At 37.7% G+C, this 52,950-nt stretch overlaps 6 protein-coding genes across 7 annotated transcripts; 3 read left to right on the top strand and 3 right to left on the bottom strand.

Annotated features, from left to right (window-relative positions):
- Positions 1-5,834: 5,834 nt before the first annotated feature.
- On the bottom strand, positions 5,835-6,663 carry LOC122059800 (uncharacterized protein At4g26485-like). Its single transcript, XM_042622836.1, has 3 exons — positions 6,426-6,663; positions 6,153-6,351; positions 5,835-6,060 (listed from the first exon to the last, which is right to left on the bottom strand). The coding sequence occupies exons 1-3, from the start codon at positions 6,661-6,663 to the stop codon at positions 5,835-5,837; spliced, it is 663 nt and encodes a 220-aa protein (XP_042478770.1).
- Positions 6,664-16,381: 9,718 nt separating this feature from the next.
- On the bottom strand, positions 16,382-16,717 carry LOC122059799. Its single transcript, XM_042622835.1, has one exon. The coding sequence runs from the start codon at positions 16,715-16,717 to the stop codon at positions 16,382-16,384; it is 336 nt and encodes a 111-aa protein (XP_042478769.1).
- A 3,361-nt stretch (positions 16,718-20,078) lies between these two features.
- LOC122059796 (pollen-specific leucine-rich repeat extensin-like protein 3) lies at positions 20,079-20,579 on the top strand. The gene has a single exon (XM_042622831.1). It carries the CDS (start codon positions 20,079-20,081, stop codon positions 20,577-20,579), a length of 501 nt encoding a protein of 166 aa, XP_042478765.1.
- A 5,416-nt stretch (positions 20,580-25,995) lies between these two features.
- On the top strand, positions 25,996-26,645 carry LOC122059795 (pentatricopeptide repeat-containing protein At2g13600-like). Its single transcript, XM_042622830.1, has 2 exons — positions 25,996-26,332; positions 26,404-26,645. The coding sequence occupies exons 1-2, from the start codon at positions 25,996-25,998 to the stop codon at positions 26,643-26,645; spliced, it is 579 nt and encodes a 192-aa protein (XP_042478764.1).
- A 249-nt stretch (positions 26,646-26,894) lies between these two features.
- On the bottom strand, positions 26,895-37,274 carry LOC122059970 (receptor-like protein EIX2). 2 transcript variants are annotated; one of them, XR_006134187.1, is made up of 3 exons: positions 35,950-37,273; positions 33,835-35,822; positions 26,895-27,296 (listed from the first exon to the last, which is right to left on the bottom strand). XR_006134187.1 is itself a non-coding variant. In XM_042623079.1 (2 exons), the coding sequence occupies exons 1-2, from the start codon at positions 36,089-36,091 to the stop codon at positions 33,943-33,945; spliced, it is 2,022 nt and encodes a 673-aa protein (XP_042479013.1). In that variant the 5' UTR covers positions 36,092-37,274; the 3' UTR covers positions 33,245-33,942. The 2 variants fall into 2 exon arrangements, 1 of the variants encoding a protein (XP_042479013.1); XM_042623079.1 differs by lacking the exon at positions 26,895-27,296 and having other exon boundaries at positions 33,245-35,822; positions 35,950-37,274.
- A 1,479-nt stretch (positions 37,275-38,753) lies between these two features.
- LOC122059794 lies at positions 38,754-41,340 on the top strand. The gene is made up of 4 exons (XM_042622827.1): positions 38,754-40,451; positions 40,551-40,858; positions 40,967-41,192; positions 41,290-41,340. Exons 1-4 carry the CDS (start codon positions 38,754-38,756, stop codon positions 41,338-41,340), a joined length of 2,283 nt encoding a protein of 760 aa, XP_042478761.1.
- Positions 41,341-52,950: the final 11,610 nt, after the last annotated feature.

Below are 52,950 nucleotides of genomic sequence, written 5' to 3'. Positions count from 1 at the left end.
TTCAAGTAAGTAGACTCCTTCAGTAGTCTTCTCTCCCCCCTCTCATTCCCTCTTCTAACTACCCTTTCTTTCTTAATTTAGGATTTTAATTTCAGTCGTTACATTATTGCTATCCCTTTCCCCCAAGGTTCATGGCTAGTGTATATGTTGGCTTTGCCCCTCCTAGCCATAGAACCATCAATTTATTGTTTTTATTTTAATTGTCACCCTTTCCCTAAAGCCAAGTAGAGTAACCCTTGAAAGAGTGACTCTCTGGTCAAGTAGGGAAGCTCAAATTATGATGCATCCCTCGGGCTAAGTAGAGAAACCTACTTGTGAGTCTCTCTCTAGCTTTCTCCCCTTTCTTTTACTTTATTTTTATTTCAGCATTTTTTTCTTTATTTATTTTTTTTTAATTGCATGGGTTGTTTATTTTCAGTTATTTATTTATTTAATTTTAATTGCGTGGCTTGCGTCTTTAAATTCTTAGATGACGAATGGTTAGGACGTTATTTTAGATACATATGTTTAGGACGGTAATTAGAATTAGATCACAACCATTAATCGGTTCACTTTCGCATTATTAAAAGAAATAAAAAAATAAAGTGGCTGCTCTCCCTGTGTTCGACCCGTAGCTACACTGATCCGTATGCTTGCGGTTACATTTTAAATCTCAAACATGGGTCGTCGAAAACGTGGACCATACACTGAATCATCAACAGCTCGAGAAAGAAACTTAAGAGACGTGGAGATTTAAAGAGATAAGTGCAACAATTGCAGAGCGTTTGCAACGCTTCGAATCTCTAGAACATGATGATTTGCATTATGATTCGGAGCATTATTCTATTAATGAAGAAGATGTTAACCCCTTTGGTCGCGCTCGAAATGAAGACTCCAATGGAGGAGGTTTCCCTCGACATCATTATCAAGAACCTTGTCAAGTCCAACATGATAATTTTATAAAGGTTGATATTCATCAATTTGAGGGAAAAATACAATCGGAAGTGTTCTTGGATTGGTTAAATACAATGGAAAGAGTCTTTAATTACAAAGACATACCTAATGATCGAAAGGTGAAGCTAGTTGCTATAAAATTAAAAAGTATGCTTCCTTTTGGTGGGAGCACTTGAAGCAACAAAGAGATCGTGAAGGGAGGAATCGAATTGCAACATGGGAAAAAATGAAGAAATAATTAAAAAGGAAGTTCTTACCTGAGAACTACAGCTAAGATGCATTCCTTAAGTTTCACAATTTTAGACAAAAAGAGTTGTCCATGGAGGAATATATAATAGAGTTTGATCATCTCATAATGTGTTATGACATCTTCGAACGGAGGAGCAAACCATTGCTCGTTATCTTGGTGGACTTTGAACAGAAATTAGCAATAGTGTCCAATTGCAACCTTATTGAACTTATAATGATTTTTTTCAACTTCCAATCAAGATGGAACAATAACTCAAAGAAGCACATGGTAGCGGCTCCCGATCTTGGAACAAAGAAGGTTAACCCAACCATGGAAGTGCTTCTACTTCCAAAGCCAAGGTTGGCCCTTCAAAGCCACCCCCCAAGAATGTTGAAGCATCAAGTTTCAGACATCCTACCTCTTTCAATTCATGAAAATGCTTCAAGTGTAAAGGGTTTGGACACATCGCTTTCGATTGTCCAAACCGCAAGATTGTTTCTTTAGTTGAAGAAGATTTTAAAGAAGAACAAGTGAACTCATCTAGTTCCAATGAAGGATTGGATAAGGAAGAGAAAGTTGTCTATGGAGATCAAGGAGAGTCTTTAATCCTTCTTCGAATTTTAAATACAGCCCCTATTGAAGAAGAGACATGACTACGCAACAATATATTTCGCACTAGATGCACCTCTTATGGAAAAGTGTATGATGTCATCATTGATGGAGGAAGTTGTTAAAATGTAGTAGCTACAACAATGGTAGAGAACTTGCAACTCAAGATGGAGAAGCATCCTCAACCTTACAACCTTTCATGGCTTCACAAAGAAAATGAGGTAAAGGTAGATAAGAGATGCCTTGTTTAATTTTCCATTGAAAAAAAATATATAATGATGAAGTATGGTGTGATGTTGTTCCCATGGATGCTTGCCATTTGCTTCTTGGGTGGCCTTGGCAATTTGATAGAAAACCTAAGCATGTTGGGTTCAAAGAATACTTATACTTCTAAGAAAGATGGAATTAAAGTCACTTTGGGTTCATCCAAAAATGGAGAGAAATCTTAAACCTTCAAAAGGGGAGGAAAATAATTTGCTCTCAAAATCTGACGTTGATAAGGCCATATAAGAATCAAAGGCAGCTTAAGCTCTTGTGGTGTTAGAAGAAAATGAAGCAAACAATTGCATCCCTTCTCAAGTGCAACCTCTTCTTCAAGAGTTTAAGGATGTTGCTCTAGAAGAACTTCCACCCGGTCTTCCACCCATAAGGGATATTCAACATGGCATAGATTTTGTTTCAGGAGTTGTCATTCCAAATAAGGCAGCCTATAAAATAATTCCAAAGGAGCATGAAGAGCTACGACAAGTAGATGACCTTATGGCTAGAGGAATAATTAGGAAAAGCAAAAGTCCATGTGTTGTCCCTGCCCTTCTTGTGCCAAAGGATGATGGATGTCGACGTATGTGCATTAATAGTAGAGCGGTGAATAAAATCACCATCAAATACCGATTCCCTATTCCCCGACTTGATGATCTTCTTGACCAGCTCCATGATGCCAATATCTTTTCAAATATTGATTTTTGAAGTGGAAATCATCAAATTTGAATGAGACTTAGAGATGAGTGGAAAACAGCCTTCAAGACAAGAGATGGCCTTTATGAATGGATGGTTATGCCTTTTCCCCGACTTGATGATCTTCTTGACCAGCTCCATGATGCCAATATCTTTTCAAAGATTGATTTTTGAAGTGGAAATCATCAAATTTGAATGAGATTTAGAGATGAGTGGAAAACAGCCTTCAAGACAAGAGATGGCCTTTATGAATGGATGGTTATGCCTTTGGCCTTTCTAATGCTCCTAGTACCTTTATACTCCTTATAAATCACATCTTTAAATCATTTATTGGCCGCTTTGTTATTGTTTATTTTGATGATATTCTTATTTATAGCTCTATCCAAGAAAAGCACTTAGATCATCTCCATCAAATATTCAAGGTTCTAAGGGAGTAAAAGTGTCAACTTGAGGAAGTGTCACTTCTTTACCAATAGCCTTCTATTTCTAGGCTATGTGGTTTCCGGTGAAGTTATCAAGATGGATCCTAGCAAGGTGGAGGCAATCACAAGTTGGCCTATCCCAACATCTATTTATGACATTCAAAGCTTTCATGGTTTGGCCTCATTTTATCGGCATTTCATCAAGAATTTCAGCACTATCATCTCTTCTATCACCGAATGCTTGAAAGGAGGCAATTTCAAGTGAACCAAAGAAGCACAACAAAGCTTTGAACTCCTTAAAAAGAAGGTAATTGACGCTCCTATTTTTGCACTCCCAAATTTTGATAAAGTTTTTGAAGTTGATTGTGATGCTTCAAACATGGGAATTGGTACTGTTCTTAGCCAATAAGGAAAGCCTATTGCATTCTTTAGTGAAAAATTAAATAATTCCCGCAAGAACTACTCCACATATGATAAAGAGTTTTATGCTATTGTTAGAGCTTTGGATCATTGGCAGCATTATTTATTATTCAAGGACTTTGTTCTCTTTTCAAATCATGAAGCCTTGAAGTATATTAATACTCAACACAAGCTCAACAACCGGCATGCCATGTGGGTAGAATTTCTTCAAGCCTATACTTTTCTTATTAAATATAAATCTGGAGTTCTTAATCAAGTGACGGATGCATTAAGTAAAAGACATTCCTTGTTTACCACAATGCAAGTGAAGGTCTTAAGCTTTGACATGATCAAAGAACTATGTGATGATGATCCCGACTTTGGGAATGTTTGGAGAGCATGTTCTAGGGTACCCACTTGACATTTTTTGTTGCAAGATGGATTTCTATGCAAAATAATTGCTTATGCATTCCAAAATGTTCTCTAAGGGAAGCCATTGTCAATGAAGCCCATGGTGGAGGTCTAGGTGGACACTTTGGAAGAGATAAAACTCTCTTTCTTGTAAAAAAAAAAAAAAAATCTATTGGCCTCAAATGGAGAGAGATGTTAGAAGACATGTGGAGCATGCCCAAAATACTGGCTTATACACTCTATTATTGGTGCCAATGGCTCCTTGGGAAGATGTGAGCCTAGATTTTGTGGTTGGTTTACCTAGAACCCAAAGGAATAAAGATTCTACCATGGTGGTCATTGATTGGTTCTCTAAAATGACACATTTTGTACCATGTAACAAGACTCTTGATGCTACTCATGTAGCAAATCTTTACTTTCAAGAGATTGTGAGGCTTCATGGTATCCCTAAGACAATCAAGTTTGATCGGGATTCCAAATTTATTAGTCATTTTTTACACACGCTTTGGAGGAAGCTTGGCACAATGCTTCAATTCAGTTCCTTTTATTATCCTTAAACCGATGGACAAACTGAAGTTGTTAATAGAAGCGTGGGAAATATTTTGAGGTTTAATTAGAAGCAACTTGCACCAATGGGATCTTATTTTGGCTTCAGCTGAATTTTCTTACAATCGTTCTTCAAGCCAAACAACTGGAAATAGTCCCTTTGAGGTTGTTTATGGTAGAAATCCTATAAGTCCATTGGACTTAGCTCCACTTCGCATCACTCAACATCTCAATAGAGAAGTTGAGGACCAAGCTAACTACATCAAAAGTTGCATGAGCAAGTTCGTGAGAAAATCATAAAACACAATAAGAAGTATCAAGAAAGAGCAAATAAGCATCGGAAGTCTGCTGCCTTTAAAGAAGGAGATCTGGTATGGATCCATCTTCGAAAAGAAAGATTTCCTCGAGGATGTTATGGTAAGCTTAATCCTAGGGCTAATGGTCCATTCAAGGTGTTACAAAAGATTGGAGAAAATGCCTATAAAATTGAACTCCCTAGTGATTATGCTATCTCGACAACATTCAATGTTGCGGACTTTTCTCCTTGTCATAAACAAGAAAATCTAGAAAACTCAGAGACGAAGTTATACACAGCAAAAGCGTATGATGCAGGAACATTTTCAAATGGGCCAACAACCCATTCCAATAAGCCCACAAGCCCAAGCCAAAGGATAGGAACTGGAAATAAAAGTTGCAGTCAAGGATTTTGGGGTAACTTCACGGAGACACCTGAACCAACTCAGAAATAAATATAAGTCATGCCATATATAGATGGAAAGATCGAGAAGTCTATTTTCCAACAAAAAAAAAATGGTGTATAATTTGTTATTTTCTAGAAGAAGTTATGGCCGTTTTGGTAATGTGTGTCTGGACTAACTGCAGACTCTTAGAAGTCTGAAATTCATCTTTTTAGTCCAACTTTCATTCACATTCAGTTCTAGAATTTCTTGAGAACTTCAACCATTATACTTTTAGGCTCTTCAAGATGTGGAAAATTCCTCTCAAAGTTTCCAAGGTCCTTTCCTATTGGATAATTGTTTGTCTTCCCCATGTTTGTTTTTTCCAATTAGTCTTAGTTTCATTCTTGGAAATTGCCTATACTTGGAAGGTTGTTCCATGCTCATCTATATAAAGCCTACATTAGTGAATGAAAGGCAATACTTGGAGTTTATTCATAATTTAGCCTTTGGCCTTTGAGAAAAAGTAGTTCTTCTTGAGTTCTCTTATCCCTTAGGTGGATTTCCTTTAGGTGGCGAGTTTTTTTTTTTTTTTTTGAATTGATCACTTGTATTACCTCCTAATCCTCTATAATTTTTTGGCGTCAGAAACAATCAAAGTCCTTGTCTCCCCATACCATACTTGTTTCTGTAACCTGGGTAATCCTTCAAGCTGAATTCAGACTCTTCTATCAAATGAAGACCCCATTTTAAATCCAACTTCTCAATCTCCCATTCCTGAAAGAACCCATTTGTCTTGTGAACCATATGAACTACTCCAACGTAAGATAGCATTGCCAGTGCATTTGCGAAAACTTTTGATAACAGAGTTTGGTTCCTCCTAAGAGCAAAATAGAAAAGTAACAATCAGGAAGATTTTCTTGAAATAATTAGTAGAATTAGGTAGCAATCAGTAAGTATTCTGAAACTCACTTGATCTGTTCTGATCGAGATAAGGTTTTGTCAAAGCCTGTGAGAGGGAAATTGAAGATTATCCTATCGAATCTCATCCCTATGAGGGCATAATGGTCAGCCATTGTCATTGCATAGACCCCATGGAATACATTGCAGCCTCTCCTCACTAACTGAACAACGTTTGAGTGGGCATCCTTGTAGTTCTCTGACAAAAAGCCTGCAATACTCCCCACTTAAATCAATTTCCTTGTTCAAAGATCTAGAGAGAGAGAGAGAGATGGGTGCATGTACCCAGAGAGTCGATAGAAGTAACAACCATGCTAGTAGCAAGGCCAAAAGCTTTGGCTAAGCAAGCAGAGAAGGAGAGGTTTCCTTTTCCCACTAGGAGTATCCTATGAAAGCTGAAGTAGTGTTTAATCCATCTCCCCCCATTGCAATCTTCACTAACACACCAGCTTCTGATGAATTCCTCAACTTGGTCATCATCATCATCGATTCTTCTCTTCCAAAGATGAGAATACCAATCCATTTGCTTTTTTATTTCTTTCTTGTTTCTTTTCTGTTGCCTCACGCAAATTAGAATATGTATAATTGTATACCAGTATACCACTATATAAAGGAAGAGCTCAATATTTCCATCCACAGTCTAGGAAAGTTGCAATTCAAATTCAAATTTTTGAAAATTTAAATTGAGGATGAAAAGACTCCACTTTTTTTTTTTTTTTTTGGCCAGATAGTGATACAGCCTCGGATACTGCCTATAACGTTGAGTACCATAACAGAACGCATTGTGCTTGTGAAATGGTTTAGTCGTTCATCTAACTCCAATCTAGGAGAGTTTTTCTTTATTCATTTGTGGGATTTCTTTCCTCCATGAAAAGGGATTAATATGACTATATGGAAAGAAAATATCCTCTCCTAATCAAGACAAAGCTTGTTTCTTGGGGTTCTAAAGTTTTCTAAGGTGGATCTTAGAATATGTTTAGGTGAATGCCTAGTCAACAGGGAAGAGAGAAATCTCCCACAAGATTTAGTGAATCCCTACAATTTTGCAGGGCCGACGGGTAATAACTTTTGGCCAACATGCAACAAGAATTGGTGGGCACTAGCTGAAGAGCAAATGGCATCGGTTAACATGGTACTGAATCACAAAAAACGTCAACTAGGGCCAACATATATAAAATTGGCTTGGGCTGACATCCTAGCTATAGGTCTATTACGATTGAACCCTTTACTTAAACCAAGATCATATGTGGTCTTTGGATTAGTCTTCGTTCAATATAGACATGATTTTTTTTTTTTTTTTGTAAGAGTTTAGACATATCAAAGCCTATTATTATGTTTTGAAAATATTTTTAATCAAATTAAAACCTCCTAAACTAGCATAGGCACTTAGAATGTTACCATGAACAAAGAAGAAGCCTCTTAGCTATAATTATAGGACCCATCACATTCTAAGGAAATTCCATTCCATTTCATTGTCTTTTTTTTTTTTTTTTTGGGGGGCGGGGGGGGTTTAGAGTAAAGGTGTTTGTAAAATTCCATTTCATTGTCACATAATAATGAGGATTGAGCACCAACTAAGCCAATATATAGAGTAGCATATTCATAGCTGGTGAAAGAGACAGATCCGAGGAAATGGGTTGACCTCCCATTGGGGAAGGCGTAAGGGACGTCATATATGCACGATTAAGTATATCAATTGTATACATTGATTGGGAGAGAAACAAACCTTGAGAGTTGTAAAAAACTTCAATGCCGAGGAAATGATAAAGAGGACCAAGGTGCAGGTTCCACAAGATATGGAGTCAATTACATACTTCTTTATGTTTACATACTTTCGTATTCTTCATGTGTTCTTTCACACAAACAAGTTAGGGAAGATTTTTACATGTTATATGAGATATTAGAGAGAATCAACAATTATTTTGAATATCCAGATATTGGTAAGCTAGTATATATATATATATATATATATTCATTTTGATTAACTTGGCTACAAAATTTCTCTCCTTTTTTTCTCTACAATGCTTGGGTCCATTTGCTTTACTTTTAAGGTTGAATCGAGTTTAGAATTTACAATTTAATTCAGCTTAACTTTTTTCTTTTTTTTCCTTGGTAAACTTCTAGCTTAACTCATCCTATATATTTTATGGGAGAGGGTTTGGGCATGTCGCGACTTTTCTGAAGTTAGTAACTCAATCAATAGGAGGGATGGGATGGGATGGGAGTAGAGAGTGTAAGTTTAGCTCCGACGGCTCGAACCCGCCTGAGCCTAAAAAGGGCATGGGCTAAGAATTATGACATGAGAGCAGGTTAGAGTTGGGTTGGACTTGGGTTGAGGCCTAAGCCCAACCCGGCACTGATTCCGGTAGGGTTGGGTTGGGTTGGGCTGGGCTTGGGTTAATTTTTGGGACCTAGGGCTGGGCTATGATTGTGAGAAACTTGGCCTTGTTTCACTCCTAGATGGGAGTGACATTGGAGTTATTTTCTGACAAAAGAGAGAGAGAGAGATGGATCAAAATCCTCTGCAATGAGTGGTAGTGACGATTCAATGACTGGGAGGATCTTGGAATACACCTTAGCCATTGAATCGTCACTACCACTCATTGCAGAGGATTTTGATCCATCTCTCTCTCTCTCTCTTGTCAGAAAATAACCCCAATGTCACTCCCATCTAGGAGTGAAACAAGGCCAAGTTTCTTACAATCATAGCCCAACCCTAGGTCGCAAAAATTAACCCAAGCCCAGCCCAGACCCAACCCAACCCTACCAGAATCAGTGCCGGGTTGGGCTTAGGCCTCAACCCAAGTCCAACCCACCTCTAACCTACTCTCATGTGAAAATTCTTAGCCCATGCCCTTTTTAGGCTCAGGCGGGTTCGAGCCGTCGGAGCTAAAAAAGGGCTTCATCCACCACCTTCCCCTAGACGATTTCGGTGCGAAATATATAATAAGGCTTCATTCATTTTAATGTGAAGTATTCAAAAATAAAATAAAATAAAATAAAATAAAACTTCTTAGTCACGCAAATGTGTACATCCTATTATGTACATAAATAAATAAATAAACTAATGAAATATTAAGTCTTAGGAAAGATGTTTCTTTTTTGAAAAAAAGTGAGATAATACCTGATATTTTTTTCCAATAACATTAGCACTGGGGAAAATTATATTTCGCTATGCCCGACAAGGTTTCTATTACTTTTGGCCCTTGATTATTCAGTGAAACCATTTTCAATGATGAGAAATGGAGAAATCTTAATTACAATGAGAAAGAAATAATGTTCTATTCCCCTCCCCTCAAAAGAAATGCATTGTCGTATTCTTTGGTTCAAACTATAGATTTTTTTTTCTTTTTTTCAAAGTAATCAATCTTGATCAAACAATGTAAGTTGTCACTACCAACTGATGTTCAAGTTTATTTGATAATCATGGATTGGGGAATACTAAGTTCAAATAGTGGTTAATTGGAACAGATTACATTTAAATAATTGTGAATGCATACAATATGAAGGTTAGAGAATTGAGGATAAACATACATCAATAAGCAATGGAAAAAAAAAAAAAAAAAAAAAAAAAAAGAAGATGAATTAAGTTAGAAATATCGAGGATGGAACAAGCAATTGAAGTTGGGCGGAGAGATTGCCATTTATGTAATAAGTTGTAATCCACCCGTGGGTTGCCCAGATGGTTAAGGTGAACTGGGGATTGTGTGAATTAGGTGCACGGCAAGGATTAAAGTATCGGTATCGGTCGCTGTATCGGTCGGTCAAAATTAAGCTATGTATCGGAGGGTATCGTATCGTATCGGAGATACACTAAAATACGCTAAAGATACACACATAAATGAATAGGAAACATTTTTTTAAACACTTTTGCATAAAGAATTTGTTAAAAAAAGCTATTGATAACATGTATTATGCATAAACTTTAAATTGAGGGTATCGTACTAAGAATTCAAGATTTGTAGTTGTCCCATAAATGTAAAATCCTTGTTCCCAACCTTGATTTCCACTTTAGTTAGAGAGAAATATGGCTGACAACAACTTTGGAACAAAAACCCTTCAAAAAATTGTTTTTTTGAAAAATTACCCATCTTGGCCATTATATGACCGTAGCGCACTGTATCGATACATACCGATACATACCAATACTCACCGATACGTATCGATACTCACCGATACGTACCGATACTTACAGATACGTACCGATACTCACCGATACATACCGATATATATCGATACTCACCGATACGTGCCAATATATACATACTGATACTCACCGATACGTACCAATACATACTGAAACGTATATTTTACCTCAATTTTATATTTTCCATAAAGTCGTATCGATGCATATCATATCGTATCGATGTGTATTGGTGGTATATTGATGCATATCGGTATGTATTGTAGGATATATATCGATACGAAAGGATTTTAAAAATTCCATGTATCGTATCGGTGTGTATCGTATCGGCTGGCTAAATTTAAGATAGGTATCGGAGGGTATCGTATCGGTATCGGAGATACTTAAAATCATGGTGCACGGTATCAGGTTCGATTCCCCATCTATGCATCTGCGATTTAAGTGGAGATCGCGGCGGTGGGTTGCTGTGCCAGTCCCCCCGAGGATTAATCGAGGTGCGCGTAAGCTGGCCCGGACACCTTGGTTAACAAAAAAAAAATGTAATAAGTTGTATTAATTTCATTGTAATATTTTCGAAATATTTGTCAACCACCCTTGGTGGGGTTTATAAAGCTTAATTGCTATACATCTCCCCCATCTAATAGTTCAAGCGGGGGTCTTGGCTTAATCTTTCATAATAACAATGGAACCCTTTGCATGTTGCCTCGAGCTATCTTTGTTGTCTTCTATTATTGTTGGTGAGGCAATGACAATTCAGGCATCCTACAAGTTGCTGGGGAGATTTAGGATCATCTTGTGATTGAGTTTGATAACAAGGTTCTAGTCACTAATTTCAACAGTGAACACCCGTCTCCTCCAATCTTAGTGGCACCTATCATCCAAGATATCATTCACATTGCATCTTGATCGAATCCCTTATCAGGAAGGCTCGTTTTGTTACATGTAGAATAGTTTGACTCCTTTCCACTCCATAGTTTCTTGAAACTTGTAAATTAATATCATTGTGTATTTGACATTCTTTTGTTGAAAAAAAAAAATAGTATGATCATTTGACCTGGCTGGCCTAACTGATAGCCATGGAATAATTGATTGCATGGGAAAATTAATTTTAGAGATTTGGTATTAATAATGTACTATTCTTCTCGTACACCTGGACCACCATGGACTCCATAAGGCTTCCAATAGCATAGAAAATAATATCATTAAAGCTTGACGACAGCCAAGAGAATGAGAAAATATTTTTTAATTCCCACACGATGGTTCTTTTAACAAATCACATGAATATCTACATTGCATTTCCCTTTTTCCTTGGATAGGGGGAACACCATCACACCACAATCACAAACGGCAAGTACAATAAATCACTTTTTCTTTTTTAATATTTTTCTATCTATCCTCAAGTTCACAAAACAAAATAGAAGAAAGGAAGTTCTCACCGTCAATCGGTTAGAATATGGTTAGAACCGTCATGACTCAACCGTACTCAACTCAGTTGCACTATAAATTTGAGTATATGAATCGGCATCGATCGACTTGAGTCAAAATCGACAATCCAATTTTCAGAACATATGTGGCAAAGTCAGAACCATATAGTAATTAAGGCCTTTGTATGCGAAGGCAAGTGGGATGCCAAGGATTTTTCTTTTCTTCTCTTATCTTTTGTTGAGTAAGAAAAATGACAGATATATGGAATATGTGGTGGATCTATACATCTGAAATTTGTATTTGATTAGTCCGTGTGATAGAGGATTGGGCAAGTATCCCATGATTGTACAATTTCAGTTTAAAATGAGTAAAGAAAGTAGTTAAAATTACAAAAGATGTCATTTTGTATTTTATATCATCCCCAATTTATGATATTCTAGTAATTTTATTAAAACTTTGAATTAAAGTTTGAGTAAGTTTCCTGGCTTACTTTGGACTAAAATTTGGCTATTGATATGCATTTGTGATCCTCTTAACACATGGACTAACTTATGTATTGCCAAGTAAAACATAGTGTAATGTGATACTTCACCAGGCATAGAAAAGCGAGGGACAAGTTGTTAACGGATAGGTACAAGTCAATAAGAGGGAGGTTAAAGCGAAAAAAAAAAAGTTCCAAAAGGTTTGGAAGTAAAATTTACAGAACACTTCTAAGGATGAAAGTAGGCGTTGGAATGGTTGGGCAGGTGGTGGGGGAAAAAGAGTGACATGAGGTATCAGGATAAGAGAAAGGCACCAAATCGATGTGTAGCAATGTTATGAGTAGTACATGGCGTATTAAGAGACTCTAAAGAGGAGGATGCGGTATTGGTGGATAGCTGGATAGGTGGGGAGAGATCTACGCATGCAAAGAATCTATGAAGTAGTTCAGGAAACATAGGTTGTGGGGAATGAGAAGGCGAAGCATGGATAGAGGTAAGTGTATCCCTTAATTAAGGTGGATACATAGTAGAAGAAAGAATGAAAGAAGGTATAGGGGAGTAAAGGATATCGTGATTTGACCTAATTTAAAGATTAGATGTGTTTTATCATAAAAAATCTTTCTATTTAATTTTTTTTTAATGTCTTAATTTGGTTATTCTTATATAAGATTTTTTTCTTTTTTCATTAGATCTCACTTTTAGATAAGGGTAACTAGATCACTTTTTTAAAATCTTACACAATATTTTGAAAGTACTTGGAGAGATCTTTCTAACACGCAAAATTTATGATATCAAGATGACTGTAATGTCGGGATCTTCTACCAGTTTAGAGGTGAGGTGGACTAAACTAGTTCAGGGATTAAACTCAATATTGATGGATCTTCACTTGAGAATCCTGGATGTTTAGGTGCTACTGGGGTGTTACGTAACAAATTGGGTGAGCTTACGTCAGGTTTTGCTCACTCTCTTGGCATCATGTCTAACTATAGGGCTGCATTTTTGGCTTTCCTTCTTGGTTTGACGCTTGCAAAAGAGTTGTGCATAATGCAATTGTGGGTGGATACGATTGACATACAGTGGTAACATCTATCCTTAGTCACAACACCCCCCGAGATTTAGAGCAATAGCAGCATCATTATATTCCTCTTTTTTGGAAACCATCACATGGAGGTTGGCTCACTGTTTTAGGGAAGTAAATTTTGTGGTGGATTTTTTTGGCTAAAAGAGGGGCAGCTTCTCATGTGTCCACCGTATGATCTAATTCTTAATTTTATTTTTTTTTATCCTTCAAAATTAAACGGGATGCCCAAAATAAGCCCAAATACAGGTTCATGTATTGTGAGATAGCAATTGTTTGTGCTTTTGGGTTAGAGTGTCTCTTGATGGCAATGTCGAAGGTGGACCTCTTTTCAAATTTTGGGTTCCCCTTTTCTTTACTGATGGCAATGCTATTAAAGGAAACTTTTATATTTCTTCTCAGTTTCGGTATACCCCACTGTAAGTATGTACATCAAATTTAAAATATTTCTCTAATACACTTAGCTGATCTTTATCAAAAAGAAAATAATAAATAAATAAAAGAATTAGATTTTATTAAAAAATAAAAATTTAGTTTTCAGTAGCAACTGATGTTCAAGTTTAATTGATAATCATGAATTGGGAATACAGAGTTCAAGTAGTGGTTAGAGTTTGCAACTTTATTGCAACTGATTGCATTTCATCAATTGTAGATGTATACAATAGACAGGGTGGAGGGTTCGATCAAGATGGTCATACATCAATAAGCAAAGGGAAAGGAAAGAAAAAAAAAGGAGTCTAAGTCAATTTAGAGTTAATTGGCAGGCATGAAATATTTAATTACCTAAGAAGAATTAATTTCATAGATATGGTATTAGTAATCTATTCCTTCGCATACACCAAGAGCACCATCAATGTGGACACTAGAAGGCTTCCAACAGCAGAGAAAGTAATATCATTAAAACTTGACAGCAACCAAGAGGAGGATGAGGAAAGATTTCTTTTAACAAATCACATGAATATCTACATTACCTTCCCTTCTTCCTTGGACTGGGAGATAACACCGTTACACTACAATCACATACGAAGAGTACAAGAAAGCACATTTCCTTATCTTTTTCAATCCCACTCAAGGTCACACAATACAAAGAGAAAAATTAATGAAGTTCTCACTGACAATGGAAAAATTGGATTCATTCCCACAGAAATCAGAACGAGAGAAAGAAGTTGTTGCACATCATAACCTACCCCTCCACGTTACTTTTCTTTCTCCACATATATAAGAAAAAAATGAGATAATGAAATGTCAGTTTGTGTAACCAACTCAACATGAGGGCTTTTTTTGGTCTCTCTTCTTTAATGTGTGGAGGAGCCTAACATTGTGTATATATGGATACCACACCTTACCAAAATATATAAATATATATATATATATATATATATGGATACCCCACCTATTTGTAGCACGTGACAAGTTTGATGAGGGCTGAAATTATTTAGGAATCAGGTAAACAAAAATTTTCTCTCACATGTCAACTTTAAATTAAAAATGAAGTTAACCACGTATCAAAATGGAATTTTCAAATATGTAAGATTTGAGAAGAGGATTTTTCAAGCAAGTGGCATAGAGAAGTGCATCAATAAGGTGCAACGAAATGATATAAGGAGAGAGATAAAGAAAGAGAGAGCAGAGTATCATCCCCTTAGGGTTCAGAGAACTTTTTTTTCTTTAAGACAATGTTTGCTTGCAAGGGATATTTAAGGGGAAAGGAAGTAAAGTTTTCATACTTAAAAAAGAAACTATATGATCATGTGATCCCATGTAATTGTATAAATTGCTTTATTTTTGTAACCATATATGGTAATGATATATTTATCCGTAATGTTTATTTTCTGTATTATGTTGCCCAGATGGCTAGGGCGAATATGAGACTGTGTGGATAGTCGTATGGTCTTAGGTTCGATTCCCCATCTATGCATCTGCAATTTAAGTGGAGACCTCGGACAACTTGGTTAAAAAATAAATAAAAAGCCCAAAATAGGGAAACAAAAACACTCCTAGCATCCTACTCCACCTTCGGCATTGCCATCAACAGAGAAGGAAGCTAAGACAACTTATAAAAAGCACAAATTGAAAAACATCCTAGACATCATACAAAGCGAAATTTGGGCCTCTCCATTGCATCCCATTCCATATCGTTAGCCGAGAACCTCAGAGGGGTGTCCCAAATATGCGACGATTGAGTTGCTACAACATGCTTTATTAGACCATCCGCTACCATATTCACTTCACGAAAACAATGGTGAATATTCCATTGAATCCCATTCAGGTACTTCAGGTAAAACCGCCATTTTTGTCTAAAAGCCCAAGGAATAGCCCTCTTCTTGATACATCACACAACATCTTTAGAGTCACATTCTATATCAATCCACTTCAGGTTCATTTGCATAGAGAATTTTTATAGCATCAAATACTCCATCCATTTCCACCAAAAAAATTAGTGGTGATTCTTTCAAAGATAGAAAAGCACCGTAATGCTACTCCCAAGTGATTTCGGACAACTCCTCCAAACCTGCATATCCTGGGTTGCCTTAGGAATAGATTTGACTAACTTTAGAGAAGCTGAGATCTAAAGTTCGGAGGCCTATAAAAGTTCTCAAAACGATGACGATTTCTTTCCAACCAGATCTGATAAATGCCATAAATCAGAGAAGCACACTAGATCTGCTTAAGAGGAGAGGATGTTGTCTTTCTTTTTCACCATGAGAACAGTTCTTGGATAGAGGGGAAGCCTTTCCAATTCATATCAAATACTTTAAGAATATCCACCCATATACTTTCAGAGAATCTACAGTGTAAGATAATATGACTAAGGGATTCAGAATCAACTTGGCATAAAGAGCATCTAGAGACAAGAGACACCTTGCACGCCATAACTTGATCATCTGTAAAGAGCCTCCCATTGACTGCATGCCACCCCAGTAGAGACAACCTAGGAGAAATTCCTTTTGCCCATATTATAGAGTACCAAGGGATAGGACTTAGACCGGATCCCTCCCCAAGCCGACTTAACAGAGAAGTAGCCTAATTGCGTTAGAGACCAAACCTGTCTATCCTACTGTGGAACAGAAGGGAGAGGAACATTTCTGATCAGGGCACATATTTGACGTAACTATGGCGATTCGACATGAGGAAGATCCCATTTCCCATCACATGTAAAATCCGCAACTGTAGCCTCAAGACAATACCCAGCTGGAATAGAAATACCCTCTCTAATATTGGTCTCTGACAGCCACCTATCTGACCAGAAGAATATATCTGATCCATCTCCAACCACCCATCTCTCATCAGCTTCAACAAAATCCCACACTTTCCTAATCTCTACCCAAATAGAGGAGCATACATATGTTTTTTTTGGAGCACCAGAAGCTGCCAAAAACCGTCCTCTCAGGAAAGCAGCTGCTTGGGAGTCATCATTCTTTACAAACCAAGTGAATTTAGCACGCATTGCCAAATTGATATCCTTTAGTCTAGGAATCCCCAAGCCTCCTTCCACCTTCGGTTTGCACACATCATCCCATTTAACTGGTCGACGAGTTCAAGGCTCGGTTGGCAGGTTAGAAGGGTAAAATGTTATCCACAACAGGTAGTGTGAAACTCGTTAAATCGGTGATGGAAAGTATTCCCATTCATAATTTTTCTATTTATCTTTGGCTAGCAGAGGAGATTTCCCAAATGGAAAGATGGATGTGGAACTTCATTTGGACAGGTGGCTCAGAGGCTATAAAGTCTATAACAAAGATTTTAAATATAAAACAAAATTTAATAACCAAATTATTCTTTTAAAGTAATTTCTCTTACAACTTATTTTCAAGTAAGTGAATCATCCATATATACTCTATGAACAGTCCATCAAAACCTGTTACCGACATTTTATCTTACCAAAATTTCTTGCAAATAAACGGTTGATGACATTAGTAAACAAAGTCGGAGAAGAGCATTTGTGTCAAAGGAGCGAAAGTAATCCATGGCTGGTCGACCTCATAATTTACGCTTAAGGTAGCATAGCCCCACGTTTCAACGTATGGGACCAGCATTCAATCGGCCCCAACCCACATTGAATGGGGCAAGAAGACAAGAAGTAAGACAAGAACCAAAGTACAAGCCACCAACTTCAGTGTACACACCACCTAAGGTGGTGAAACCACCATCACACAAAGAGGAGAAACCACCACCAAGTCCAGTGTACACACCACCTAAGGGGGAGAAACCACTACCACCACCACCACCTAAGAACAAGGCAGTTCCTCCATATGATCACCCTCCATACTGCAAGCCTCCACTCCCTGGCCACCCCAACTAAGTGCTTGTTACTAGGTTACTTGACATGGGTAATCATAGATAGAGAGCTATTAGATATGAATAAAAGTGCTGCCTTTGGTTTCTTACTAGTTGCTACTTACTATATTGTGGAGGAATGTTCTATTATTGTATGGAACAATGGAGCTGAGAACTGTCATGTGCCACATGCATGTAATGTAAACCAATGGAACCTCCAGTTTTAATATGAAATCTGCATTTTCGTATCTTCTATATATGTTGTTCTACTTCTTTCATTATTTTATCAAATTAGTGAAAGTGTCACTAAACCTAAGGGGTAGCCAAGTTGGCAAGAGACTTTTTCCTCAGGAAACGTGTGGTTCTGAGATCAACTCCACTTACTTTTTTAGGGCCATTTACATGGGTGTTGGGCCCGCAGGACTAGTATAACTGTTGTTAACAAAAAAAATAGAAGTGAGTATCACTGTAAAATGTAGCATTTTCTTTCTGGTTAAGAATTATATGAATCTAAGGCGGCAATTTGGAAATAATTTTCTCAACACCAACCATGGTTTTACTACATAGAATCTAAGACGGCAATTTGGAAATAATTTTCTCAACACCAACCATGGTTTTACTACATAGAATCTAAGACGGCAATTTGGAAATAATTTTCTCAACACCAACCATGGTTTTACTGCATAGTATCCGATTGGGTATCAGATACTCCGATACAATACCATATATTGGTATCGACCCGGATCTGCCATATCAAACAATGTTACCCGAATATTTTTTTTTACCGTTTATCCATTGGTTGTACTATTTCACTTATAAGACATGGGCATGATATCGATATTGTGGCTAGCGATACAAATACGGATCACCCGATATGGACAATCCAATAACCGATACATCAAACCATGACACCATTAGACATGTCACTCTCCACTTTCACCGCGTGGCACCGGTTTGACTTTGACAGCAAAGAATATGTAGTAAAGCACTTAAGTGGACTTTGAGTCTAAAGGCATTCTCTGGTTTTGTCAGTCAAAATTTGGCATTTTCATCACTCTGCCTAGTAAAGTATAACGTTTTACTATTTGTCACATGCTAATAAATTGATTAGTTCATGTAATAAAGGATCAGGCAAGTATCTCATTGATTCAATTTCAACTTAAAATGAATAGAGAAAGGAGCTAAAAATTACAAAAGATGTCATTTCGTATTTATATATTCATCTTTATCAAATAATATTTTAATAATTATATTAAAATTTTGAATCAGAGTTTAAGCAATTTTCCTTACTTTCAGCTAAAACTTGACTAATAAAATTCATGTGATGCCATGGAATAATTAATTACCTAGGCAAAAGAAATTTCACAGATTTGGCATTAGTATTCTAATCCTTTGCATACACCAAGCCATCATCAATGTGGACACCAGAAGAATTCCAACAGCAGAGAAAGTAATATCTTAAAAGCGTGACAACAGCTAAGAGGATGATGAGGAAAGATTTATTTCCACACAATAGTTCTTTAATAAGTCATATGAATATCTATATTTCCTTCCCATCTACATTCCCTTACCTTCTTCTTTAACAAGGATAACATCGTCACACTATATCACACACGAGAAGTATGAGAAAGAATTTTTCCTTTACTTTTTCTATCTACTCAGGCTCATGCAACAAAAAAGAGAAACAAAGTTCTCACAAACAATCGCCGAAAAATCTGATTCATTCTCAACCTGAACAAGAGAAAGAAATTGCTCCACACAAGAGAAAAGGTGAGAATGAACAACATTTGGGTCTCTCTTCTTTAACGTGAGGAGGAACCTAATATTGTGTATATATGGATAGGTCAACTAGTTGTAACACATAATAGGTTCGTCGAAGGCTAAAATGTTGTAAAAATAGGTAAACAAGAATGTTCCGTGCTCACATGCCAAGCGTAATTCAGTTGAAGTTGGCCGAGTATCAAAATGTAAGATTAGGGGAGAGAACTCTTTAAGCAATTGGCATATATAGAAGAATGCACCAATAGGATGCAACGAAACAATTTTGTAAATCAAAAGACAGCAAGATCATTTCATATCAAAAGGAGAGAGATAATGAAAGAATGCAAAGTACCCTCCCCCTCACTGCTCAAAAAACTCGATTATTTTCATCTAAGCGAACCATCCATAGATACTCTATGAACAGTACATAAAAACTTGTTGCCCACATTTTATCTTACCAAAATTTCTTGCAAATAAACAATTGATAACATAAGTAAACAAAGTCGGAGAAGAGCATTTGTGTCAAAGGTGTGATAGTAATTCATGGCTGTCGACCCATAATTTACGCTTAAGGTGGCATAGCCCATGTTTCAACGTATGGGACAAAATGGGCCCCACGCACATTTCCTAACCTTTGGCCTCAAATTACATAGGTCTGAAACAAAGAAATATGCAAATCTGGTTGACACGTGTCAATCAAATAAAGCCCCAGTATCTATATAAATGGGCACCCCCGATCCACATAGTTTATGCAGTGAAAAAACAGAAAGATGTCTTTCCTAGTGTTGCTCCTCCTTGGAGTGGTGACTCTCACCACCCCCACTACCTTGGCCGATTACCATAAGCCTCCCTACTATGCAAAGCCACCAACACCTTTGCACAAGCCTCCTCCAGTAGAGAAGCCACCCACTCCAGTTTATAGTCCACCGGAGAAAGAGAAGCCACCACCAACTCCTGTGTACTCACCGCCCAAGGGGGAGAAACCACCACCACCAAAGTACAAGCCACCGACTCCTGTGTACTCACCACCCAAGGGAGAAAAACCACCACCAAGTCCTGTGTACACACCACCCAAGGGGGAGAAACCACCACCAACTCCTGTTTACACTCCGCCCAAGTTGGAGAAACCACCACCACCCAAGGGGGAGAAGCCACCACCAAGTCCTGTGAACACACCACCCAAGGGGGAGAAACCACCACCACCTAAGGCAGGTCCTCCATATGGTCACCCTCCATACTACAAGCCTCCACCCTCTGGCCACCCCAACTAAGTGAATTGTTACTAGGTTACTTGACATGGGTAATCATAGATAGATCGGTCGTAGAGAGGTATTAGATATGAATAAGAGGTGTTGCCTTTGGTTTCTTACATGAGAGGTGAATATATTATCGAGTTGAAACTTCCACTGCTTACTGTAGTGTGTGGAGGAATAATGTTCTATTTGTATGTGACAATGGAGCTGAGAAATGTCATGTGCCTTGTACGTAATGTAAACCAGTGGAGCCCTAGTTTTTATATGAAATCTGCATTTTCGTATCTTCTAAGTTGTGTCGGCTAATTCGTATCTGTATCGGTCAATACTGATACTGGCCAATCTTGGATTGCGTATCAATATCGGATCAGGGTTTAAATCGTTAAAAAAATGGTAAAATTGGCCGATCCAAATCGATACAGACCAATCATAATCAATATCAAATTAATATCAACTGACATCGATACCAATCCGATACCCAAGATTTGAATCTCTGTTTGGGATCGTACCACGGATAGCATTTTCTTTCTGGTTAAGAAATATATGAAACTACAGAAACAGCGATTTGGAATTAATTTTCTCTAGACCAACAAGCATGTACTCTCTAGTTTTGCCAGATGGAAAGTGGAAACCAGTAGGTTTGAATGTGAAAGCAGAGGTTAGGTGGTAAAGCACTTAATTAGATTAGGTTGCACCAAACCAAAGGTTTCCATCCGTTCCAATTTGATTTTGATTTGAATCATTTCAAAGTCGGACTGAATTGGTTAGATCGACCTAAGTCAAAATTGAAAATCCAATATTTAGAACACATGTGGCAAAGTTTGTGGGATACCAAGGGTTTTTGATTTTCTTTTCTTGTCTTTTGGTATGTAAAGGATTCGTGAATTATTTCATCAGCACAATTGCAATTTATAACTAAAATTATAAAAGTTGTCATTTATATTTTTGAAAAAAGAATCTTGTCCATTTACGTGTCTATACTCAAACATAGGTGGATGCAAAAAGATAATGTTTCCCCCCATATGCCTCCACACTTCCGCCCATTGAGTCCTGTGTGTTGGCAAAGTGGGTACAAGCAGACAAGACAATCTTGCCCTTATATTATATATTAGAGTTCTAAAATTTTGGTTATTTTACTAAAACTTTGAATTAGAGTTCTAAAAATTTTCCTTGCTTAATTTGGACTAAAATTTGGGTACTGAAAAGTATGTGAGGTGCATTTTCTATTACGTGAACTAACCCATATACTATCAAATGGTGAATAGGAAAACATCATACTTCTCTAAAAAATTGAAACCAAGGACCTTTTTTCTATCAAAAGAACCGAAAAGTAATACTATCTATGAAGAGTTTACAAGTAGACCATGAACAAGCCAAAGTACAAAAGTAAACAAAAAGAAACAGAACACCCCAATGATTTGACATGAAAACATGGCAAAACATTAGAAGAGTTTGTTTTGGGACATTGGGCTGAAGGAGGTGCTAAAGCAGGCAAGGCGGTAGCCACACTGTTGTCCAAAAGTAGAAATGCATGATAATTTAATTTAAGATGCCCTTCTAGTGGAAGTGTCTATTGGGAATGCACCTCCCTCTGCTACAGTGATGTTGGTTGTACATTATTTGGTTGGTGGGGCAGGACAAAGGCATCACTGAACTTAAATAAAGCCCTTTGTGCTTGTTGACCAACCTCCATTGGAGAACTGTTATGTCTCTAGCTTTATAACAAAGTTGTGGGAATGTCAAATTTACCAAGATATCATTCAGATTACATCTTATTTAGAATCATTGTCCTTTGCTTTTGTTCAAGGGTGGAAAATAAATTGGTTGATTCCCTTACAGGAAAGCCTGGTTCATAACATGTAGGATTGATCGACATCTTTCCACTTCATGGCTTCTTGAAGGCTGTAATTAAGAATTCATGTGTAATACATGTCAACAACAGTGTTATGGTGAAAATATACGCATCAGTGACATCTCCACATATGGAATCAAGGTCCGAACCGTATAGAGCAGGGTCGAGTTGTTGGACCCAAATCATTGGACTGGAGTCAGAGATCAGGAAAGTTGGACCAGAAGTAGCCTAAAGATCAGTTATCCCCAGATCATCGGATACCTAGCTTGGCTACCACGTGACCGAGCTACTCATAGGTGTAACCAAGAGACCAAGCTGCTCAAGGATGCTCGGGAGAACTCTAGCTAAAGATCTAAAGGGAATCCACATCTGCAGCTCGTTAATCGAGCTACTAAGTTGTCGTTACTTGAAGAATTCATAGACAAATGAAACTTGCTCACTATAAGGAAGCTCATTCCTAATCAAATACGTAACCTCCAAGCAAGGAGCAGATCTTTCCCCAACAATAAAGAATCACCCGACTCCAAGGAGTCCCTAGGAGGAAAGTGAATCCCTCACCAACAGGGATACCACCTATCCACACACATTCCAAATACGATTCCAATTATATTTGGACCCTAACCATATATGGACTCCTACCATAACTGGATTCCTATTAATCCTAGGGCAGCTACCAAGTTTGGACTTTCCACAACAGCAACCTTGCCACAACTATTAATACTCAGGTAAACCCCCTTCAAAGGGATCGATACTTTTTCATTATTCTTGAACTACACTGTTTGCATAGAGATCTGATCTAATTTAGGCATTGAAGAGTCCCCCACTAGATTAGCCCGATGTTCATTCTCCTCTGTCTATTTCTCTGTATAGGTCACACAAGAAGACTAGAACGATTTCTTGCCACAACAAATAATAAAACTATGTTTATCAAAAAATTAATTAACTTTTACAAATAAATTAACAGCCAACACCAATAAAAACAAAAGTAGGAGAAGATCTAGCTTATCGATGTGTTATTTGTGTCACCTGACCAATGAATGCTCTACCCCGTAATTTGCGGTTAAGGTGGATTAACATAAGTTTCAACGTATGGGACCCAAATTAATCTGACCCCATCCACATTCAATGGAGAAATGAAGACTCACTAGAGCCAAATTAATTAAGTCCAAACCTTTGCTTTCAAACTCAAATAATTTTGCCTCTACATTTGCTTTTATTTTGACGGGAAAACGTAGGTGCTAAAGCTGGCGAGAATCAAAGTCAAATATTGATATAGACCAATAAGTTCTAAAGCCTTTAATATAATAATTCTGGATATTGTAAATTCAAGACGTACGCTAGCGGAATTCATGAACTACTGATTTCTCCCTCTCCTAACATGTTCTTTTGTTTACCTGATGATAGTTAGGTCCCAAGAAGAGTTACCATCTATATAAGCTTCAGAGCTATTATAATGCTTACCTCATCTTACACTCTGAGGTTTCTCTAAAGTGTGTAAATGTAGAAGGGTTTGAAAAAGTTGATCGACAGACCCTAGTTCTGATCAATTCATATAGATTGATCATGTATGAAAACTAAAGCTTAGGATTTTTCTAACCAATCTCCATCAATTTTGTGCACTCATTTTGGATAATTTTAATATGATCTGAATCGAAGTCAGCCATGACCAATCCAAATCCCAGTTCTTGATTTTTAACCTTATATGTAATTTAGGGCAAATTTAATGTTAGGGGTATGATATCATGTATTCCGTCGCTTGCATTTCAGGTACCTATGACACTTCAATCACTACTATGCACTGTTGGATTTTTTTTCATTACTATATAATGTGATATCCTGATCTATCATATGGTATATTTTTAAAACCATATGTTTAGATAAAATTCCATTCAATTGGATCACAAATTGACAAATGGAAGTGACCAATCCAGTGGATCCCATTTCATTTATAAAAATCTTGCCTCATTGTTCAAATAGGAGTTACCTACATGGATTTAGGTATTGATACGCCTCTAGTTTTTTAAGAAAGGTAATTTTTTTTACTGTTTGACCCCTAAAACAATATAGGTAATCGATTAGGATTGATCAGGTATTAACATCAATCTCAACCGATATCAATACAATATGGTCGATATAACCGGTAGATACTGATACTTGAAACCATGGTTACCCTAAGCAAAACCTTAATTTCAATACCATTACAAAGAGTGAAAGATCTACGGTTCCTATCACCAAAACGCATTGTGAATACATTGAATTAGTTGGAAACATTTAAGGGAGAGAGAGAGAGAGAGCATGTATGAATTCGCACGACCGGTTCATCAAGCTCAGTCTCCACACGAACACGATAGTTGTAACCCGGCTTCTCAATGCATACACTTCTTGTCCATCTTGAAACGCATTATGACACGCCCACCAGTTGTTCGATCAGGTTCCTTCCAATGATATTGTGCTATGGACTTCCATTATCTCAGCCTACACTCGAGCTGGCAATCGCCACAAAACTCTCCAACTCTCTCAAATGAACCTTTAATTCCCTCAATTCAATCCAATCCTTTCGTCACTCGACCATGCGGTTTTGCTGCTAGGCACTACCTTCAATTAGGCAAATGCGTTCATGCCCGTGTGATAAAATTTGGGTTTCTACCTAGTTTCGTCTTTGAAACAGTTTTCTTGGATATACATGCCAAATGTGGTGTCATCGAGTTCTCTCTTAAAGTGTTCGACGAAATGGCAGATAATATGTTATGATCCTGGAAGAACTCAACCCCATAAACCGGCTTACAAGGTGAGGGGACCCAAGACCATATTAACTCACATCAATTCCCATAGGAAACCAATGTGGGATCAGCCCTAAACCCAACGTCCATGGCGGCCCACTCCGGGTCAGGTAGCCCTTTCCAGGCGGCTCTCACTCTGCTCCAGGTAGCCCTTTCCTAGCGGCTCTCACTCTGGCAACTGCTCTGATACCACTGTTATGATCCTGGGAGAACTCAACCCCATAAACCGGCTTACAAGGTGAGGGTACCCATTACCATATCAACTCACATCAATTTCCATAGGAAACCGATGTGAGATCAGCCCCCATAAGCTGATATGGGATCGTAACATAATATGATACGATAATGCATGTTCTACAGAATAGTAATTTCATCAAAATTGCAGCAATAGATCATAGTGGGGTTGTCTTCATCCTCACTGCAAGCGTAAATCTCTCGTTGCTTGGAGTTGGAAAGCAGGTGCATGGTCTTATCATTACTTTCATTGGTTCCCAACTGAATTGGATTTCAGATGAGGAAGATGTCGTAATGATTGGAAGTAATCTAACTGACATGTACTGCAATTGCTCGTGTCAAAAAAGTTCAACAATTTTTTGAACGGTTTCACCCTGCCGGGCATATTTCTCATTGGAATGCAATGATCTTAGTACATATATATATCTATATATATGCAAGTTTGCTAGATGATGCTAGGAGTTATTTTGGAGAAATGCCTGAGAGAGATCTAATTTCATGGACAACAATGATTTCAAAATATGTTCAACATGGGTTGCCTCAGAGGGGGCCAAGTCTATTAACTAAGATGTACAACAATGAAGATGGGGTTATGATGGAAGGTAACTGCTTCAATTTTGCCACTGCTCTTGAAGCATGTACTCTTTTGTCAGCATTGGGGCTGGGAAAACAAGTACATGGTAAATTGATTCGGTCGAGAGTCAATATTGATATCAACAATGTGGTTGTTGGGACAGCTCTGATCAACATGTACTCAAAGTTTGGTAGTTTAAACTATGCACAAAGAGTATTTGACTGGATGTTGGAAAAGAATGTAATCGCATGGACATTGATGATAACTGGCTATGCCATTCATGGTATTGGTTCACAGGCCCTTGAGATTTTCCGGCAAATGTTGGAAACAGGTGTGAAACCGAATGAAGTCGCATTTGTTTAGTTTTAACAGAATGCATCCATTGTGATTTTGTTGAAAAAGGGATGGGATACTTCAAACAAAAGAGGGACAAATATGGGATATTCCCAATAGTTGATCATTATACTTGTGTGGTTGATTTGTTGGAAAGAGATGGGAGGCTCACTGAAGCAAGGAATTTATTGGATGAAGTTGGGGATGGAGTCATTAGTGATGACTCATCTGGTGAAACAATTTTGGGTGCATTTCTGGGGGCTTGCAGGTTGCATGGAGATGTGGAAATGGGAAGCAAGGTAGCTCAGTAGATGCTAGAGAAGAAACAACAAGCATCTTCAACCTACATTACACTTTCTAATGTTTATGCTGCTGTGGGTTTGTGGGATAAAGCATACAAAGAGAGAAACGGAGGAGAGAAGGTACCATTCCTGGTGAGTTTGGGGGTATCCAAAACTATGTACAGCTTGGTGCTGCATAATTCTATGACTCTGAAGCAAGTCCATATATATCCAGAGAATACAGTATAGTAACAGGCCCATAGATTTCCCTACAGAAAATGTTAGAGAAAACACCAACAAATACGAATAAAAATAGAGACAGATTCACATACAACACAGATTTAACGAGGTTCACACACCGATGTGCTGTGCTACATCCTCGGGAAAAGAAGAAGATGTTTCTTACTATGGAAGAGAGGTTACAATGGAGATCACTCAAATACACCCAAACTATGGCAACAAAACTCTACTAGAAACCCCAGCTCGAAAACAATAATTGCTCGACAAGACAATAGTATATTATGTACTCCTTTAAATCTCGGGTCGGTCCATTGGGTCGCGGTCAGTCAAGTCAAACCATACCGAGATCAATATGGGCTCCAGAGCCCCTCTGCTACCATCACAAATCTCAGAAAAAAATCTCATTCAAGTCGCCACCAAAGTATGACGAAGTGGGTCATTCTGCAAAACAGGTCAAGAATTCGAGATAAACTTAACAGAAAATTTCTCTTAAATATGAATAGATAAGAGACAATGTACATTAGTATTATATAACAAGTTGCAGAGAATTAATGCATAACTGAGGTTCCAAATTTTTTTGTCATATAACGCAATTTTCATTTTTTTTTTCTTGGTTACGTACATTGTGCTTATTGTACTTTTGTTCTTCAAAGATCATCTTGAAAACAAGGGAATGTTGATGACTAGCAAAAGAAACATGTGAAGATCTAATAGCATCAGTGTGGAACCATCTACAAGATAGTAAAGTAAATAATAGAAGCCGGAAATCCCCGAAAAAATTAGAAAAGAATCAAATAATTCTAACTTCTTCTTATGAGAAAGACAATCTCTAAGGAATTCCTTAGATGCTTGAAATAAAGGGGCCTTAGTTGCAATGGGATATGACATTTCATTGCTTTCTTGGCAAACATGCTTGTTAGCTGCTATCTACCTAGTCAGTTCATAACAGAATCTCTCATAAATACATTCCTTAGAAGATAAGGGATTCCAAAAAACATATAGATTATAAAACTGGTTGAACATCGATTTGTTTCATGCAAAGGAATAAGCCAATTGCAAGCAATTTCATGCAAGGGAATGACCCAATTGCAAGCCATCTCTAGAAGTGAAAAGTTCTGCAGCGGTATTAGTGAAAGAACTATACAAAGAAGAAAATGCAGGATTATAATTTCCTTATTCATCATGGACCCTTTTGACCACCACTACCTGGACTATGTTAGAATTGTTTACCCTTAGAACTAATTTTGAACATATATATCTTATAAATTTGGTTTACTAATTTTTTTAGGGGGCAAGTGCTTTTTGTTCGAGAGCGGCTCTTCCACCTTGATATAGGGGCTCCTACCCCCAGAAGAGGCACATTGTGCTCCCCTTGTGTCTATGGCACATGGGCCACTTTCGAACAAAAACCTGTCCCTCTTTTTTAGAGGAAGTGTTTTCTGTGGGGTAGTTTCATTCCTGCACATGTGCGAGGACCAATGGTAGCGCACAATGAAGCATTCATAAGCGTCCATGTGTCTGGGCATAGGGACCACACTCCACCAGAAAACATTTTGCCTTCTTTTTTAATGCACTCAGAGTGTTCATTGTTTTTGTTGTTTATGTAACTTCAAGTAATGTTCTTAACCTATGAGCATGCTTGGGCTCCTAGTCTTGATTGATGCACATCATCTTGTTATATTTTTTTTATGCAATATAAGATATCCCAACCCTAATTTCAGACAAAGAGGCTCAAGAGAGGGATTATGGCAATTAGCTTAGAGCAAACTCAATAGGAAAAAATAAGATAGAATTTATACTTGTAACTAGGGGTGAAAGTTTGGCCCTGACAACCTCAATCCGCCCTGGCTTGCCTTAAGCCTGAATAGGGTTTGGGCCAAGTTTTTTGACCCTGAGGGCGGGTTAGGGTTAAAAAACCTCAACCCTAGGTCAGGGTTGAGGCCTCAACCCTGCCCAACCAGGCCCGAAATTTAACCTTGCATCTTTATAATAGAAATCAAGGCTCCAATAGGTATTTTATTTTTCTATAATTTTTTAATAAATGAGACATGAATGGAAAAAACATGTCAATCAAGGTTAATCCAACAATTATAGAAGCCAAGGTCAACCCAACCCAAGCCAACCTGACCCAACCCGGCCTTGCTAGGGTCAATTAGGGCAGGGTTGGGTTGGTATGAACTCGGCAAGGTTGGGTTGGGCCTGGGTTGAATTTTGAGGACCTAGGATTGGGTTAGTGTTTTAAGAAATTTGGCCCATCCCGACCCTGTTTCACCCCTACTTGTAACTGTAGTGGTCAAATATGGCTAACTCAAATTGAGTTGCCCTTTCAAATAGTTCTAATAATGGTTTTAATGTGACTGAAATCTCTCAGCCACAAGGGGTCTGATAGGCTTTGTTTGGCCTCTAACAGAAGCAGAGCATGATAGCAAGATAGAGATATTAAAAAGCATTAGAGGAGAAATATTTTGTGGGATATAAAAATTGAGAATAAATAGGACTTTGATTTAAGAGGTATGGACTAAACATGGAGATTGAAGTTGAAGCTCAGAACAAGTCTCTGCAAGTTATGAAAGAAGGTATAAAAATTGGGGAAAATGACAAGAATGCTAGCGAGTTACCTAGGAATTGGGTTTGCTAGCGAATGTATACCATTGGATTAGATAAATTACATTAATTCCATTGGGTACTTGTTGTCATACATAACCTACCCAACCCCGACGCTCTACCGTCACTCTTCTTCTCCCTTACTATCTTCGGCTAATTCCCATCCCTCGCAGCCGCTGCCGCTGACGCCCCCAAGTCCAATAAGAAGAAAGCTCAGACTTTCTCACTTGCCAAATTCAATGTAGGGAAGCCGATCGGGGCCAGAGCGCACCGCAGAGGAGCTCGAACGTTCTCGCAATGGCTTCCGTTCAAGCGTGACATCTCCTTTCCTCTGCAACCCCCCCTCTCTCTTTCCCCGCAACCCGAACTAATCCTTTGAACAGGAAGACAAAAGACCAGATTTAGAACTGATTTCTAGTTCACTGTTGGGATTCCATCTCCCTTTGGACAAAAATATAAAGTATAAACAATAAAATTCTACAGCCATGGTTGTAGTCGGGGATTTGGAGACAAAGGAAAAGCTCTTCTTAGGATTCAATTGCATTAAAGTAGGGAGTCAAAAAAGTACTCTATTCTACTCCCCAGAAATCTGGTTTATTCTAGCAAGTGATATGTGAAGCCCTAATCACTGCTTGGAATACCCAACATCAACATGCTTTGGACCTTCAAAACTTTTTGCATGAGCGACCCGAGTCAGTCGCCAGAAGCCTTATTATTCTTGAGCGATGGAAAGACTTAAAGAGATTGGAGCCTCTCCACCAACGACTTTTGGATTCAACTCCATGAAATTATTTCCGAGCTTCGGGACAAACCTGGCCTTTCGATTACTCACAAAAGATTGGCTGCACACCAGTAAATCGTGCACATCACTATGCTTCAGCCAACATATCCGATATTTCAGAGCTCGCACCACCCTGGACATCACCAAACCTCTGAAACCCTCTCCATCGAGATCAGGGTTTAAAAAATCGGTGAATAGGGACAAACGACAAATTTTCACCTAAAATTCAAAGTTGTGTAAAGGGTTTCACGAGGAAGGAAGAAAGAAGTACTTAGGGCCCATTTGATAATGTTTCTGCCATTTCTGTACATAAATTTTTGTTTCTAGAAGCAGAAACAGAATTAAAGGTGTTTGATGAGTCATGTTTCTGGAAGTCGATAGTAACTAGCGAAAGAATGGCCACAAGTCTTTTCCAGAAATGGCGAAACAAGTAGAACTTGTTTTGCCTGGGTCGTTTCTTGAACCATAAATAGGTAGAAATTTCAATTTCTATTTCTGAAAATAATAAGTGAAATGAAATAGTTTTATCAAACGCTTTTTGTTCCATTTCTACCGTTTCTATCTCCAAAAACGGCAGAAACGCGTTTCTTGAAACATTATCAAACGGGCCCTTAGTCTTCAGACTTTAAGATGAACATGGGAGGAAGATGGAGTTGCAGACAACTAATTAATACTAATTTATTACGCAACTTGGGAATAAGACAATTCACTAGAATCCGTCCAATTAACTCTGATTAATGATCGATTTTGTGATTTTCTTACCGACTTTAAGTTCAACTGATTTGTATCCTCTTTGAAGCAACAGGGCATCTCATATGCATTTTGTGTGGAGATCCCACAGGAGTTCACTTTCTCCGGATGGATCTAGTAAAACAAATTTTTTTTCGACCCAGAGAGAAGAGAGAGAGAGAGAGAGAAAGAGAGAGAGGAAAGGTGTAGCAACAGTGGATTGGAAGTTTGTATATCTTCTCTTCATCCATCGGTTTAATTCAAGTTGATTAAATACTATGGTCAAAATCTTGCTAGCATTCCTGTGAGGCTCCTAAATATACTATAAGGAAACAATAGAAAACAATAATTTAAAAATCAATGGGAATCCACCTCACAACAACCCAGTGAATCCACACATTGACAATAAGCAAGCAGAAGAAAATTTTACTAATAAAAAATTGATATATATATATATATATGAGTGTGTGTGTGTGCAAGGGAAGGGGGCGCGTTGAGGGGTCACAGAAGATGCACAATGGGGCTAAAGAGAGACCCACCAAGGGGTCAAGACAACAGCCCATATAGGGGCCAGGTGAGACCCACAAAGGACCACACTTATTCACAGCAAAAGAAAAGTGGGACCAAAAGTGCAACACCACCACAATTACATATGGTGGGGATCTTGAACTCGAGACCACAACCTATGGTCAACCTTTGACAAGGGAGGCATGAAGCACCAAAGCAACTATAATGTCCCATCCTAATATTTTTTTTTTGGTAGAGCGTTCCTTGAAAGGCAGTGTGGCTCCTACTCTAGCACAAGGGCCAATGAGAACACACTCAGAAACATCAATAGGGGTAGATTTCTGTGTTTCATAAGGGATGAGGTAGTTATTTCTCCCCCACACCCCCTACTTGTGTCTCGATGAAGGTACTGAAATAACCTAGAGGGGGGTGAATAGGTTATGCTAGTGAAAATTTAATTTTTTTGAAATAATATCCCCAAGTGTGGTTGCAAATTAAAATATTTCGAAATAAGTAAAATAAACACAACCACACAACACTAAGATTTATAGTAGTTCGACTCAATCCAAGTCTAGTCCACTCCCTACAAGATCCTCTTGTAAGGTATTCCACTAACTCTTCCCTTTTAGTATAGTAGGTAGGGAGGAAAACCTTTACAATCTTTTAAGGATAAGAGTATACGTACAATCCCCTTTACAGGTAGAGAGACACCTTACAATCTCCTTTAAGGTAGACAGAATAATCTCCTTTAAGGATAAGAGAATCCTTTACAAAAGCCTAAGTACAGTCTAGACTCAATGTAAAAATAGAGAAATAAGAGAAGTGGAATAATAAAGGATTACCTCCGGTGTGGTGCAAATGAAATATGCAATGATGATATAATGCATCTTTGAATTCTTCTTAATACTTGCAATACAAACGCCAAGATGTAAATGAAGATTTGTAAATGGCCTTGAGTTCCTCATGAATGGAAAATGAAGAACTTGAACTCAAGAGATGGTATAGACCAATTCTTACTTCTAATGCTCAAATAATGTTCTTTCAAAGTTGAGATTAATCGTTAATTAATGAATAGCATTAGAGGTATTTATAGATGAAATTAGGTGGTCATTTTATGCAGTAAATCTCACTCAAAAGGTCATATTCTAGGTCCACCGGTCCATCACCATCAGTAGTCAATTGACCGCCAAGAGCTGTTGAAGAAAAATATAGCCTTTGGGGCACTTCCAGGCAGTCAGCAGTTAATTGGGACTTCCATCCGGTCGACTGGATATGGTCTCGGACAGTGCCAGTCGACCGAGGCTTCCAGCCGATTGATCGCCACCATGACAGACTCTGTTTTGACAAAATACTGTCATACTGACCAGTCATTAGTGTTTTGACCATAATTTTTTTGTCCGACCTTGGATTGATCCGAAGCCAATTGAGTCAGAATTGTGATTCGACTTTCTACAACTTTAATGATGGTCCATCTCCTGATACTAACTCTATGGTTATCCAAAATGCCCTTGAGTCAGATCATTATGGTTTTCATAGAATATTACTAGAACACATTTTTCCTAGTATGTTCCATACCACAAAAGGACTTTCATACTTGCTCAACATATATCCTAAGGTCATTCTAGTATGATATTATGCAATGCATGAGGTGCGTGCATGTATATATGAAAGTTTATAGATTACATATAAACAACCATTCTATCCTAGAAGTCTTCTTCTCCACTTGAACCTTGAAGTCTTTATCTTTACTTCCACTCATTCATTCTTCTTGTTTGAAATTCCATGTCTTCGAGCTTCATATCTTGACATCTTGAAGCTTGAATTCTTCTGATACCTTCTTCAAGCATTGATACCAACTTGTTGTTACTTCTCATTTGATGACTTCAATCTTTATTTCTTCATTTTATTCATCAAATTCAATCTATGACATAAAGTCTCTACAAAATAATACTAGAAGGCAAATTGTGAAATACCTTCATATGTTTGTTATCATCAAAACCAAAACCAACTATTGGAGTGTGGGCATATCCCTAACATGTACCACACTGCCTTTCAGGCTTCTTTTTCCCAATGGCCAGTTTATATCTCACATAATTTACCTTGGTATTTTCAACAAGCATTGATTATTTGCCAAGTGTAATAGTGAAAAGTAAGCTTTCTTTGAAAAAAAAAAAGGTGTAAAGTAAGTATCACCACAATTTTATGGATCCCAAATTAAAACTTATAACATAAGCTAAAACATTCCATTCTTTATGCATATATGCCAACCCATAGACACATTCTCATGATGAAGAAAAGAAAAGAGGAAAAGAGGGGAGGGGGGGAACTCCCTTATACGCATTAAAGGATCATACTAACCTTTTATTGTTTCATGGCAGGACTAGCAGTGGAGATGACAACGATCAATTTCTTTAAGTCAATGAAGCTTTATTTCCTTTCAGCTCCAACTTCCTCTGCAAACGCTCTTCATCCAATATATAATGACAAAAACCGAAAATAGGCAATCCTCCAAGATTTCTTGAAAAATAAAATGCCCCAGAAACTCCAAAATCCCACAATGAAGCCCATAACGATGCCAATGTAAAACCACAGCAAATCCATCCATTCTCCATCTAGGTCTTCTTCATTTTCTCCATCAACTTTAGCAGATGTTGGAGGTGGAGATGTGTTAGTGTCTGGGCAATTATTAGCAAGAGGCAACCCACAAAGCCCAGAGTTCCCAGCATAAATGGATGCATCAGTACTTATGGTCTGGAGCTGGTTGCTTGATGGAATTTTTCCAGATAAATTGTTATGTGATAGGTTCAAGTGGCTCAAAAAAGTTAAAGAAGATATGCTTGGAGGAATCTGACCAGAAAGTTTGTTTATGGAGAGGTCAAGGGTTTCTAGATTCTGCAAATCCCCAATCTTCTCTGGGATCTTTCCTGTCAAATGATTCATTGATAAGTTCAAGGTACCCAATCCCACCAATCTTGTTATCCCATCTGGAATTTTTCCTGAGAGATTATTCCTTGAAAGATCAATGCTATTCACCAAATCAAGAGTAGTGCTATATTCAAGTTCTCTTCCTTTTGTAACTACCATCATGTGCTCCTCATAACCTGTGTTGTTTGTAGCTAGTCTTCCTATATTTGATTGTAGAGCATTTAAATTGCCCAAACATTGTGGGATGAATCCTGACAAAATATTGTGTGAGAGGTCCAAGAAGTGAAGCATCCAAAGGTTACACAATTGTGAAGGAATCTTTCCAGAAAAAAAGTTGGAACGAAGGCTGATAATTTTCAAAGATGATAGACTTCCTCCTATCCATGTTGGTATATTGCCAAAGAATCCATTTCTGCTAAGGTCAAGACTCCTTAGAGATGTGCAATTTCGCAATGACGAAGGAAGCTTTCCATGAAAGTTGTTGCTATTAAGTAATAGAAAATTCAGGGAAGACAAAGAACCTATTGATCGAGGAATCTTGCCTGATATATTGTTGGTTGATATATCTAAAACTTTCAAGCCCTTCATGTCCATCCAACAATTTGGGAGTTCTCCCCATAAACTATTATTTGAAAGAGTAAGAACCTCCAAACTCGTTAGTTCACATATAGATGAAGGAATACTCCCAGTTAAAAAATTCCCAGAAAAATCTAAAACTCCTACTCCAGATCCTAAAACTTCCCCAATGTTCTGAGGAATTTGTCCTGTGAATAAATTTGTCCCAAAATGTAGATAAGAGACATTATACCAGAGTGGGAAAGAACCCTCTATGTGATTGAAACTCAAATCTACAAAACCTGCACTGAAAAATTCCAAAGAATTTGGTACCCTCCCTTTGATTTGATTTTGAGAGAGATCCAAAGTATCTATTCTTTGCCGAGCACATAAATTCCAAATGCTATCTGGTATCGTGTCTGAAATTCCTACATTTCTGAGAGTTAAATCGGAGAGGTCTTTTTGAGTTGCAATCCATGAAGGAAAATTGGGGCCTATTTGGAAGTTAGACATACTGATTTCCTCCACACTAAAAGTTGGAATCCAGTCACTGCTCACTTCAAGAACCAAAGGCTTATTTGGAGCTTCAAATTCGATTTGTAACCATTTCAAATTTTTGACATTCTTAAAGTGACATTCTGAAATAACGCCCCTCAACGAACTATTAGTTATTCTCAATTCAATCAACTCTGAAAGTTCTCCAATGGATTCAGGAATAGTACCTATGATTTGAGTATAAGAGAGGTCTAATGTTCTCAAAGATGACAATCCTCCTATGGACATTGGAATAGGCCCAGTGATTTGAGTATAAGAGAGGTCTAATGTTCTCAAAGATGACAAGTTACCAATAGATGCTGGAATTGAACCTGAAATATAATATAAGTTTCAATTAAAAGACGTACCACCTAACAACCAAAAAAAGCAGGGGATTTTTTTTTTTTTTTTTTTTTTTGAAGAGATCCAACAAGCTTCCAAGAGAAGATGGAAGTTTACCTGAAAGTTGAGTAGATGAGAAGTCCAATTCTATCAAGGACGACAAGTTTCCGATGGATGATGGAATCGGACCTGAAACTCCAGTCCCCTCTAAATGTAGTGTCTCCAAGGCATTAGACTCACACATAGACAAACTGTTCATAAATTCTGTTATTTCACCATTAATATTATTGCACCATGACAGATCAAACCTCTTCAAATTGCAAAGATTACCCAAAGTTCTTGGTATCCTTCCTCCAATTTCCGTATTAAATGATAAGTCGAGGTTTTGAAGAGAACTAGTATTGGAAAAAGTATCTGGAATGGGGCCCTTGAAATAATTTAAGCTGAGATCAAGAACAGTAAGACTAGTAATATTGAAAAGCCATGGAGGAATTGAGGAGTTAAAGTTGTTCCCGAAAGTTCAAGGACTAGAAGAGAAGTGAAATTTGCACATGGAAGAGAGAAAGGGATCTTGGGAGATCTGGCCGGAATAGGACTCTGGATCTTGGAGTCTGATCTGAGCTTCCGGAACGAAGGATGACACCGGTGGCGAGGAAGGCCATGGACGGAGAGTCTTTCTAGGAGGCTGATCTGAGCTTCAGCACCGTTCTTCCCTTCTTCTTCACTGCCTTCAAATCTGTTCCTTCAGAAGGACGAATCTTAGGACGAGGTTTTGCAAGACCGGGGAGTAACCATAGGCAGTGTCGAAGGTTTCATCCTCGAACAGATCTGGCCGGAATAGGACTCTGGATCTTGGAGTCTGATCTGAGCTACCGGAACGAAGGATGACACCGGTGGCGAGGAAGGCCATGGACGGAGAGTCTTTCTAGGAGGCTGATCTGAGCTTCAGCACCGTTCTTCCCTTCTTCTTCACTGCCTGCAAATCTGTTCCTTCAGCTCTGATTCAGATCTGCGATTCAAATTCATTCCTGCTTTCTTCTGTGTTGAGCTCTGCTTCAGATCTGAGTTCTTTTTGGAGCTCTGAGTACCGAAGGTGCTGGTTTCTTTTTAACTTTTTATTGGAGGGGAGCTAGAGAACTTCGGATCTGCTCTCCCTCCTTCTCTGCTCTGCTCTCTCACAGAAGGAAGATGATTGCTGAGTCGAGTAATGATACTAGAATCGGACATGAGCCAAAGGATGGCTGGCCTCCGGATCGTGGTAGACAGGCTTTGATTACTGATTTTCTGAAACCAGATTTTCCAAGGAAGGATTCCAGATCGGCTTCTGCTAATAATGATTCTAGATCTGTAGAGGGAGGTGAGGTTGATCGGGTCAAGGATGCAGATGAAAATAGGGAGGAGGTGCGACGATCCTACTCTACTGTGGTGGGTCATGCCTTGCCGGAAGTGGAAACTTTACCTGATCCTATTCACGCTGGAGCCTACACCAAGATCATAATCCCACAAGATGCCTATGAGGAAAGACTGCTACGGTTCAGGTTTGCATTGATCGGGAGGACGAACTTTAGATACCTTTCAATGGATGACATTCGAAAGGAGGCGAAGGAGAATTGGAATCTAAAAGGCGGAGTGAAGATGGCTCCTATGGGGAAGGGGTATTTTCTTTTACAATTTGAAAGGGAAGGAGACATGGCAGCCATGAGGAGACGAAGTCTTACAAGAGTCTGTGGGCAGATCATCAGATTCCAGCCTTGGAAGGCAGATTTTGATGTTCATGCCAAGAACGTCAAAACCAAGTTGGTTTGGATCAGATTTCCTGACCTCCCACTGGAATACTGGCATGAGAGGATTCTGCTAACAATGGCCAAAGCATCAGGGAGACCTGTGGCACTGGACAGACGAACTCGATCTGCGGCAATGGGCGCTTTTGCGAGAGTCCAGGTTGAGGTAGAGATTGGAGCTACCAGACTTGAAGAAATCCAAGTAGAACGAAGGCAACCAGGAACTAACGAAACATTCTGGTTCAAACAAAATATTATTTATGAAGATGCCTTGATTAGATGTGGTTTCTGCAAAAAAATGGGACATTCTGTCCATGTATGTAGAGTGAGAATGGACGCAGAGACCAGGAAGGAGTCGCAGCGCAAAGAGACTATTCCAGGGGCGGCCTATGTAGATGAAGAGGAAGGCGTCCAGAGCAATGGTCACCGGAATGAGATCAGTGGCCGCCGGAATGAGCAGAATCCGATGGCTGGTGCGTCTAACTTGGAAAGATTTTCCTTACTTTCGAAGGAACGATCTCCTTCCATGTTTGACTCGCACACTTTAAGGAACATTGATGGAAAATCAGTTATGCATAATTTGAATGGAGACATACAAATATGCCTTCCATTAGAAGAAGAAGGGAATATGGAAAGAAATAATCTAGCTGACACGAATTACTTGAATGATGGGGAGAATGACTTGGATGATGGGGCGGATTCTATGGATGGATCAGATAATGGGTTGGTTGGTGGAAATGGGTCTCTTCTGGGTCAACGTTCCTATAGAAATGTTGTTTCATCTGGTGGGGCTGGGAACAACACCCATAGGGCCATACAACAGAAGGAATCTTCAAGCTCCATTTACCATGGTAGTGGTGATCGGGTGATGACCCTGTCTAGGCATGGCGAGCAACATGAGACTGGTCAGTGTCAAGCACTGCAATGGTACAACAATGTCATCTCGTCATTCAACCCTCTTGAGATTAATGGTGGCACGGTGGTGGTTAATCATAAGGAGGTGGAGCAGATAGACAAAACTCTCTGCGAAAGGGAGGCTTTGGATCTGGTTCCTGGAAGACAGGGAAAGGGGAAACACCTGACCAATACAGAGCAGACTTTGCGAAAGTCTGGCCGTATTGCCTCATCAAAAAATAGTAAATGAAAGCCCTCTATTGGAATATTAGAGGGATAAAGAAGGCTGCCGCAAGGTTAGCTTTGAGGAATATTTTAAGGGACAAAAGACCTGATTTCCTTTGCATTGCCGAACCTATGATTCCCTCTGACGCCTTTCCTACGTTGTTCTTCAACAAGCTGGGTTTCGACCCTGATTTCATCCATAACGAGCGTCTTGGCGGAGTCTCAAATCTATGGCTGATTTGGCGAAGAGGTGTAGCAAAGCCTGTTGTGCTATCGTCTTCTGAGCAGCAAATCTCTGTCTCTGTGCAATGGGCTCAGGAAATTTTCATCTTATCTGTAGTGCATGCCAAATGCCTAAGAGCTGCTAGAAGAGAATTGTGGACCGACTTGGTGGCAACCCATCCTGGGCTGACTACTCCTTGGATGATTTTTGGAGATTTCAATGCCACCCTTCTATCTTCTGAAAAAAGGGGGCCTGGAATTTTCAACCTGGGATCAGCGGGAGATTTTGGCGCAATGGTGGATACTTGTTCTCTAATTCAAGTTCCTTCGCAGGGAAGGAAATTCACATGGACTAATAACAGGAGAAGGGGACATGTCTCTGCAGTGCTCGATCGAAGCTTTTGCAATGAGGCCTGGATTTCTTATTTTCAAGAATGTCACCAATTTGTCTTGCAGAGAGTGGCGTCTGACCATACTCCCATTTTGGTGGTGTCTGAAGGCTCTGAAAGACCAAAAAACTGTCCTTTTCGCTTCCAGAGGTTCTGGGCAGACCATGAGGGTTATCTAAATGCAGTTAAGTCCTCCTGGGTGAATGACATTCCTGGATCGCCAATGATGGTTATGGCTCAAAAATTAAAAAGATTGAAGGTCTTCCTGCGCTCCTGGGCAAAAGAAAATTTTCCAAATTTTAATTTGGAGATGATGGAGGCAAAAAAATGCATGGAGGAGATCCAGACTGAAATTGACAGAGATGGGATAAATGACTCAATTTATGCCAAAGAAGCTGATGCAAAGACCAGATATCTGAAGGCACTGCAAAATTATGAGAAATTATGGGCTGAAAAATCTCGTTCTAGATGGAGGAATCAAGGAGACAGATGCTCAAAATTTTTTCACATCTCAGTGAAGATTCGGCGAATGAAGAACTCCATTAAATCTCTGAAGATGGTTGATGGGACCCTGATCTCTGATAGAGAGCAGATCAAGGAATATGTTGCGGGCTATTATGAGCATTTTCACAAAGGTACTCCCCTTACCAATCACATGGATTTATTGCAATGCATTCCTAATGTATTGGAAGAATGGGATAGAGGTCGATTAGATGGTATTCCCTCTGACTCTGAGATTAAGAATGCGGTGTGGGATCTTGATCCAGATAGTGCTCCTGGTCCAGATGGATTTCCTGGAGCTTTTTATAAATCATGTTGGGACATCATATCTTCAGATTTGTGCAATGCTATCAGATGGTTTTTCAGAACTGGGTTCATGCCTTACGGCATTAATAATAATTTCCTGGTTTTGATTCCTAAAATTGAAGGAGCACTATCCCTTGACAAATTCACGCCATTGTGCATGGGAAATTTTTTATGCAAAATAATATCAAAGATTCTGGCTATGCGATTATCGTGTGTTCTTCCAAAAATTATCTCTGAGGAGCAAGGGGCCTTCCAGAAAGGGAAGATCATTCATTCCAACATATCACTTGCCTCGGAGCTGGCAAACATGATGTTTGCATCCACAAGAGGTGGAGGTATGGGTTTAAAAATTGATATCCAGAAGGCGTTCGACACCATCTCTTGGAATTTTATTTTTCAGGTTCTGAGGAGATTTGGATTTTCTGAAAAATGGATCTCTTGGATCCATCAGATCCTTGTTTCTGCCAGAATCTCAGTTCTGTTTAATGGTGGCCCTGTTGGATTCTTTGGTGTGGAGAAGGGTCTGAGACAAGGAGATCCAATCTCGCCTATGCTGTTTATCATTGCTGAAGAGGTTCTTTGTAGAGGCTTATCTGAGCTCCTAGCCAATAACAGCATTAAAGCTCTATCGGGTCCGCGTGGGGCGATTATCCCTACACATATTCTTTTTGCTGATGATGTTTTTATCTTTTCAAATGCTTCCATCAGGTATGTTAAAAATCTCAATAATTTTCTCGCTAAATATCAAAGCTTCTCTGGCCAGAAAATAAATTTAGACAAAAGCAAGCTTTTCTTGGGATCTGTTCCTGCCTCTAGGAAGCAAGCCATTGCAGAAGAGCTTGGTATCTCCATTTGTAACTTCCCCACCCGCTATTTGGGGGTCGAGATCTTTAAGGGAAGGCTGAAAAAGGAGTCGCTTATCCCCATTCTGGATAAAGTCAAAGGGCGTCTAGCAGGATGGAAAGGGAAGATTTTGTCCATGGCTGGACGAGTGGAATTGGTCCGCTCAGTGATCTTGGGAATGATGAACCATAGTTCAGCTGTATATTGGTGGCCTTCATCCCTTATTGCAATAATGGAGAGGTGGATGAGAAATTTTATCTGGACAGGTGAGATTGATACTGCAAAAAAAATATCAGTCAGATGGGATCTTTGTTGCAGGCCTAAGGATGAAGGTGGTTTGGGACTGAGAAGGCTCAGAGACATAAACAAAGCCATGCTCTGTAATATGGTCTGGAGGGTCAAGCATGAGAATTCCTTAGCATGCAAATTCTTAAGGGCGAGATTTTTGAGGGGTGATGGTTCCTTTAAAAAGTCCTATAAGCCTTCATCGATTTGGCCAGGCTTTAGGAAGATGTGGGACTTCATGACCACCAAAGAAGCCTGGATGATTGGAAATGGGGACAGCATAAATTTCTGGTCAGATAAATGGTTGGGCGGCAAATCCATCCTAGAGCTAGTTGGCCTGGAGGGAGAGTCGAGTCTTCTCTGCAAGGGAAAGGTCAGTGACTTCATTGACAATTTTAAATGGAAATTGCCAAATGTTATCTCCCCTTTGCTGCATGAAATTTTTGAGAAAATTCGAACCATTAAAATTCCATCTTATCCCTGTGAAGATATGTGCCTGTGGAGTCTATCATCTGATGGGATTTTCAATTCTAATTCTGCCTGGGAAGATATTAGGATTCGTAATCCGAAAGTGCCATGGTTCTCTTTGATTTGGGGTAAAAAGATGCAACCCAGGGTGTCTATCTTTGGTTGGAGAATGGTGCACGACAAGCTCCCTACAGATGACGCTGTTCAAAAGAGGGGCATAGTCCTTGTCTCTAAATGTAGCTTATGTGGAATGGAGGCTGAGACATCTTCTCATGTTTTCCTTCAATGCTCCTACTCCGAAGATATATGGCTCTTTTTTTGTGGATGCTTCAATGTGCAATGGCAGCCAGCTGGAACCATGGCCGATTTCCTCACATGGTGGAGAAGAAAACAGAAATCAGTTTGCTGCAAAGAGGCATGGATCATGGGGTTACTAACAGTGGCTGATCACATTTGGCGCGAAAGAAATATGAGAAGGCATGATGGCAAGGAACGACCGGCAAGATACCTGAAGCAGATGATTCTAGAGGATATTCAGTTTGCTAAGCCAAGCACTAAAGGTGAAGTCAAGACAATGTCCGATCTCATTTGCTGCAGGAAGCTTGGTATTCCGATTCAGCGATCTCCACCAAAAGCAATCTTAGAGGTTTTCTGGTGTAGACCCGAGGCAAATTGGATTAAATTGAATTTTGATGGAAGCTCAAGGGGGAACCCAGGTCGTGCAGGTGCAGGAGGAATTTTTCGTGATCACAGGGGAGGCGTTCTTGGATCCTACAAAATTTTTATGGGTGTCTCGGGAGTCTTCGAAGCTGAAATCGAAGGCCTAATGGTGGGGCTGATGCGTGCTAGGGAGATGGGCATTCCATGTCTGTGGGTAGAGACGGATTCTAGTGCTGTTGCAATCTCTATCCAGCAAAATAAAATTCCATGGTTTGCTTTGCAGAGATGGATATTCCTCCAGCCATATTTGGAGAGTATAACATGGAAAATAACTCACAACTTCAGAGAAGCGAACTCAATTGCCGACTACCTGGCTAGAGATGCGGCGAAGACAGGGATATCAGCCATAAATGTTGACTTTCCTGCCAACATTAAGGATTTCATCAGAAGAGATGCTGAGGGCAGACCAAACTATAGATTTGATTAGTGGGATTCTCTTTCCCCTGCTGATGGCAATGCCGAAGGTGGGGGTCAGGGAATCGATTTTATTTTTGATTCACTCTATTTTCTCAGTTTGATGTACCTCTGTAATTTCTTCCTTTTTCTTCCATTTTAATATAATGACTTTCTAGCGAAAAAAAAAAGAGAAAGGGATCTTGGAAAGTCCACAGGACGATAGATGTAGTTCTGACAGAGAAGGAGGAAGCATAGTAACAGCTTGTATCCATTCAGTTGAAGACTTACCTGTAAATCTCACAGAATTCATGTTTAGGTACCTCAAAGAAGATAGACCAGATACCCACTGAAGATTGTTGACAGTTGTTGGCTCATATTCATCATAACCCGAATTGAGATCAAGATATTGCAATGTTGACAAGTTTCCAAGGTGAGGAGGAATTGTTCCACTGAATGATGCAGAAGAGAGATTGAGATACCTCAAGTTCTCAAGTGAACCGATGAAGTTTGGAATATGGGTTCCTTGAAAATTGTTGAAGCTGAGGTCCAAGTAATTCAAGTGTTTCAATTTGAGCAATGAAGGACTTATCTTTCCACCCAAAGAAGTCAATCGGGTAGCATCCCAATCGATATCTATATATGTATATTCATAGACATGTTTATATAAATAGACATGTTTATATACATAGCCATATCCATCAAAGTCTCGGTATACTGGTAGATTTTGTAAGTCGAGTTTGATGACATGGCCGGTCACATTGTTGCAGCCCACACCTCTCCATGTGCAGCAATCATCACCAATCCAAGAAGAGAGCCGCCCTGAAGTGTCATTTAAACCACCTTTGAACTCGATCAGTGCATGTCTCTCTTCCTCCATGCAGCAGCTCACAGTGAGATTCTCACTGAGACCTCCAACAACAAGGTATAGAAAACCCAGAAGCAGGAGCAGAAGAAGAAACTGAATAGATTTACTAAAAGCTAAACCATCCATGGCTATAACTCACTCAATTCGATCTGATTGATTGTACCAAAATGTTTGATGCTCAAATGATACTTATATAAGATCGGACATTCTGAATTACACCGTGGTTTACACGGCTGACTTCACCTTATTAAAACATTTTATGACTGACTTGAACAATAGCTCAAATAGTGGTCGCTGATGGAAGTTTGATGGAAATTGCCAAGTGCCAATTGCCAATCACAAACATATGAATATGTTTGAACCATAATGTGTGGTCATTAAATGACAAAGACTTGACCCTTATTTGCTACGGTATTGACTTTGGGTCTTCTTTGATGGTATTAGTCTCATAAAGAAGAGAGGATGAGATTATTCTCTGAACATGATGAGGTGTAGGATATGCCACCTCACATAAGATAGTTTATTATTTTCTCAGGCAATAGAATGCTAAAAGATTAAGGAATCAAGTATTGGTACTTCAAAGACATAGAAATTAAGCAATGACAAACCTAAAAGATTAGTTTCTTCTCTTAAACCCATTGGAGATTTGTGTTCTTCGTTTCTCATAAAACCCTTGGCCCAGCCTGCTAAATTATTGGGCTTTACCAGTGCTGCCTCACTAAGACTTTATATGACGACCTGACCCGTAGTTCACACTCCGGTCAGCTGTAAAAGTTGATGGAAGTTTGGTGGAAATTGCCAACCAACAAGGACTTGACCCTTGGGGTCTTCTTGGCGGTGATGGTCTTCAAAAAGACATGAGAGGATGAGACTGTTATTAGTCTTCGCATCCTGCATTTTATATTTTATTTTTTTAGCTTGTGTTATGCTGCAATATGCAGGTTGGATGAGTCAAATATTTTACCCAAACTAACCCCAAGGGGGTACTCGTGTTGGTAAAGGACCTTCGCCTTAGGAAGCCTGTGGTTCTGAGTTCGATTTCTCTTACCTCCGTGGGACCACTCACACAGGGATGTTTAGTGCTCTTCATTGCTCTTTCAATGAAAGTTGAATGTTTCTTATTCAATCCCAGTATGACCCAGTCTATGCGGTTGTGGAGTCAGTATGGGCTTAGAGGGACTAGTCAGGCTGAAGGCCTGGATACCCGTCGTCGAGCAAAAAAAAAAAAGTATTTTACCTAAACTTAATCCATATCTATCAAAATCTTTCATCAAATAATTTCTGATTTTTTAATAAAATAAATGGGAGGGTTCTTGAAAGGTAATGTGTCCCTCACACCAGTATAAGGGCCAATAAAAATAGTTAGAGAAATATTGATAGGGGTGGGATTTTCACCTTTCATGAGGGACAGGGCAAACATTTCGCCCCACTTTTGTCTTTTGACATAGGAACCGCTCTGCCCTTTAGGTTTCTTTTCCCCTAAAATAATTATTCACTTCTCTTTTTCTTATTTTTTAAAAATTTTCACATTATCTCTTGATGATATTTGTTTTTGTTTTCTTTGTCTACTTTAGCTTCAATATATCTCTTGTATAAATTAAAATCATATAGGTATATATTTCATAATTTTTAAAGTTATATTATCCTTTTAATGTCAACAAGGTATGGTATTTGATGTATGTGATACGGATTGATCAATTTTTTAGCACATATTTTATCATGTATTAATTTAGCCTAAGAAGTACATACTAGAATAATTTAATACTTTAATTAATTTACTAATTCGATGAGAAATTTTAGAGAATATCTACCACATGATCTGAGGGTGTTTGTATAGATGTTAAAATTAAATATAGACATTAAAGAAATAATATAGCATTAATAATTATGCAATACATTGTTAGGTCACCTCAATGTGTACTTAGGAGATAATTTTTTTAAGTGAAGAGAAAAATAGAGAAAATGAGGAGTAATCTGAATATTTAAATAGGGAGTAAAAAAATCATTAAAAACAAAACCATAGGGACAAGAAGAGTTGAAATTTGTTTTATTGACGGAATCAGAAAATAATCCATAGAGACTTTGGGTAGATATAGGCTTATTATAAGGGATTATAAAAAATTCTCTTTTTTTCTTATAGGTTCATTATAAGGGATTGGTAAACATGGTTTCAGAACATGGTATCGGAATGGGTACCAGCCATCCCAAAATCGTTATGATATCGAATAACCGGTATCAAATAGAAATGCCATATTTTCTCTTAAAATAAAAATATATATATATATATATATATACACACTATTATAAAAGCATGTATTCACGCTTCATGGTTAATCTTTTATTGGACTACTTTACCCTTCTTATTCTTCTTGTTTATTTAAATTTCTTAACTTTAATCTTTCTTATTTTACTAATTTTTTTTGTATCCTTTGTTTTTTTTCTTAATAATTACATGAAAAATCCATATTTTCTATATTCTCTCTCCTCAATTGCTTTCCTAGTTTAAAAAACATCTATATAATATTTTCAAGATTCTCTCTCCTCTATTGTTTTCCTAAATTCATTTGATTCTTTTTTTATGAAATAAACTAATTCGTTCATCATCTATACTTACAACAAAAAAAGAAAATCCCTATTTTCTAGATTCTCTCTCCTCTATAGTTTTCTTAAATTTGTTTCATTTTTTTTCTTTTTAAGGAAACTAAATTAATTTCGTCTTATATATTTAAAACAAAAAAAAAACCCCTATTTTTTAGATTCTCTCTCAATTGCTTTCCTAATTTAAAGAAAATATATATTTTCAAGATTCTCTCTCCTCTATTGTTTTCCTAAATCCGTTTATTTATTTTTTTTATACAAAACTAAACTAATTTCATTCATCATCTATATTTATAAATAAAAAAAAAATCCCTATTTTCCAGATTCTCTCTCAATTGATTTCCTTATTTAAAGAAAATATATATTTTCTAGACTCTCTCTCCTCTATAGTTTTCCTAAATTCGTTTGATTCCTTCTTTTTTTTTTAATGAAACTAAACTAATTTCATCATCTAAATTTACAAATAAAAAAAATCCCTATTTTCTAGATTATCACTTGATTGCTTTCCTAATTTAAAGAAAATATATATTTTCTAGATTCTCTCTCCTCTATTGTTTTCCTAAATTTGTTTGATTCATTTTTTTTTTTTAATGAAAATAAAAAAATTTCATCTTATATATTTAAAACAAACAAAAAAAAAATTCCGATTTTTTAGATTCTCTCTCAATTGTTTTCCTAATTTAAAGAAAATATATACTTTCTAGATTCTCTCTCTTCTATTGTTTTCCTAAATCCCTTTTTTTTTTTTTAATAAAACTAAAATTATTTCATTCATCATCTATATTTAAAAAAAAAAAAGTCCTTATTTTCTAGATTCTCTCTCAATTGCTTTCCTTATTTAAAGAAAATAGATATTTTCTAGATTCTCTCTCCTATATAGTTTTCCTAAATTCGTTTGATTTTTTTTTTTAATGAAACTAAACTCATTTCGACATGTATATTTACCAAAAAAAAATCATATTTTCTAGATTATCTCGTGATTGCTTTCCTAATTTAAAAAATATATATATTTTTTCTAGATTCTCTCTCCTCTATTGTTTTCCTAAATTCGTTTTATTCATTTTTTTTTTAATGAAACTAAACAAATTTCATCTTATATATTTAAAAAATGAAAATCCATATTTTTTAGATTCTCTCTCAATTGTTTTCCTAATTTAAAGAAAATATATATTTTCTAGATTCTCTCTCCTCTATTGTTTTCCTAAATCCGTTTATTTTTTATTTTTTATTTTTTTTATAAAACTAAACTAATTCTTTCATCATCTATATTTACAAAAAAAAAAAAAAATCCTTATTTTCTAGATTCTCTGTCAATTGCTTTCCATAGTTAAAGAAAATATATATTTTCTAGATTCTCTCTCCTCTATAGTTTTCCTAAATTCATTTAATTCTTTTTTTTGTTCTTTTTTTTTTTAATGAAACTAGACTAATTTCGTCATGTATATTTACCAAAAAAAAAAAATCGTATTTTATAGATTATCTCTTGATTGCTTTCCTAATTTAAAGAAAATATATATTCTCTCTCCTCTTTAGTTTTCCTAAATTCGTTTGAATCTTTTTTTTTTAACTAAACTAAATTCATCATCTATATTTACAACAAAAAAAATAAAATCCCTATTTTTTTTTTTTTATCTCAATTGCTTTCCTAATCTAAAGAAACTATATATTTTCCAGATTCTCTCTTCTCTATTGTTTCCCTAAATTCGTTTGACTCTTCTTTTTTTTTTTAATGAAATTAAACTAATTTCGTTTATCATCTATATTTACAACCAAAAAAAAAAAATCCCTATTTTCTAGATTCTCTCTCAATTGCTTTCCTAATTTAAAGAAAATATATATTTTTTTAGATTCTCTCTCCTCTATTGTTTTCCTAAATTGTTTGATTTTTTTTTCTTTTTTTAATAAACTAAACTGATTTCATTTAGTTTCTTTATCGACAATGCTCTCTTAAGCTTGAGAAAGGTTGATGGAGGCATTGCTACTGTATCAAAGTTTAGTGGAAGACCAACTGAGGACATTGTTCATGAGAAAGAGAAAGCATTGCGCTCTACATTTCTTAGGGATGATCTACACGTACGAAGGGCTGTTTGCTTGCTTGTTACAATGATTCTAGACTGATGTGGAGTTTCATAATGGTACAAAATAATCTTTCCCTCACATTTTATTAGAACTATTTCCTCTGTTTTGTTTAGCTCTGGGTAGGTTTTATGTGGTTCTCCAAATAATGATGATCTCATTATATACAATATTTTTTTTATCCACTTTTCTGTTTTATGACGGCACTCACCAGTAGTATAGGTAATGGTGAACACAATAAAATCCTTAGTTTGCTTCTCTTTCAGTTTCCCTGAAAATTTTTCTTTGTTGTTGTTTCATATAAGGGTGTTAATCGGTTCAGTTTCGGCTTAAACGGTGCGAATCGGTTTGGTTCACATTTATTTGACTAAAACCATAACCGCACCATTTACTAAACTGTTCCACTTTCTAAAACATTGACCGTTTAGTAAACGGTTTCGATTTCCACCGTTTCTAAACGGTGTCAGTTTCATGGTTTTAAATGGTTTTGGTTTCGGTTTATTCCATACGGTTTGTAAAATGGTTCACAATCGGTTTGTTATAACTTGCAACCATCTCTAAACTGAAGATCATAAGCTTATCAAAAAATAATTGACAACCACAAATAAGAGATTCTATATTAACGATGATATGTCTTAATTTGATAATCTAGTGCTATTTCTTTGCATGGTCATTCTCAAACATTTAGACCTAATATCATACAACATCCAAATCTAGCCTTCTACACCTCAATTTGATCTAATTGATTGTACCAAAATGTTTGATGCTCAAATGATACTTATATAAGATCGGACATTCTGAATTACACCGTGGTTTACACGGCTGACTTCACCTTATTAAAACTTTTTATGACTGACTTGAACAATAGCTCAAATAGTGGTCCGCTCTGTGTGAAGCTGATGGAAATTTGATAGAAATTGCCAAGTGCCAATTGCCAATCACAAACATATGAATATGTTTGAACCATAATGTGTGGTCATTAAATGACAAAGACTTGACAGTCATTTGCTACGGTATTGACTTTGGGTCTTCTTTGATGGTATTAGTCTCATAAAGAAGAGAGGATGAGATTATTCTCTGAACATGATGAGGTGTAGGATATGCCACCTCACATAAGATAGTTTATTATTTTCTCAGGCAATAGAATGCTAAAAGATTAAGGAATCAAGTATTGGTACTTCAAAGACATAGAAATTAAGCAGTGACCAACCTAAAAGATTAGTTTCTTCTCTTAAACCCATTGGAGATTTGTGTTCTTCCTTTCTCATAAAACCCCTGGCCCAGCCTGCTAAATTATTGGGCTTTACCAGTACTGCCTGACTAAGACTTTATATGACGACTTGACCCGTAGTTCACACTCCGGTCAGCTGTAAAAGTTGATGGAAGTCTGGTGGAAATTGCCAACCAACAAGGACTTGACCCTTGGGGTCTTCTTGACGGTGATGGTCTTCAAAAAGACATAAGAGGATGAGACTGTTATTCGTCTTCGCATCCTGCATTTTATTTTTTATTTTTTTAGCTTGTGTTATGCTGCAACATGCAGGTTGGACGATTACTAACAGGTATTTTACCTAAACTAACCCCAAGGGGGCAGCCGAGTTGATAAGGGACCTTCGCCTCAGGAAGCATGTGGTTCTGAGTTCGACTCCTCTTATCTCCTTGGGGTCACTCACACGGGGATGTTTAGTACTCTTCATTACTCTTTCAGTGAAAGTTGAATGGTTTTCATTCAACCTCACTAGTCAGGCTGAAGGCCTGGATATCCGTCGTCAGTTAAAAAAAAAAAAAGTTTTACCTAAACTTAATCCATATCTATCAAATAATTTTTTATTTTTTTAATAAAATAAAAGGGAGGGTTCCTGAAAGGTAATGTGTCCCTCGCACCAGTATAAGGGCCAATGAGAACATGTATAGAAATATCGATAGGAGTGGAATTTTCACCTTTCATGAGGGACAGGTCAATCATTTCGCCCCACTTTGTGTCTTGACGTAGGAACCGCTCTGCCATTTAGGCTTCCTTTTCCCTAAAATAATTATTCACTTCTCTTTTTCTCTTGATGATATTTGTTTTTGTTTTCTTTTTCTACTTTACCTTCAATATATCTCTTGTATAAATTAAAATCATATAGTATATATTCCATAATTTTAAAGTTATATTATCCTTTTAATGTCAACAAGGTATGGTATTTGATGTATGTGATACGGATTTGATCAATTTTTTAGCACATATTTTATCATGTATTAATTTAGCCTAAATACATACTAGAATAATTTAATACTTTAATTAATCTACTAATTCGATGAGAAATTTTAGAGAATGTCTACCGTATGATTTTAGGGTGTTTGTATAGATGTTAAAATTAAATATAGGCATTAAAGAAACAATATAGCATTAATAATTATGCAATACATTGTTAGGTCACCTCAATTTGTACTTAGGAGATAATTTTTTAAAGTGGAGAAAAATAGAGAAAATGAGGAGTAATCTGAATATTTAAATAGTGAGGAAAAAATCCTAAAAAAACCATAGGGACAAGAAGAGTTGAAATTTATTTTATTGGAGGATTCAGAGAATAAGTACTCCACAGAGAGTTGGGTAATATAGGTTTATTTTAAGGGATTGGGAAAAATTCCCCTTTTCTTATAGGTTCATTATAAGGGATTGGCAAACATGGTTTTAGAGTATGGTATTAGAATGGGTATCAGTCATCTTCAAAATCGTTATGATACCGGATCGCTTGTATCAGACAGAAATACCATGTTTTCTCTTAAAAATAATTTTTTGACTTTTTTTTACCCCTGATCCGTACCATTCAACTAATACGATATCTGCCACATATCAGGATTGGAGACATGCTAAACTTATATGAGCCATTATCAGTACTTAGAACCATATTGACAAAAGATATCTACAACAATATTTCTTTCAAGGTATAGAACCCAAAAGCAGAAGCTGAAAAAGAAACTGAGAATAGATTTTATAGCAACTAAACCACCCATGGCCATATTAGATACGAAACTACTTAATTCACTCAATTCGATCTAACTAATTGTATCCAACTGCTTGATGCTCAAATGATAATGAGATCGAGTATTTTGAATTACCCCGTGGTACACACGGCGACTTACTAGAACCTTATATTTATCAAATACCCAAATAAATAGAATAAAGTAATCAAACTATCTAAAATATCTTTAAGATCCCTTCGAACTATCTAAAATATCTTAAGACCCCTTCTTTTTTATATATGTGTAGGGATGGGAAGTAGATAACAATCAAAAGGCTTAGACGCGAGACCTCCTAGTGAGCATGCTCCTTTTTTTTTTTATAAAGATCAGCAAAAGAATATCAATAAATCATAATAAGGTAATTACAGAGAGCGCAAAACACATTGAGTTATTATTCCACCTTCGGCATGGCCATTAGCAGAATAATAACTCAATCAAAATATGAAAATTACATAAATCAGTATCAAGGCCTTTTTTGGAAGTCCCAATTCACATCCGAAAAATAAAAGAGGGAAAGTTATTCCAATCTATGGAAAATTTTGTGGTTGCCCCATGCTTCGCCAATTTGTCAACAACTGAATTGACTTCTCTGTAGTAGTGAGAGATAACCCAAGAGATGTTGTTCAAATATCTCTTATGAAAAATCCACCTCTAAGCAAAGCATCAAGGGATTTTATTGTTTCTAATGCAAGTAACCACTGCATTAGAATCACATTCAATCCATAGTCTCTCCATCCCCAAATCCTGACCATGCTTTAAACCATGAGAGAAAACAGCAAATTCAGCCATGAAATTTGTCCCAACTCCCTCATAATGCAAAAATCACTTCAAGGGTCTACCATAATAATCTCTAAAAATCCCAACAGCTCCTGAGCATGGGCTTTTTGTGCATCACAACTCATTAATTGAGATAGACAATTTGTTGGTGTATGATGTCTTGTATTCCGTCGCAGTTTAATCCAGGGAGTACTGGTGCAGCACCTAGACAGGCAGGACGGCGGTCCCACTATATAGCGGTTAGCGGGCCAAGGGGGTTGCAAGGGGGGCAGGAGGCCCCTCTGCATAGCAGGGGGTGTAGGGGGGCGCAGCCCCCCGCTTGAATTTTTTTATTTGAGGGCAATTGTAGTTTAATCCGGATTAAGGTTTTTTCGCTATATATTTATAGCGAGGGTCTCTTTCTCTGTAATACAAGCAATATGGAGAGGTGTTAGGAAGAGCGCTGTAACCCTATTCTCCATTGATAGTGAAGCAGGATCTCATCTCACTGGGGACGTAGGCAACCTTGCCGAATGCAATGCCCCGCTTCTTAAACCCGGTCTGATTTCGCCGTTGAACCGGTTTAACCATGCAGGAACCGAGCCAGAGGAAATTAGAACAGGTTCCTTATGGGCTATGATGGCACGGGTGACCTTAAACACCGGCTGGCCCGACAAGTCCGAGCCAGTGCCAGAAGAGACGGGAGTGCCCAAACCGTGTACGTGCACCTACCATAAAGCTATGTACGGATAAAACAGGTATTATATCTGTATTTTAAGGTATA

This window comes from Macadamia integrifolia, chromosome 13, assembly GCF_013358625.1.
Source record: "Macadamia integrifolia cultivar HAES 741 chromosome 13, SCU_Mint_v3, whole genome shotgun sequence".
NCBI classification, from domain to species: domain Eukaryota; kingdom Viridiplantae; phylum Streptophyta; class Magnoliopsida; order Proteales; family Proteaceae; genus Macadamia; species Macadamia integrifolia.
Note: the sequence above shows the minus strand (reverse complement) of the source record. Positions and strands in the feature narration are given on the sequence as shown.

Bases quoted from the DNA above. Each gene is read 5' to 3' on its own strand.
- LOC122059800 (XM_042622836.1), bottom strand. From the start codon at position 6,663: ATGGATTGGTATTCTCATCTTTGGAAGAGAAGAATCGATGATGATGAT. The intron at 6,352-6,425 runs GTACATGCACCC...GGAGTATTGCAG, and splicing joins TACTTCTATCGACTCTCTGG to GCTTTTTGTCAGAGAACTAC. The intron at 6,061-6,152 runs GTGAGTTTCAGA...TTTTGCTCTTAG, and splicing joins TCTCGATCAGAACAGATCAA to GAGGAACCAAACTCTGTTAT.
- LOC122059799 (XM_042622835.1), bottom strand. From the start codon at position 16,717: ATGCGTGCTAAATTCACTTGGTTTGTAAAGAATGATGACTCCCAAGCA.
- LOC122059796 (XM_042622831.1), top strand. From the start codon at position 20,079: ATGTCTTTCCTAGTGTTGCTCCTCCTTGGAGTGGTGACTCTCACCACC.
- LOC122059795 (XM_042622830.1), top strand. From the start codon at position 25,996: ATGTACAACAATGAAGATGGGGTTATGATGGAAGGTAACTGCTTCAAT. The intron at 26,333-26,403 runs GTGTGAAACCGA...TTGTTGAAAAAG, and splicing joins CCGGCAAATGTTGGAAACAG to GGATGGGATACTTCAAACAA.
- LOC122059970 (XM_042623079.1), bottom strand. From the start codon at position 36,091: ATGAACAGTTTGTCTATGTGTGAGTCTAATGCCTTGGAGACACTACAT. The intron at 35,823-35,949 runs GTAAACTTCCAT...ATTATATTTCAG, and splicing joins CTCATCTACTCAACTTTCAG to GTTCAATTCCAGCATCTATT.
- LOC122059794 (XM_042622827.1), top strand. From the start codon at position 38,754: ATGAAAGCCCTCTATTGGAATATTAGAGGGATAAAGAAGGCTGCCGCA. The intron at 40,452-40,550 runs GCAAACATGATG...TTTATTTTTCAG, and splicing joins TATCACTTGCCTCGGAGCTG to GTTCTGAGGAGATTTGGATT. The intron at 41,193-41,289 runs GTATATTGGTGG...AAAAAATATCAG, and splicing joins TGATGAACCATAGTTCAGCT to TCAGATGGGATCTTTGTTGC.